Below are 70,009 nucleotides of genomic sequence, written 5' to 3'. Positions count from 1 at the left end.
TGCCAAAGAATGCTCAAACTACCACACAATTGCACTCATCTGTCACATGATAGTAAAGTAATGCTCAAAATTCTCCAAGACAGGCTTCAGTAATACATGAACTGTGAACTTCCAGATGTTCAAGCTGGTTTTAGAAAAGGCAGAGGAACCAGAGATCAAATTGCCAACATCTGCTGGATCATCAAAAGAGCAAGAGAGTTCCAGAAAAACATCTATTTCTGCTTTATTGACTATGCCAAAGCCTTTGATATTGTGGATCACAATAAACTGTGGAAAATTCTGAAAAAGATGGAAATACCAGACCACCTGACCACCAGAAACCTATATGCAGGTCAGGAAGCAACAGTTATAACTGGACATGGAACAACAGACTGGTTCCAACTAGGAAAAGGAGTACGTCAAGGCTGTATATTGTCACCCTGCTTATTTAACTGATATGCAGAGTACATCATCAGAAATGCTGGCTGGAAGAAGCACAGGCTGGAATCAAGATTGCCGGGAGAAATGTCAATAACCTCAGATATGCAGATGACACCACCCTTATGGCAGAAAGTGAAGAACTAAAGAGCCTCTTGATGAACGTGAAAGAGGAGAGTGAAAAAGTTGGCTCAAAGTTCAACATTCAGAAAACTAAGATCATGGCATCCGGTCCCATAACTTCATGGCAGATAGATGGGGAAAGAGTGGAAACAGTGGCTGACTTTATTTTCTGGGGCTCCAAAATCACTGCAGATGGTGACTGCAGCCATGAAATTAAAAATGCTTACTCCTTGGAAGGAAAGTTATGACCAACCTAGACAGCATATTAAAGAGCAGAGATGTTATTTTGTCAACAAAGGTCCGTTTAGTTAAGGGTATGGTTTTTCCAATAGTCATGTATGGACATGAGAGCTGGACCATAAAGAAGGCTGAGCACCAAAGAATTGATGCTTTTGAACTGTGGTGTTGGAGAAGAGTCTTGAGAGTCCCTTGGACTGCAAGGAGATCCAAGCAGTCCATCCTAAAGGAGATCAGTCCTGGGTGTTCATTGGAAGGACTGATGTTGAAGCTGAAACTCCAAGACTTTGCCCACCTGATGCAAAGAACTGACTCATTTGAAAAGACCCTGATGCTGGGAAAGATTGAGGGCAGGAGGAGAAGGGGACGACAGAGGATGAGATGGTTGGATGACATCACCGACTCAATGGACATGAGTTTGGGTAAACTCCAGGAGTTAGTGATGGACAGGGAGGACTGGCGTGTAGCAAAGAGTAGGACACGACTGAGCGGCTGAACTGAACTGAACTTCCCTGCAATGCTCAGCCTCTGGCCGTTTCCATCTCCTGCCTCCTCCACTCTGCCTCCTCCGACTCTTACCAACAGTCCTACCAAGTATGTATGTGACATCCCCCCACCCCGCTCCATCACACAGGGTCTGCTCTGGTCCCACCCCCAAATCCAAAAAACCAGCCTCGACCCCTTAGGACCCAGCCAGCATTCCAGCCCAGCGAGGGAATCAGGAGCCTGCCCCCCTGACCCTTCACCCCATACCCACCACTCTTCCTGGGCTCAGCCTGAGAGGCAGCTCCTCCAGTGCCTTCTCTTAAAGGCTCCATCAACATTTTCAATTCAGGCTTCTGTTCAGTTTACAAGTCAACTAGGAAACACAATAAGCCTAGGCGGAAAGGTGCCTTTTACCAGGGAGCAACTCAGCCCAGAGAGGACCAGGGGGAGGCCACGTGGCCTTGAAATCTCGGCCAACTTAATATCTACATTAACCACAGATTTGCATGGGGAGCAGCCGCTTCTTTTAATTGCTCTGAATAAATCTGCTAGGTGATTTTCAGAAAGATGTGGCCTGCAGCAACACCAGCCCGTCTTACCAGGAAGTGCTTTGCGGGTATTGTGTGCTGAGAAAGGCGTTACATCAATTGAAACTCCTTTTCGCTTGGAGCCGAGTCCTGAAAGTTCATGCAGTGAGAAACACTTCTCGCCATGCACAAACTGTGAATTGTATATAAAATTAAATTTTCTGATTAAAATCTGCATTGTTGGGTCTCCTGCTGCCCGCCACCATTTCGCCGAAATCAGATACTATTTGTGGTAATGGCAACGAGGGAAACCTGTTATCATTGATTGTAAACTGGCTTCACTCCTACGGCTTAAAAATCTGGAGAGCTTTAGTGTGCAAACATTGCATTTTCCCTACAAATATTACTGAGCCGAGTTTTACTACTGATTCATCAGCCAGGGTGCCAGCAGGTTTGCAGCTCCACCCCGACAGCCTTAAATCTCCTGCTCACCCAGCCCTGGGCTGCAGGCAGCCTCTGAGAGGTGGGAGGTGCCTGCAGGAGGGTGAGACAGGCATCCAGAACCTTCTGCTGGGGTTTTATTTAGGATTTTTTTATGTGGACCATTTTATAAATTCTTTATTGTTACAATATCAGTTCTTTTTTTTTGTTTTTAATGTTTTAGGATTTGAGGCCATGAAGCATGTGGGATCCTAGCTCCCTGACCAGGGATTGAACCCACACCCCCAGCACTGGAAGGCAAAGAGTCAACCACTGGACTGCCAGGGAAGTATCCCCCTCCTTTTTTTTTTTTTTTTTTTTTTTGAGATTTTTTTGTCTGTTGTTTCTTAATTTTTAAAATACCTTTCATGGCAAAGTCTCAACCACTGGGCCACCAGGGGAGTCCTCCCCCCTCCTTTTTTTTTGGTCTGTTGTTCTTTAATTTTTAAATACCTTTCTTGGCAATTCCCTGACAGTCCAGTGGTTAGAGGTCAGGGGTTTTCACTGCCAGGACAAGGGTTTGATCCCTGGTTCAGGGGAACTATGATCCCTCAACCCTGGTCAAAGAAAACAAAAATCAATAAAAGAAAAAAAATTTAAATCTTTCCTCACAAAGGCATTATTATTTGAGAGAGGAAGGAAGATAGAGGAAAAAATGGGGCCTAGGAAGATTTGAATCTAAGAGCCCACTCTCCCCCAACCCCTGGCCGAGGAAACTGACAGGACTGCCTTTTATAGATTTACCTACCTCCAGCCCACCCTCAACCCTTCTCCCTCCACCGCCAACCTCCAAGCCCCCGTTCTGAGAATCAGCCTCACAGAAATCAACTACAGTTCTGCACAGCATCACCGATAGAGGGGTGCAGGCTAGTAACTTTTGTTTGACACATGCAGAATCTGAAACCAAAAAACGAAGATGGTTTTTTCCTTAGAAGACGTGCCCTCGAAATTAGAACCCTGAGAGCTGGTTTTCAGTTCACAAGTGAACGCTCCCCAGAAGTCAAGATCGGCCAGGTGCACTGAAATATTTTTTATTGCTTTCCAACCATTAGAATAGATTGTCCCTCTCTTTCATTTTGCAAATCATTTTGTGGCATGGGTAACACAAAATAGCTTTGACTTACAAAGGAAGCCACGGTCATGGCAGGGGGAGGATTTAGCAAAATGATTGATTCAATTCGGTGCATCTCATATTTTGACAAAACAAAGCCAAAACGAACTGATTTCTTAAGGAACAACCCGGTCTGAAAGCAGTGAGCCTCACCAAATCTCTTTTGTAGGAAAGATCATGAAGGTTACTGCAAAGCCAGTGTTATAGAGGCTGTTGTTTAGTCGCTCCGTGTCCCACTCTCCGCCACCCCATGGACTGCAGGACGCCAGGCTTCCCTGTCCTTCACGCTCTCCTGGAACTTGCTCAAACTCATGTCCATTGAGTCAAAGATGCCCTCCAACCATCTCACCTTCTGTCGCCCCTTTCTCCGGCCCTCAATCTTTCCCAGCGTCAGGGTTTTTTCTCACAAGTGGGCTCTTCTGATTAGGTGGCCAAAGCAGTGGAGTCACTTCCTCTGAGGGAGGAAATGCAAGGGAAGTGAGTTGAGGTGAATGGGTACTCAAAGAGCCCGAGTTCAAAGGTGAAATGGGTAGGATCCCATACACACCCCACGTGGGCTCAGAGTGTCCTTTTGCAGCTTCTTTGCCCTAACAGTCAACCCCAGGCATTCGTATGCATTCATCTAAGCTGTCCCACCTGTGAGGGAAATACCTCGGGGGCTTGAAACAGGAAGTGCCCAGTAGGGTTCCTGACCCAATCCACGCCCCCCCCCCTTATCTGTATTCCTACAGATAAGAGTTTGGGGAAACCACTATTATTATGCCTACTTCTCTTTCCATTGCATAGTTGCATAATGATTCAATAAATTGAAATAATTTGCAAATCTATGAATTAACTATCTTTGGAAATGATTCCATTGGCTTTCTTTTTCTCCCTCTAAACCTCCGTTGTGTTTTCTAGTCCTTCAGCGTTTCCTTGACTCTAGTTAGCACCAGCCTGAGTTTCTTACACAGTCATTGTTGTTTGTTGTTCAGTCGCCGCGTCACATCTGACTCTTTGTGATCCCGTGGGCTGCAGCACGCCAGGCTTCCCTGTCCTTCACTATCCCCTGGAGTTTGCTCAGATTCATGTCCACTGAGTCGGAGATGCCATCCAACCATCTCATCCTTTGTCACTGCCTTCTGCCCTCAATCTTTCCCAGCATCAGGGTCTTTTCCAATGAGTTGGCTCTTCACATCATGTGGCCAAAGTATTGGAGCTTCAGCTTCAGTCCTACCAATGAACACCCAGGACTGATCTCCTTGCAGTCCAAGGGACTCTCAAGAGTCTTCTCCAGCACCACAATTCGAAAGCATCAATTCTTCAGTGCTCAGCCTTCTTTATGGTCCAACTCTCACATCTGTATATGACTACTGGGAAACGCCATAGCTTTGACTAGACGGACCTTTGTGGCCAAGTGATGGCTCTGGTTTTTAATACACTGTCTGGGTTTATCATAGCTTTCCTTCCAAGGAGCATGCATCTTCTGGTAATCCCCAGAAGGGATGGAAATCTCAGTCTTCAATCAAGGAAGAGATGGGTCCTCAGATAGGCATCTACAATTCTGATGGACGGCCATCACCCAGTTTTCTTCCCCCATTGGTTCTCCAAAGAGAAAAACCAGGCCCTATTCTCCCATGAACTTCCTCCTCCATCACAGATCACAAAGGCTCCAGGTTGATCAGGCCAATAGCCCAGAAATCACTCTCTTTCTCAGCCAGTATGGGGAGTTGAAAACCTGTCACTCACCAGCAAGAAGAGGTGGGATCCATATCAGGTTCATGCCCCTTCTTCTCTCCCCATTCCCTCACCTCCCCACCCCTCCCTCTTGCTCTTGGTATGGAGTGTCTTCTTTCCATTTTCCTTCTACTTCTTGTCCCCTTCGAGTTCTAGCTCTTTCTTTGGGGTTGGCAGACACCAGAGGGCAACATAATCTCACCTACTTGTCAGTTCTTTCATTTCACCAGTAGAGGGAAGAATTTGAGAGAACCTACAAGAACTGGGAGGTGCGTGGAAATGATTTCTAAAACATGGAATTAGCTAGTGCCATACAACTGCTCTCTCAAAAGCATCTCGTGCCAAGGCATTCTGTTCCCGTTGGTAAATAATCTGTTATAAAACTGTTGCAATGCATATTAACTCACCAGAGCACGACACTGGCAAAATTTCCCTCCAGGCTAAATTTTGCAAGGAGGCAACTTTTTACATGATGTGAGACCTGAGGTTAAACTAACAGAAGTCATGCATTATTCAAGGTAAAGCTGACACTCCATGCCTTCCTCACCACTTAGTCTTTTGAGATCTGGTTTTTATTTTGTTCCTGAAATAATTGGTAAGGCATTTAGCCCTGAATAGCTTGTTTTGAGTACTTGTTGTGGTAGGAATCTAGGTGTTTTGAGGGTGCATAGCCCTGAGCTGGGCAAGTGAAGCTGAGTCACTCAGAACAATTGATTACAAACCAAGCAGCAGAACCTCTTGGGGTAGGAAATGCCCAAGGAGCCCCTGTTAAACTTTCAGGAGCCTGCTTCCCCAGGGCCAGCCCATTTCCCCATGCATACTGAGAGAATTCGAGAAGGTTCCTTTGGAAAATAGTTTGGAAGGGAAGGATTCTGAAATGAAATTTGTGCCTCTGCACTGACCGTTTACCAAATAATCACGCTGACCAAGTTAGCACTAATACCTTTAGAAAGTAGACAACATGGAGCTCAGCAATCTGCTCAACCATTGCAATCTGCTCAATTGTTTGGATCTAATTACCTGGACTGGATATTTTCTGCTTGGTGTCCCCAACCTTTGAACCATTTCCAAAGCAAGAGCTTTACAGACAGGGTCTTTGAAAATCCTTTTAGGTAGAGTTTGTGGTTCTGTCCTTCTTTAGATGGATTTTTTTTTTTAATCTGAGTGTTTTTCCCAGTTTATCCACATGACTTTGCCTCCATTTCTTCATTAACATCCTTTCTTTAATTACCCAAAGGGAGGATTCTTATCCTGAGGTCCAGAAGTGGACTTGAGCACTTCATGAAGCCCTTGAAATTGTGAATAAAATTCTATGTGTATGTACATGATGGAGGGCTTCCCAGGTGGCGCTAGTGGTAAAGAATTTGCCTGCCAATGTAGCAGACGTAAGAGACTTGGGTTCAATCCCTGGGTTGGGAAGATCCTCTGGAGAAGGGCATGGCAACCCACTCCAGTATTCGTGCCTGGAGAATCCCATGGAGAGAGGCACCGAGTGGACTGCAGTCCATGGGGTTGCAGAGTCGGACACGACTGAAGCGACTTGGCATGCATGAATGTACGTAATGGTTTTTCTGGGATGAGGGTCCATAAACTTCATCAGATTCTCAAAGGGCTCCATGAGCTCCATTCTGCAATCATGATGTTCACTGGGCCAGAATTTTCCCAGTCAGTGTGCAAGAATGGGTTCCAGGTGTGTGCTTGAACCTCTGATCTCCTCAACCCTTAGGTGACCCTTAGCTTCCCAGGTGGTCTTCTCCTGCCAAGAGCTGCTCAGTTGCCATAAAAATATTATCTTCTTGGGACTTCCTGGGACTCCAGTGGTTAAGACTCTGTGCTTCCAGTACAGAGGGGCATGGCTTCCATCCCTGGTCTGGGAACTAAGATCCTGTATGCCTCGCAGTGCAGCCAAAAAAGCTTTGAAAAATAAATAAATGGATAAATAATACTATTTTCTGTGTGTGCCACCATAAATAAAAGATGGGAAGCACTACCATAAACTTCTCACTTTTATCTCATCCACCATCTTTGCTCTGGGCATCTCTTCCTTCATCTCCATGGTCTGAATTATCTAGAGAGAAACCTGGCATTGATTCAGCCACTTGTGGTATAATCTGCATTTCGTGTACTTTACCAGGAAAGAAAGTGGTGTGGTCGTCCCCTCTTCCTGAAAACACCGCCCCCGCTCCCCACCCCCCCGCCCCGCCCTGGCTAGACAGCTTGGAATGTGCCTTGCCGGCCACGAGGCAGTCAGGAAGATCACCTCATTCCCCCATTTCCTGGGCAATTCCTTTGCTAATCCCAGGCACTTGCCCCTTTCCTGCAGTAGCTCGTCTGTGTGTCCAGAAGTATTTCTATGCCAGCTCCCTAAGTGGCTCCCAGCTTCATTACCAATATTCCTCAAAAGTGCTCTCATGCAAAGATTCTAGCCAACCAAGAAGGACATTCAAATCTTACACGGAACCCACATACAGCCAAAGACTCAAACATAACAAATAGGGCAGGCAAATCCCTAGGACTCCTGGCTGACACAGCATTCCCGAAATAGGGTGACCGTCCAAGCCCTCCCCTGCCTTGTCCAAAACGCACAAAATTCCTCATGTTCCACGACCAGACTGGCCACCCACGCTCACATTATTTTCCTGTCACTAAAGTCACCATTTCGGTAAGCTGAAGAAGCATGCCATTCACTTAGATTTAATTTCTGATTCAGATTTTCATCTGAATGACTTCAACAAAATTTGGCCGGGTCTGCTGCACTTCCCCCAAATGTTAATCCCCTAATTCTTAAATATTCTTCTAGCCCACCTCGCATTTCCATTAAGAGAAAGAAACTATCTTGCCTCCTTTCTTCCAGTTAGCCAAGCGGACAGCCCGAAATGGCAACGACAGTTTCGAACATCTTCAAAACTTTTTTCCTCCTTTTTGCCTGAACCACCGAATCTAGACGCATCCCTTACCCCTAACTTTCTTGTCAATACATCATTTCAAAAATGTCTTAGTTCTGAGAGGAAAGAAATTGCTGCTACCCCATTAGGAACTGTGAGTCCCTGTTTCTTAAATATGTAAGTGTAGTGTTCCTGACCGGGAGGTCACGGAGGATAAAGTAAGGAATGCAAGTTAGGCGATCCGGGAGCCACAGGGGCATCCACACGCTGTCACCAGCCCAGAGCCCCAAGGTGTGGGGACTTCACTCTGCTCCCCAAGAAAATCACAAGCCCACAGAGAAGTCTTTTCTTCAAACCTATCACCGCTAATTCTAAAATAAATTATTTAGAATATTTCCAACTGTAGTTAGAAGGCTTCCCCCACTGGGTGCTCTGGGCCAGACTGTCACACAGCACCGTTCACGAATATTTATACTAAGATGAGCTACTTCCTTCTTAATCAAACTGACAACCGGACTGAATTCAGGATCCCTTTACTTGAAAACAGTAATCCGGGGTAAATCCTTTAAGAAAGCAGTCGTATCACTTTTCCATGTATTTCAGAAGCAGGGAAATATTTGAATAAATGCCTGAAAATCACCAGCGGTCTTTTTTAAAACCTATTTTTTTTAGACAATATCAGGAGTTACAAAAAACTTAGTGATGGATCCCTAAAATAAAAAACTAGAAAAGGTCACTTTTTCTTTTTAAAAATAAAATAACGTGTAGATATACAAAATACCAAAAAAAAAAACTTTGAATCTTGATTTTAACATATTTGTTGAGTTGAAGAAAATGAAATGCTTTGCTCCTGTCTGCAGCCATTATAACAGTGGATTTACTAGCTATTATTCACTAACCTTAAGTGTGTATTTTTTTTCTTTTTTTACCTTTGTTTACTTTTAAAATTTTTTATTCTTCTAAGTGTGTACTAACTTTTGAAGGGAGAGATGAATACACTTGGTGGGGAAAACATATTGTATTTTTTGATTACTCATGAGTTTAAAGTATAATGTTTTAACATGTTTTCTTTTTGATCAATCAAAGAGCTAAAGCTTTCACGTATACTTCTGTTGTTCGACCATCTCTAAGTAAATATTAATAAGAAGTACTTTCTACTTGATACTAACAATTTTTTTCTGTGTAAGATTCTTAAAGTTCCTTGAGCATCAGTTCGTTAATCCCCAACAGTCCCAGGATGGAGAAATGATAGGAAAACAGGTAACCCAACTGCTGTCCCCTGATATCCCGCGTGAGGAAGGGGGGACCTGGAACCCTGGCTGGTGTAGTTCTCTCTTAAAACAAAAAGCACCATAGGAAAATTAAGGAGAGAAACTTAAATTCCATATATATAATAGCAAGGTGAGCTCTGGACTCTGACACCTTTCAAACCCCAATTATCTGATAGTGCAGCCAAGGTGAGTGAGCTGGGGTCACCTCCTCTTTGAAGCCTTCCCCGAGCCATCCCCCCAGTTGTTTCTGCCTCCCCCGCCCAGACCTTGTACGATCTTCATGGCAGCACCTGGCACATTTAAACTGTCCACATCCACTGGCTTCTACGTTTACGTCCCTGGCCACACACCAGACTCTTCAACAGGAGGGGAAATGCCTCCATCACCTGCGTCTCCACTGACTGCCATGGCCATATGACCGAGAATGCGCTCTTAAAACATGGAAAGGACATAATCTTGCGTTCTCCAAAATCCTCCTTTTATTCTCTAAACCCCACTTGGCACATTTAGCCTGAAGCTACTTGCGATCTAGAACAAAGATGAATCAAGCCTTTTAGATTTTCTAGTTAAGCTCCAGGTGGTGAGAAACGCAGGGACTAAAACTCAAAGTGGGAGGGAGCTGGCAAGTGGAGACACGAATGGGGGTGCAATTCAGGACAGGATGGAAAGAAGGTGAACAGGAGACGAGACTCCAAAAAGGTCCCAGAGAGAGTGAGTGTCCTGGTTCCGGATGAAGCCACACAGGAGTTCTGACACCGACAGGAGAGAGGACACGTCCCCGTTCAGCCACTGACCCAGGAACAGAGGACCTGGCCCTAGGCCGTCCCCAGCCCTTCCCTGCCTCTCCAGGCTGCCTGGTTTCCAGCTTCAGATCGTCTCCCTGCCTTTTCCCAACAGGATGGCCTCAGCCTGCCTTCCTAGGACTCCGTGCCCGGTGCCAGCCATCCAGGGCGCTCACATGGACGAGCAGGCCACTCCTCCCAGCACTGCGTCTCCACATCAACAGGTAACCTTCCTGCTGGGGACGTCGGGCACCACGCCAGCCTGGTGAAGACCACCTTTGGGGCCGGATGGACATATTGATGCCCATAAAATCCCACTGCCAAGGTGGGCCACTGGTCTCCAAATAGGGCCTGCCCCAGAGAAAGCTAAGAATCTAGTGAGCTGAGATCGCTTGGTCCGACGCACTCAAACCGCTAGTGCCTTAAAGGAGGGGCAGTTCTGAAACATTCAGCACACGCCAGGCTCTGGGCCGGTCGGACCTTTTGTTTGATGACTGACTCTTTAATGATGCCGTGAAAATCCTTCCTCCACAAGGAGATGCCACTTCCCACCCATTAGGATAGATATTATTTTTTAAAAAAGAAAAAACAGAGAATAGGTGTTGGTGAGGAATAGTAAGTTAGAATGTGTGTGCCCTCTCGGTAGGAATGTAAAAATGGTACAACTACTACGGAAAACATGATCGTTATTCTAAAAAATAAACCATAGAATTACTATGTGCTGTGCTTAGTCGCTCAGTCGTGTCTGACTCTCTGCGACCCCATGGACTATAGCCCTCCAGGCTCCTCTGTCCATGGGATTTCCCAGACAAGAACACTGGAGCGGGGTGCCATTTCCTTCTCCAGGGGATCTTCCCGACCCAGGAATCAAAACTGCGTCTCCTGCACTGGTAGGCAGATTCTTTACCATTGAGCCACCGGGAGGTCCCACATGTCACGTAGTGTGGCCAAAAATTTTTTTAAAAAAGAAGAGAAATTTCAAAAACAAGCGGTTACAATGGTAAAATTTGTGTTTTGTATATTTTACTGTGGTACAATTAAAAAAAAAAAAATCAACCTCTTTCCTGCCATTCCTGAAGCCCATGCTAACCCATCCATGCATTCCGCAGAGCAACCTTCTGGGGCTCAAACCCCACCCACAGCCTCGCGCTCTCCCTGGCCTGCTTCACGCGGGCCTGGGAACCCTCGGCTCCCAGCCTGGGGCTGCTGCGTCTTCTCCCCAGTGTCTGAACCTATCTTCCACCACCGACCTCGAGTGCCTCGGCCTCCCGCCTTTCTGTGGCCTGTGCTTGTGCTGAGCTCCTGCAGCCCGTCTCCAAAAAAAACAAACCAAGAATAAACCTTACACTCCCCCAAGAGGGATAAGGGAACAAAAGGAACATCAAAAATCAACTTCCATGTTCATCTTTAGAAACACTCTGCTAATACGTTAAGTGCTGATTACATGAGCCAAGTACTGTGCTAAATGTTTTGCCAATCGTCATTTTTTTTTCTTTAGGCTGCGCTGCAGCTTGTACGGCCTTAGTTCCCCCACCAGGAATCAACTGCAGGGAATTTCCAATCATGTCATTTTACTTTTTTTTTTCCTGCTGAGTTGCACTATATCTGGGTCTTAGTTCCTCTATCTGAGATTGAACCCGTATCCCTTGCAATGGAAGCTGGGAGTCTTAACCACTTGGCCGCCAGGGAAGCTCCTCCCCTAATCATGTCATTTAATTCACACAACAATCTAACAAGTTACTTCTTCTTGCTACCATTTCCCCCATTTTATAGAAGAAAAAGCTGAGGCTTGGGGATGCTAAGTAATTTGCCTAAGGGTCCAAAGCAGGAGAGATGCAGGTTTAGGATCTGAAACTGTACGGATTCACAGCTCGTGTTCACCAAAATCCTTTTCTAAACCTCAGTCCTGGATGGCACCATCTTGATTCCCCCCACTCCCACCCAAGGTCAAAGTTAATATTTAGGGGAAAAGAGAAAATGTTTGCTACAGTCTGACCGCTGCTCACCTCTGGAAAAGGAGCGACAAAGGCCGGATGTCAGCTCCAGGCCCCACTGGGTGTAAAAAACAGTAAGAAAAATCCCCACATGACTGGATCATAATTGCCCATCCTAGAAAATTCTGAGACCCGAGGTTCAAAGCAGACTATTTCTGAGTTTTTTAAACAACAGCTCCGTCGGCCTGCTAGCTTCAAACTCGAGCATCTAATTTGAGATCCTGCGAAAGCCTGTTAGGAGGAGTTCCATCTAAAAGCTTCCAGCACAATCACACTCTGGCCTTTCCCGAACACAGATCCACAGGACCAGACTGCGCCGAGGTGTGTTTAATTTGGAATTTGATAGCTGCCTAAATTTCAAGATCTCCTGTGGGTGCCGCACACAAAGAGTCCTCTATGGCCACTGGCAGAAATGCTTAGAAAACAATCCTCCCGGTTGCTGGACCACAGTCACCACTCTGAGTCCCCACCTCCCTGTCACGGAAGAGGCTGTTGTGACTTGAATTACAGGGGCCCATGGGGACTACCTGCGGTCCAAATGTGCGCGTGACAATGGACACTCCTCCGCCGGCCGGCGTGTTATTTCAGGCTCTGTTGGACAGATGGGCTCCCTTGTGAGCGGACAAGAGCCACACCTCGGAGGCGACATGTTTTCTAGGTCTGTCCCCTCGCCGCTCACAAGTATCCTCATCACTTTGCCAGGGTGGGGGCGGAAGGGGGGCCAAGAGCCGGACCCCAGTATTTGCTGGTCTTCCCCCAGCATCCTCTCTCCAGTCTCAGGGCCCAGGTGCGATCTCGGGGATCCCGGTTGCCGGCCGGGTGCCCCACCCCCAGCCCCTCTGTCTGCCATGTGTGGGGCATATGCTTGGCCCTCAGCAGCTGTTGGAACACAGTAAATCCATTCACATACTGACATATCCCAGTGACTAACGCGGGCTTAGCGAGGGAACAGAAGCGTTTGGCAAGCAGAAACAACTGAATTCCTTTTAGAGGGGTGAGGAAATGACACCCCCAGTGGGCTTGATCTCGCCATTTGGTTTGGACTGGGGGGCTCACTGTGGGAGGCCAGCCGGATGTCACCCCAGCCACCCACCCTCATTAACTCTGAGCAGAAGAGGAGTCGGGCTGGTGTTGGGGGAACAGGAGCGAGGTCTACAGAGATGCCTCTTGGAGACCACGCTGGACATGAAGAATCACTCAAACCCAAGACGTGCAGTGAGAGGTAGTCTCACTTTATAATTTGGAAAGTGGGCTTTGGAATCAAGACAGAAATGGGTTCAAATCCCAGCTCTGCCACTTGTTCCATGATGAGCTGTGAAACTCCTAAACCTCTGTTTCCTCCCTTGTAAAATGGGGATATGATCATGGGGTTTCTATCTAAGGGAGCTCTTTAGGAATGAGTGAGACTGTTGGATAAAGCATTTAGTTCACTACCTGTGGGTATAAAGCCTGGTATATAAAAAGCACTTAACATAATGTGCTGTGCTCAGTCCTCAGTCGTGTCCGACTCTTTTCAACCCCACAGACCCGCCAGGCTTCTCTATCCATGGGAATTCTCCAGACAAGAATACTGGAGTGAGTTGCCATGCTCTCCTCCAGGGGATCTCCCCAACCCAGGGATTGAACCCAGATCTCCCACACAGCAGACAGATTCTTTACTGTCTGAGTCACCAGGGAAGTGGGTAGCCTATCCCTTCTTCAGGGGAACTTCCGGAACAAGGAACTGAACTGGGGTCTCCTGCATTGCAGGCGGAGTCTTTCCCAGCTGAGCTATCAGGGAATCATAATAACACATTTTAAAGAAAGGACACTGAATTTTGTGTTTGTTCACATATGCAGGCAGATAACAGAATTCACCTTCCACTAACTGATGTAGCTGCTAAAGCAATGTGGAATCAAAAGGAAGCTCGAGCCTTTGCTTCAAAACACACTTTCTCACCAAGACCCCCTCCACCCCTTGCTTCAGAGCCTGGATCATGAGGTGAGTTGGAGAATCATCTAGGGCAGGAAGATGCTGGGGTCCCTCCGGACTTGAACCTGACTTCAGTAAACACTTTTGCCTAATGTGGAACACCATTAAGAACATGTCCTCACCATAAACCATAGAGCAACGATAAACACATGGATCTTCAGCCACGGCTTTGGGGATCTCATTCCACAGAACCTCCTGGGTGTTAATAACAAGTATTATACAAATGGGCTTCCCTGGTGGCTCAGATGGTAAAGTCTGCTTACAGTACAGGAGACACAGGGTCAATCCCTGGGTTGGAAAGATGCCCTGGAGAAGGAAATGGCAACCCATTCTAGTATTCTTGCCTGGAGAATTCCATGAACAGAGGAGCCTGGCAGGCTGTAGTCTATAGGGTCACAAAGAGTTGGACACGACTGAACAACTTTCACTTCACTTCACTTCATTATACAAATAAAGGGGTTCCAGGTGGCTCAGTGATAAAGAACCCGCCTACCAATCAAGAGATGCAAGTTTGATCCCTGGGTGGGGGAGATCCCCTCGAGGAGGAAATGGCCACCCATTCCAGTGTTCTTACCTGAGAAATCCCATGCACAGAAGAGCCTGGCAGGCTACAGTCGATGGGGTCGCAAAGAGTTGGACACGAGTTAGGGACTAAACAACAACAATACAAATTAAGTACTCTAGACTACCTCAACGCTACATCAAGTGCACACAATTTTATTCCCGTTACTACAACCTCCACTTATGAGGTGCACACACTGACAATGTCCCTTTTGGACATCATAAGTCCACCCATCGGAACCTACCAGAGCCCCCTCCTCCAGCCAGCAGAACAGGGGAGAATGACTTGTTCACCCCAACTAGCTACCCCAGGAAGCCAGTCAGGAAGGCTATGGCCGTGGCACTTTATAACAAACACTGAAAGAATGAAAATGAGGGTTACCCATGGTTGAGATCTGGATAGAATGGAGAGAATATGACAAGGAGAGAAAAGTAAATCTGATGATATGAAAGGATGAAAGTGGAAAGCTCTGGGAGAATGCGTTTTGCTTCCTGGGTAGTTTTCTCCTGTGACCTCTTCCTGAGGCCACACCAGGGAGGGGCTGTGCTAAGCTGTCCACCAGCTAACACGAGGATGACCCTGCTTATCCTTCCCTGGTCTTCCCTTGGGCCTGTGGTCCAGGCATCAGGATTGCTTCGGTTCTTCCTTCAAAGTTCGTCACTAAAGAGGCCTCTTTTTTCTAGATACCACAATTATGCGTTAATACACAATATCTGTTTTTCTCTTTCTTACTTCACTCTGTGTGACAGCCTCTAGGTCTATCCTCATCTCTACAAATGACCCAATGTTGTTCCTTTTGAGGGCTGAGTAATAATCCATTGTATTTACGTGCCACATCTTCTTTATCCATCCTCTGTTGATTATTTAGTTTGCTTCCATGGCCTGGCTATTGTAAATAGTGCTGCTATGAACACTAGGATGAATGTGTGCTTTTGAATTTATGGTTTTCTCAGGGTATATGCCCAGTAGTGGGATGATGGTAGTTCTGGCTCATGTGGTAGTTTTATTTTAATTTTTTAAGAAACCTCCATATTGTTCTCCATAGTGGCTGCACCAATTTACACTCCCATCAACAGTGCAAAAGGGTTTCCCTTTATCCACACCCTCAGTGGGTAGGATGGGGAGGGTTGGGAGGGAGGTCCAAGAGAGGGGATACGCGTATACATACATTTAGCTGATTCACTTCGTTGCACAGCAGAAACTAACACAACATTGTAATTATATTCCAATAATTCCAATTAAAAAATCCCCCAAAGAGGTATCTTGCTTCCCCTGCCATGTTGTAGTTGAAGCTCGTATATTCTCTTAACGACACAAGTATGAAAACGGATGTCCATCAGTGGCCCTCTCCCCCGTCAGGTCCCAGCAGATACCAGCTCGCTCTCTGGATGGGGCTCCTTGTCTCCTCCTCCTCCATCTCCACTGCTGACGTTCCTCACTTGCTCTGGCAGCTGAACACCCAGGGAGCATTCAAGTCTTGCTCTGAACGAGGATGACACAGGATATACCTAGAGCTTCCAAGTTTCCTTCCAGCCTTCCCCCTCCATAGTTCCAGCCTCCTTGACTAGTTATAGAGACCAATGAGCGCCCCACTGTCTGAAGATGCAGGACAGAAGAAATTCTGAGGGCTGCCGCTTCCTTATACCTCCCTGAGAGGTGCCTTTGAGAATTGAGGGCAAGAGAATTATCGAAACATGTCTCCTTGAATCATTACTCGTTGGATGGGCACAGAAAGTAGCGAGCACAAGAAGGCTGCCCGCCCTGTGGTCACTGAAAAGATTTTGGCCCAGATCCCGAATTTAGGCCACGAACGGGGCGGGGGAGGGGGGGACCGGGTGTGGAGACTAGGAAGCTGAGCCGGGGGGCAGGGAGGAGGCCTTCTTAGAAGCACAGCCAAAGTCTACTGTCCTGGGTGGGATCCAGAAAAATCTCGCTGGTCAACACGAATAAATGCCCACCAGCAGAAAGACAAACACTGCTTCTGGCCCAAGAAACAGAGGCCTGGATGACCAAGGAAAGCAGATTCGTATCTTTCGGGCTAGGGCCCTGCGACACGCCAGCTTGGAAATGTGTCCCAGAGAAAGGGAGCATTGTTTCTGGCAGCTGAGCATCCCAGAATCCCCATCCGTGGAGGAAAACAAGGCATGTGGGGATGAGAAATCGGCACGTGCACACGCTCAGGCACTCACATGCGTGCATGCACACACACACACAAGAAAATACAAATGTCAGCCTGCTGCCCCATCACACCCAAATAAGGCAGGCGTGCCCCAACCACATGTGCTGGGCCCCTTCCAGAGAACTCACTTGTTGTGGGTCAATTCCTATATCTTGGTGGAATTTATTTAGGAAAGGGTGCCTTTCATCCTTGATATTCTGTGAATTGGCCAGAATCAGGCAGATGATAATGAACATCACAGACCTGATTTTGCAGAATCTGATAAGCACCCGTGACTGTGGGTCTCAGTACTTCCTTTCTGCTCACCCAGAGTCCTTCTGTCCTTTACTGATCAGCACAGGCATCGCTTGAGCCCCTTCTTAGGGCGCAGGACCGAATCCTACAAGAGATACCGTGTGTTTTCATTCCCCAAGGATTTCACAGGTAAGTTCCAGGCTGTGTTGGGGAGAGAATGGGAGGTGCTTATTTTTTTCAAACAGAAAGACAGTCCAGGTGCTTTTTCTGCTAGCATCCTTTACTCATACTTTGCCTGATCTGTAGATCAAACTCAGTAGCGGGCCTTTTAGGGAACTTGTAAAACCTAGGATACTGTCAGACTATTGGATGAACGTGGGATACATCAGCTATTAGAGAAGAAAAAAGATGTGGGTGTTCTGTGAGATATGTGTCTTCAAGTAGTATCACTGATCCTCCTCTGAATACTGCCGCTGCTAAGTTGCTTCAGTCGTGTCCGACTCTATGCGACCCCATGGACGGCAGTTCCCCCGTCCCTGGGATTCTCCAGGTAAGAACATTGGAGTGGGTTGCCATTTCCTTCTCCAATGCATGAAAGTAAAAAGTGAAAGTGAAGTCGCTCAGACCTGTCCGACCCTCAGTGACCCCATGGACTGCAGCCTTCCAGGCTCCTCCGTCCATGGGATTTTCCAGACAAGAGTACCGGAATGGGGTGCCATTGCCTTCTCTGCCTCTGAATACTAACTTTGAAAAAAATAAAAAAAGACCCAGAAATTCTGATCAGCCTCTAACACAGGAGCATTTAACCGAACTGTGATTTCAAAAGCAACCTGCTAGGCTGGCAGAGAGGAACGTTCATCTTATCAGGAAATTGAATTGTCTTTTGAAAAATTAAACGATGGTGGTTGCCAGGGGCTGGGAGGGTATAGTTGCTATTTCACAAGTATAGATTTTCAGGTCCGCAGGATAGAAAGTTCTGAAGATGTCTTTCACAACAATGTGAATATACTAGTGAAATGTGCAATTAAAAGTACTCAAAGATGGGGACTTTCATGGTTAGGGAAGTGGTCCAGTGGTTAGGACTCCAATCTTCCATTTCAGGGGTGTGGCTTTGATCTCTGGTGGGAGAACTGAAGATCCCATACATGGCAGCATGCCCACAAAAAAATTTTAAAAAGTGGTCAAGATGATAAATTTCATGTTAACAATAAAATAAATGCAAATATTTAAACAGTTAAATGATCAAAATGACCACAGGAAAGCAAATGTGGAAAAAAAGTGGAAACAAGAGTGGGACTGTTTCCTTGCTTGTTTTCATGGCCAGGTTCGACAGCTATAAACCTCTGCCCACAGAAGTCAGGAGTACTTTCTCCCGGAAGGCATTCTGAAGGGCAATGTCACTAGCAACGTCCCCATTAGTCACCACAAGTGACCACCACAACAAGTGGTTTTGCTGATAGATAGCTACTGCCCGGCTTTCCCCAAACCACCGCCCTCCACGACATCACTGTAGCTTCCAATCAGAAAGACGAAGATTGGAGGGCGGAGAGGAAGCAGAGGAGGAAGCTGGTGTTTACAGCTGGTGCTGGCTCCTCGATAGAAGCTACTGCATTTAATCTTTACAACAAATCAATTAAGTGCCTATTTACTACAGCCTTTCCATCCAGAGAAACTGAGGCTCAGAGAGAGCGAATATCTTGTCCAGAGTCATGTAAAAACGACCGGACTTGTCTGTCTCCAGACCCCAGGCTTTTCCACCACCGTTTTGCCCTTGATCTATAAAACTACAAAACCAACCACCTAGAACTGAAGCCAACAGGATTTTTTTTTCACCCTATGCCCTCTTTGAGAGCTTAATCAGAATATAACCCGAATTTGTCTGGAAAAGCGACCTTAGGTGTCCTCTCCAGACCTGAGATCCACCTGCCGCCCGGCGGCGCTGCAGAAATGGGTCTGGGGGGCCCCTCAGCCATCAGGCTGGCCAGGTTGCAGCCCGGGTCACAGCAGTCCTTGGGCCAGGGCGTTTCAGATGGTAAGCAGCTTCGTCATTTACCCTGCTGGGTCCTAAAACCATTTCCTGTGAACGCCAGCAGTGACAAAACTTAGGAACCGCTCTGCCTTGGGTGTAGAAGCAACCCGAATTAAAACCCCAATCCTACTACTTCAGAGCTGTGTGTGCTATGAAGTTTACCTGTGTGTGCCTCAGGTTTCCATCTGTAAACTGGCAATGGAAATAAAACTTTCCTCATAGAGAATCAAATAATACAAACTATAATCAGAGCTCTCAGTGAACCTTCTAGAAGAAATCACCCAGCAACCATTAGCTGAGCCCATGGGTACAGCCTCAGACTGTGCTGGGAATAGCGCTCCCTGGAGTTGAGCAACTGTGCACCCCTGCCAGCTAGCTTTGCTATTTAATGAGCGTCTCCTACAGTCAAGCTCCAGCTTACTTCCTCTGCCACTAACCCCCATCCCACTGACTGTCTTACCCTCAAACACAATGGGCCCATTTACAACCCCTCAGATTTTCCTCTGTGCTCCTCCTGCCTGGAATGTTTCCCCTACTCTCCCCTGTTTCCATTCTTATTCAATGTTGTTTAAGACCCAGATGAAAAGTCACCTTCTCTCCCAAGTGTCCTCTGATAGCCCAGGCAGAGGTGCCCGCCCCCCCCAAACTCCCCCTGCCATCAGTTTTCTCAGATGGCACCCCACTGCAGTATTCTTGCCTGGAGAATCCCAGGGACAGAGGAGCTTGGAGGGAATCTCCCTCTTCTTGGTATGGACTTGGGTGACCCGCCCTGCTCTGGCGGGCATACATGTCTGCAGAAGACGAGGCTGAGAGGCACTCGTGTTGTCAAGGCAAGGTGGCATGCAGCATGCAAGACCGACTTGGGAATACACGAAGTTGACCATGTCTGAGGGAGGTTCAGTTCCCCTGAGGATTGTCTCCGAAGGAGGGACATGTGGCATGAAGTACCCAGTCTCCTGGTACAGCCGAGGCACCGGGGTGCCAGCGGTTATCTACGATGGTAGGTAATCAAATCTCGATTTGAGAGCAATAACCAGGAGATGCAGCCCCGGTTTCTTTTTTGAAAGTCCTCCCTTCGTTAGTTTTGAATCTCACGTCTCTGTGCTTTGTTTCAAGCTAAATATCAAAAGTCTTTTGCGTCTGTTATCTTCCTGACAGTTCTTCCATATACTGTATTAAAAACTCTCTGGGGACACACAAAATGCACTTTCAAGTGGTGTTTAGGAACCGGCCACCCTCACCTTTCTTCATTTCTGAATCTCTCGGCTGTTTCATAAAACAAAGGAGGGAAGTGCTGCTTCTGTGCTAAATGCTTCCCCAGGACTTCTTTGTCTTACAGAGAAACAGTACAGACCAGCTGTTACCCAGTGTCACGGAACTCACACCTGCCAACGGACCACCACGCATGTTTGCATGAACTCTATCACACAGACTCTCCGTGCACGGCCATTAAAGAAAATGGCATTCTCCTTGTCAAAATGCCCTTTCCTGGCCAGCCCACCCCACCAAACAACCACCACAGGACCCGAATTTAATAAGATAATGTTTCCTTTGTGTATACTCAGAAGTAGCTCTCTTGGGTTATTCAAACACTTCATTTATTTATTTAGTATTTCCTGAGTATCTACATCACTGTTGTTGTTTAGTTGAAAGGTTATGTCCGACTCTCTGCGACCCCATGCACTGTAGCCCATCAGGCTCCTCCGTCCATGGGGATTCTCCAGGCAAGAATGCTGGAGTGGGTTGCCATTTCCTTCTCCAAGGAAACTTCCCGACCCAGGGATCAAACCCGAGTCTCCTGTATTGACAGGCGGATTCTGTACCACTGAGCCACCAGCGAAGCCCATGCACCCTGCATAGTCATGGATTAAAGAGGTTCCTGCTTAGCTTCGGCAACAGGATTTCTCAACCTCGGTACTATTGCCATGTTTGAGTCAGATAATTCCTTGTCGCGGGGCTGTTCCATGCCTTATAGGATGTGTTTAGCAGTATCCCTGCCTTCTACACCCAAGATGCCAGGAACACCTACACCCCCAGTTGTGACAGCCAAAACCATCACCAGGAGACAGTGAAAAGAATTAGGAAAGGAGAGAGGGATGAAAAGGCGGAGCCCCGAGGATTTCTGCAGCAGCGTAACTATTCCGAATGATCCCATCGCGGGGCTTATGTGTCATTACACAATCGTCAAAGTGCAGAGAATGCAGCAAGAGTGAACCCTCACGTAAGTCTCTTGCCCTGGGGACTTGGGGTGATAATGATGTGTCAGTGTTGGTTCATTAGTTATAACAAATACGCCAGCAAGTCCCGAGCAGGCGGCTGAGAGTGGGGGAGGGCAGAGGTTAACAGGAGAACCCTCCTTACTTTCCCCTCAGCTTGGCTGTGGGCCTCAAACTTCTCTAAAAAATGAAGTCGACTAATATTTTTTAAGTGGAAAAATAATTTCGTGCATTGCTAAATGCTTTTTATTTTAATGCATTGCCAAATTATTTTTTTTCTTTTAATTTAAAAAGTTTTGGGATTTTTTTTCCTTGGCATCCGGTGCTTGAGACTCTGCCTTCCAGCATACGGGGTGCGAGTTTGATCCCTGCCTGGGGAACTTAGGTCTCATATGATGTGAGGTAGGGTCAAAAAAATTTTTTTAATAATAATAATAAATTAAATGAACCCAGGATTTAATTTTCTTAAAACATTTAAAAAATTGTATTGATGTAGCGTTGATTTACAATGTTGGGCCCATCTCTGCTGTACAGCAAAGTGACTCACTTATACACATGTAGACAGTCTTTTTTGATAGTCTTTTCTAATATTGTTTATCCCAGAATACTGAATATAGTTCCCTGTGCTATACAGCAAGACCTTGCTATGAGGACAAATTATTCTTCATCCTGTTACAGACATTATTTTGCTCACAACAGTACTTTTTAAAACATTAAGGTAAAATATACATATTATAAACTGTACCATTTTAACCATTTTTAAGTACCTGTTTCAGTAGCATTAAGTACATTCACAATGTTCTGGGCCGTCACCCCCATCCATTTCCAGAATGTTTTCATCATCTAAAACTGAAGCTGTGCCTGGTAAACACTAAGCCCCCTTCCCCTCTCCCCCTGGTCCCTGATAACTTCTACTTCCTGTCTCCGTGAATTTGGCTCCTCTAGATACTACATTTCAGTGGAATCATAAACTATCTGTCCTTGTGTGTCTTGCTTGTTTCACTCGACATAATATCCTCAGGCTTCAGCCACAGTGTAGCCTGTGTGAGAATATTCCTCCTTTTTAAGGCTAAATGATATTCCAGTGCCTGTATACCTCACATCTTGCTTGTCCAGTCCTCTGTGGATGGACACGTGGGTTTCCAGCTTTGGCTCTTGTGTGTATTACTTCTAGGAACATCGATGTACAAGTATCTGTTTATATCTTCTCTTCAAGGTTGCCCTATTTTATTGGTACATAATTGTTCATTGTAGTCTCTCTTGGTCTCTTCAGTAAGTGGTGCTGGGAAAGCTGGGCAGCCACATGCAGAAGAATGAAACTAGAATATTCTCACCCTGTCTGGCTCGTGAGTGAGAAACGAGGCAGAGGGTCCACATGGAGCCCCGCAGTCCAGCTGCCTATGGCGGAGGTCCCTCCTCAGGCCTGAAGCGGTCAGACTCATGGATGTTTCCAGTCTGGGTGGTACTCCCGGGCACACGGAGTAGCTAGGGCAGACCCTGCGTGGTTGCTGCCCAAGGTCTAGTCCCCTTACCTTCTTCCTCTCTCACCAAATCCTGACCGGGCTGGAGGGCCACCTGCTCAGTAAAATATTCCCTTTCCATACGCCCTGGTAGCTGGGTGTGCCCACGTGTGAAAGTGAAAGTGTTAGTCACTCAGTACAGTCCAATTCTTTGCGACCCCATGAACTGTAACCTGCCAGGCTCCTCTGTCCATGGGATTTCCCAGGCAAGAATACTGGGGTGGGTTGCCATGCCCTCCTCCAGGGGATCTTCCCGACCCAGGGATCGAACCTGGGTCTCCTGCATTGCAGGCACATTCCTCACCGTCTGAGCCACCAGAGAAGTCCTGGCCATGTGACCCAGTTCTAATCAAGGACTTGGCTGCCCTGTGCAGTATGTGGGATCTAAGTTCCCAGACCAGGGATCAAACCCTTGTCCCCCTGCTGTGGAAGAGTGGAGTCAACCACTAGAGCACTGGGGAGGTCCCGAGGCTTCTTTTCTTAAACACTTTTTTATTTTCGCTTTGGGATAGAAAACGTTACATGATTTGAAAGTCAAAAGTATGAACTAGGGTACACGCACAGTGGTCTCACCCCCATCCCTGTCTCCCACACTTTTTCCTTCCTCCCTCTTTAAATGTAGATGTGTTTGTTTCCCTTGCAAATAGAAGCAAATGTTTGTGTATTTCTTTGCTTCCTTTCCTTCATAATAGGATTTATATCAACATATCCATACATTGCTCTCCTTGCTCTTTTTTTAACATTTCATATTCTAGAATCTTGGAAATCACGCCATACCTCTACATATAGTGCTTTCTCATTTCTTTTTTACTGCATAATATTTGATTGTATGCCTATGGGTCAGCCAGTAAAGAATCCACCTGCAATCCAGGAGACACAGGAGATTCAGGTTTGATATCTGGGTCAGGAAGATCCCCTGGAGAAGGAAATGGCAATCCACTCCAGTATTCTGCCTGGAAAATCTCATGGACAGAGGAGCCTGGAAGGCTACAGTCTGTGGGGTCGCAAAGAGTCGGACACGACTGAAGCACCTTAGCACAGCACAGCGCATTATGAACTATCCAAACAGTCCCTTACTGATGATTAAAAGAACTGGAAATAACCCAAGTGTAGGGTCAGAACGAATAGGACACGACTGAAGGACTTAGCATACATACACACGCACTCCCCACGTGGCCATGTAAATTCAATTTAAATAAAATTAAGACATCAGCGCCTCTGTTGCACTGACCACCACCGTCATCACAGAAAGTTCTGCATCACATATACATGATTCAAGGTGGCCCTGAGGGGTCACTCTAGTGCATTCTGATGCCCTCCTACATCACTTTTTTTTTTTTTTTTAACCTTGGCTTGCAGGATCTCAGTTCCCCAACCAGGGACTGAACCTGGGTTAAAGCAGTGAAAGCCCAGAGTCCTAACTACTGGGCCACTAGAGAACTCCCTTCATCTTCTGAAGTATTACTAGAAACATAACTCTGTGTGAAATTAGACTTATCTATCAAACAGTTAATCCAGTGTCACCATATAAGATGTGACCTGCCTGGGCTTCTTCCATCATGGAAAACCCACCCTCTGTGGCTTTCTGTCTTCTCCTCAGGGGCATCTGTGGTATGAGAGACAGCCTGGAGCAATGCTCCCCTCTAAGGTGTAGCCTCATACAGTGTAAGTGCACCTTTTAGGAATAGAATGAATAGCCCTCCTGCTTCCCAGGTGGGCTAGTGGTAAAGAATCCGCCTACCAATGCAGGAGATGTAAGAGACGCAGGTTCCATCCCTGGGGAGGGAAGATCCCCTGGAGGAGGGCATGGTGGCCCACCAGTATTCTTGCCTGGAGAATCCCATGCACAGAGAAGCCTGGCAGGCTCCAGTCCCTGGGGTTGCACAGAGTCAGATACAGCTGAAGGGACTGAGCGCACTCCCACCCCAAATGTATCGATGACATGAGAAAACGCAGCAGCAGGACAATCAACATGTTTTGAAGAAGAGACAAGTTCATCAGCAATGCAGAAGAGAGCCCAGCACTAACTATGAAGAGCACCAAAGAGATGAGCTCAGAGGAAATTTCTAAGTAGAGCCCAGAGCATTTGAGAAAGGGCCTTTCCGCCTCTACTTCAGTTGTGAAGGGAAAAGCAAGGGCTGAGAGGCAGAAAGCAAGGAGGACATGTGCAAGTTCCCGAAGCTTCAGGGGATTTCACGCAGTGTGGATGCGCATATTGTGTGATCAGATAAAGCGGCATCATCTGTCAGCCTGCCTGTTCGCATCGGTGTGCTATTCATAGAACACGTACCTCTTTCCCCAAATAAACACCATATGCCTCTCCCCTTACCTCGCTGGGTGCGTGTATCCCAGGGCCCGGCGGTGTGCAGAGGGATGGGATCACGCCAGGTGATTCAAGTGGTGACTCATTCTGGGCTCTTCCGAGGAACATTCTCCAGGATGAGAAGCGCAGTAGGGAACCATATGAATGACTCAATTTGAAGTGAGGTTTGACTCCTGCCATCACGAGGAAGGAAGAGAAGGAAGATGGCACCATCTCTGGGGCTCCAAAGACACCCTTCCGTCACTCTTCGTGACCCCCTCCAACCTCCTGGCTCATCCAGCCTGAGTTACGGGGTGCCCCATGGTAACTCTCATTTTGCAAGCACCCCTAACTCCCTTCCTCTCCTTTTGATCTCCAAGGCTGTGTGTCTCAACCATTCACCTGCTCCCTTTCTACACCCGAACACCGCTGGGGTGAAACACATCCGCTGTGGTTCCCAGGGGCTGAGAGGAGGGGTAATCAGGAGTTAGCGGTTCATGGATGCAGAGTGTCAATGTGAGACAACAAACAAATTCTGGAGAAGGATGGTGGAGATGGCTGCACCACAACTGTGAATGGACTTAATTCCACTTGAAAGTAGTTAAAGTGGTAAGTTTTGTGTCATAGACATTTTACCACAATAAAGAATTAAAAAAAACTCAACGTTGTTGGCTTGTGTCACTTCAATTTCAAGTACACAGATAGCTAGTAGACAACTGACAGCGGCTATTCCTGTGTCAGGAAGATCCCCTGGAGAAGGGAACAGGCTCCCCACTCCAGTATTCTGGCCTAGAGAACTCCATGGACTGTATAATCCATGGGGTGCCAAAGAGTCGGACACGACTGAATGACTTTCACTTCACTCATCAATCCTAATATACTTCCCTGGCTTTTTCACTTTCCCACTCTCCAAATGACTGCTTCACACTTCCTCCAGGCTCCTCCTCCGCTCTTAGGCCTCTCCTCACCTTCAGGCTTCAGTGAGAAAATGCAAGCTGGCGGATAGAAACCCCTGATCTTCCCATCGACGCTCCCACCTCTTGTCATGGTCTGCCTCCCCTCCTCTTACTGATGATTAGTTCCCAAGTGGTGACCTACTCTTTGGCAACCCCATGGAGGGTAGCCCGCCAGGTTCCTCTGTCCATGGGATATTCCAGACAGGAATACTGGAGCGGGTTGCCATTTCCTACTCCAGGGGATCTTCTTGATCCAGGGATTGAAGCCTCGTCTCCTGCATTGGCAGGCGGATTCTTTACCACGGAGCCACCAGGGAAGCCTCTCTCTAGCAGGTACCTTCACATTAATGACTTCTGTCCCAAACCAGCTGAAGCCTTTATTTTTTTTAATGTTTATTTACTTGGCTGTGCCAGGTCTTAGCTGAAGCACACGGGATCTTCCACCTTCACTGTGGCACGCAGGATCTTTTAGTTGCGGCAGGCAAACCCTTAGTTGCGGCAGGCAGGATCTAGTTCTGTGATCAGGGATGGAACCCAGGCCCCCTGCATTGGGAGCACGGAGTCTTAGCCACTGGACCACCAGGGAGGTCTCTTAAGACATTCTGATTGCCACAGTTTAGAGGGGAGGAGGGGACTACTGGCATCTAACGTGTAGAGGCTGGGGTGGGGGGTGCCAGGAGACTCCTAAACGTCCCACAAGGCACAGGAAAACCCCCAGACAAAATTATCTGACCCAAAAGTGTCAACAGCCTTGCTGTGGACTGAATATTTGTCTGCCCCCAAGTCCATGTGCTGAAGTCCTAATCCCCAGTGCCATGATATTTGGAAGTAGAGCCTTTGGGATATAATTAGGCTTAAATGAAGTCATGAAGGTGAGGCCCCCATGATGAAATCTGTTCCCATAAGGAAGAGGAGACTCTCTCTTCTGTGTGAAGACACGGCAGCAAAAGGAGGTTTTTTGCAAATCAGGAAGAGGACTTCAACAGATACCAAATATGACTGGACCTTGATCTTGGGACTTCTCAGCCTTCAGAACTGTGAGAAATAACTACTCATTGTTTAAACCACCATGAACATTTGTTATTTTGTTGTACTAGCCCAAGCTGACAAGTGCTGAGGTTGAGAAATCCTACAAATTGCTAAAGGAAGCAGGTACCAATCTCCTTCCTTCCCCAGGGCCTTTGCACAAGCTATTCCCCTGGCCTGGAATGCCCTTCCTCTGCTCTCTGCACAGCTCACTCTTTGGCCTCCAGAGCCCACCTTAGGTCTTATTTTCCTAGAGGTTTTTCTGATCACCCATCCTGAAGTAGTACCTCCACCCCTCTCACTCCCTACCATAGCCCATGTTTGTTTTCCAAATGGACTCTCTAATTTGTTGTTCAGTCGCTCAGTTGTGTCTCTTTTCGACCCCATGGACTGCAGCATGCCAGGCTTCCCTGTCCTTCACTATCTCCCGGAGTTTTCTCAAACTCATGTCCGTTGAGTTGGTGATGCCATAGTTTTCTTATTATATCTGTTTGTTTACCATCTGTTTCCATTAAAATTAAGTTTCTTAAGAGGAAGAATCTTTTCTGACTTGCTCACCAAGGCCAAATAGTGCTTGTTGCATAGTTTGTACTCAATACTTGGAGAACAAATCATTTTCCAGCTGATTAAAGCTTGATTTGAAAAATATGTTTATCAAGTATGTACATTGTATAAGCAATACATACTACATGACATTTAAAACTGATGGCACACAGTCACCCGACTCAAGCAGCTTGAGAAGGATGAAAATGTGATTTACACACCTTAGACTAATAGGAAACACACTACAAGGAGATGGTATAGCGTCATGTGATAAAGGGCATTCACCACCTTGTAAGATAATGCATGCAAGATGCCTAACTGTCTAAGGGTCGAAAGGCAGTATCATGTAAGGATCAGGAACAGACTCCAGAGTCTAAAGTAGACTCTAGAGAGTCTAGAGGTCCGAATCCCAGCTCAGTTATTTCCAACTGTGTCACTTTCAACTCGCTTCTTAATCTCTCTGTGCTTCAGTTTCCTCATCTGTTACATGGAGATAATGAAAGCATTTGCTTCATGTCCTTGCCATGGATTTAAATGAGTTATATTAAGTAAAGCATGTGGCTACAGAGGCTCCTAGGTCTGGCCACTAGAGAAAGGAGTGATCACATCACACAGGACTAGAGACAGATGATGGAAGGGCTGACTTTCTAGATGAGGTGCATTTCCATGGAAAAGATGATGAGAGCCTTCTTGATGCAAGGATTATATTGCACATTAAAGAAGATACACCATGGCCAGAGTGCTACCTAAGAAGAAGTTTGGGCAAAGATCCATTTTTTCTGTTCATTCATGTGTGTAAAGAAGGATGCTTTTTTGAAGGAGAGCAGTGGATGGAACTATGCTCATACATCAATTCTGTTATATCAGAAAATGTGAGAGATCTGGTCACCAAATCACCTATCACTATCACTTTCTTTTTTAAAAAATTTCTATCCATTATGTTTTGATTAAAAAAAAAAAGTGAAGTTGACTCATTTGGGCTTTCCACTTACTACTGTGTGAGCTTAACCTTCTGAGTCAACTTCCTCACCCCTGAAACAAGAATAAACAAATCCCACCCACTCTACTGTAGAGAGGTAGTATATTCATCAAATCGGTTCATACATGTGCCAGGCTTAAGAGTGTTAGGTAAATATAGTTAACAGCGATGTAGAATATTTTTATTTCTATGGTCCTTTCTCTAAAAACACCACCGGGGGGTTTACTCAGAAATATTATATGCATTTTAATGCCGAAGAAAAGAATGAAAGAACTTTCAAAAAACAAAACAAAACAAACCTCTTTCTACCTGCATGTTTCAGAAAAGAAAACAGAAGGTAGGACTAAGAGGGCTGCGTTCCTAGACTCGGGCAGAGGCAGCCACGAGTGTTTCTGCAACAGATCCTAGAAGACTAGACACTGCTTCTATGACACCCTACCTTGGTGACATCTGTGTTCACCCTTTTAAAAAAGCCAAGCCAGACACAGGATCTACCCCCAAAGGGAAATGCCAACAAAATAGCTTCTATTTCTTGAAAGGAAAAATGGATTCCTTTTAGAGTCTAATAAGCAGGAATCTGGGCAGCTTTGGCTCCATCCTATGCATTGTGATGTTGGGGGAAGATTTGAACTATCAAAATCCTAAAATCATTATCCCAGAAAGGCAAACCTGGGGTGAAGTGTGACTGTGAATCTCTTTAACTTCTAGATATTTCAAGACACCTTAATCCATATTTTCTTAATCCCCATAGTTTTCTTTTTCCTGGAAGCTAGGACTAAAGGAGACACTCTCACGGAAGAGTACCCGGAGAGCGAAGGGATTGAGCAGGTGCGAAGGGATTGAGCAGGTACGAAGGGAAGAACTCGGGCCTGGCCAGGGATGCTCCTGGTCTCTGCCTCCGGCGGGGAAAGCCCGGCGGAACCGGACCAAGGCAGAAGGCAGGTTTCCAGCCGGAGCTGAGCCCGCTTCTCCCAAAGCCCTGGGGCTGCGCACCCCTGACGCTGCCTTAGTCTGGTCGGGGGCAGGTGCGGCGGGGGTGTCCCCGAAGGAGAAGGGGGCGGAGGGCAAAGGTCAAAGCCAAGCTTCCGGCAGGCCGGGGAGCCCACACCCAGGGCAGGAGGGAGGGGTTAGGGCCGGCCGGGGCCGAATTGGGGCCCCAGGGCGGAATCGCGCCTACGGAGAGCAAAGCCTCTGTTATTTAATCGAGAACCAGATTAACAGCCGAGGAGGAAAAAAAGGCAAGAAGGTACCGCTCTCGCAGCTCTGGGAGGCGGAGATGATGGGGGCGGGCTGCCCGAAAAGATGGGGAACCCAGAGGGAGAGAGAGTTGCAAAACAAAACCAAAAAAATGCAACAGAGTCGGGAGGGGAGGAGAGAGGGAAACAGAGGGGGAAGCGAGGCCCGAGGGCCGTGGGGGAGGGGCCCTCCCCCCAGGCTGGAACCCCAGGAGCCAACCGACGCCCCTGGACCCTGGAGAGGAGGGGAGACCGGGGGCCAGGCCTAGGGGCCCCGGAGGAAGGCGCTTTGTGTTTGAAGGGACTCCCGTCTTGGGCCGGTCCCCCAGTTTTCTGGAGTTTTGTTCCCGGTTTAAAAAGAAGTTTTATGTCACCCGTGAGAGTCCGCATTTTTGTGGGATTCAAATATTCCTTAATTAGGTGTTGTCTCTTTACAGAAAGAAAATACGCCTTTTATTTCATTTTACTTTGCCGTTTTAATTTACTCCCTTTCGTGTTTAATAACTAGGTAGGGAAATGTTAAACAGCTGCTGTAAAATATTACAAATCCCGCTCCCTGGGAACGCGGAGAGTGAACTTTCCAGTGCGGTGTCCTGTCCCAGAGAGGGGGCCCTTGGGAGGAGACCCACAAAGCCCAGCTTGGGGGTGGGGGTGCAGGGGGGTCGGTGTGCTCTCGCCCTCCCCCCACCTCGCGCCCCTCCCCCACTCCCGCCCCTCCCCCCATCGTACAATGCCATCTCCTCTTTCGGTTGCCACTGGGGGTGGGGTGGAGGTGGCACGGGTTGGAATGAGGAGCTGAGCGACACCCACCCGTCTACTCCAGGGGACACCTTAAGCACCCTCCCCTACGGTTCTAAGCGGGGCTGAAACGACTTCCCCAGATCTAGAGAGCTTGCCCAGTGAAACTGGCAAATCAGGGGCAAAATCAATCCAACAGGAAAAGTAGAGGCGGCCAGGAAAATGTCTGGCCTTGGGCTACTGGATCCTGGCTTGCTTCTTGAGTTTTGAGAGAAGTGAGAAAAAGAAAAAGGAGCCATAGTTTTTCTACGGCTAAAAATGCAAGAGGGGGTGGGGTTTGCTATCTGGTTCCGGGCCGACCCTTTAGCAAAGGGTCAGTATTTGTCTGCAAACTGCAGAAACTCCCCAAGGGATCTGGAACACGAATTTGCAGGGCAGTGGTTTCCGTCTACTGAACTGTGTGTGATGCCGGTACGCTCATTTTGCTGGCAAAAGAGTCTGTCATAAAATGTAATACTGACTATAAAACAAATCAGCGCTTTGAAACGACTTGCTTCAGATGTTTTCATAAATCCCTAATGGTTCAGGCACTGCCTGCTATTGATAATATTAATGTGTTAATAGTTCCTCTGAAGCAACAGCACTGGGTAGGGCCGGACACACACACACACACATACACACACACGCGCACACGTGCACACACAGATGGGAATACCATGGAACTGGAAAACAATGCTTTAATACTCCCTTGAGATCCAGCTGCACTTTGTTGACCTTAGAAAACCAGATCCAAGTGAGAAATCAGATATTCTCAATTCTTGGCTGAAGCTCCCCTTTAAAGTGTTTTCCTTCGGTTCACAGAAAAGTATAATACACAGGTACATGGGTACATATAAAGGCCTGTGAGGACAACCATGTTCCTAGCAGCATTATTCACAATAGCCAAAAGGTGGAAACACCCCAAAGGTCCATTGACAGGTAAACAAAATGTTATGGATCCATGCATTGGAACATTACTCAGTCATGAAAAGGAGTGGAGTCATGAAAAGGAGAGGAAGTGGAACAGAGGTTATCAGTGGCTGGAGGGGGATGGGAGGTTAGTGCTTAATGGGGACAGAGTCTGTTTGGGAAGATAAAAATGGTCCAGAAATGGATGATGTTTGCAGCTGCACAACAATGTAAATGCACCTAAAGTCACAAAACTGTATATTTAAAAATGGTTCGGATGGTAATTTTTATGTCACACGTATTTTACCAGCATGTTTTAAATAGGGAGAGAAAGCCACGTGAGTAATGGACATGAGTTCTCCGCCCTCTGCATCTCCTACTGCTGTCTCTCCCCCACCACGGGCCCACAGCGGCCTCCCCAGGGCCTTGGAGGGAGGCTGCCCCCGGCTCCCCCAGGGCTCACGCTGGGCTTCCTTTGCTCTTAAAGAAATGGGAAGTTTTATGTCTACAATTCTCCAGACAGGCATGCAGTCCAGGGAAGCCTTCCCATTAAAGGAATGTAAGAAGCCGGAAGGATATTTTTCATGATATCATTCCTTTGCCCTTTCCTAACAGGCATTCTTCAGATTGGAGGAATCTTAACACCCCAGTCTGCTTGCCAGGGGCCAAGGACACTGGTTCTTTTCAAGGCACGTTTCTACCTCAGGACCACCTCAGCCCTTGGATTTATGCGGTCCCTAGAAAGGTCTAGAAAGTCAAAGGTGAGGAAAATGGCGTCGGCCGGGGGGGCGGGGGGGATGGCACTTGCTGGAGTGCAGCGTTTACCTGCACTTGCCTTGAATCACATCACGATTTTGCCCCTCACAGATACACAGGGAACCACCCATGCTGTCGGGTCTGAAGGCAGAAAGGGGCGCCCAGATACTTCTCTCAGTAACACAGCAGACACTCGACCTTGAACACAGGTTTTCTAATGCTTGCACTTGGGGTCAGTTTATGTAAGACATGGCCAGGGCGGTCAACAAGGAGACAAACAGTTGGCATAAGTTCCGCAATTCCAAGTATCCCCTTAAATTTCCCTGACGTGCTATTACCCCAGAGCAGGCTCCCGGGAACTTCCGGGTCAGTCACACAGGCCTCGGTCAGCTTTGTATCTACAGTCTGTCATGGCCAGCTCTCTTCTCCCTGCAGGTCAGGAAGAGGCATCCTGCGTCTGGTGAGGGAGCCTGTTCAAAGCCCTCAACGGGGACAAGGACACAATGTGAGCAGACTTCTATTTGTTTTCAAGGTGATGGGCCCAAGGGCGAGGGACCCCAGACAAATAAGGGGAGTGGGCTTGAAGGGTCCCATACCTGCCAGGGAAGGCCCACTGGAAGGAGGTGGGGAGCAAATGCAGGGCTCCCACTGTGAAGCCGCGGCCTTGGAGAGGGCGGGGTGCCTGTGACACGCGACCCGGTAAAGACAGAAGCAGAACAGAGTGTGAGGTGTGAGCCAGCTGATGGGCCTGAAGCTGTCAGGACCTGGAGCAGGCAGAGAAGCCAGATCTGCCTATCTAGGAGAACTTTGCAGCCCAAGCATCCAGGTTTTCTACATCAGCTGCTTCACCCAAGTTACTGCCAGCTCATAAAGTGCTTGCCTGACTCACTGGCTTTTCTCCCTATGATGATGCTGTTTTATTAAATGTTGTTGAAGCTGGGGGAGGGCGGGGAGGGTGGGGGGGTCGCCGCAAGGTTGAGGGGAAGAAGCAGAGAGAGACAAGTCAGGGGTGAATTCCATGTTACTGTTATTTTCAAAAGGAGTCTTTCTCAGTTTTGCTTCCTTCAAGGCTGTCCCAAAATTTGGTTAGGTGGGATGGGTAGGCCCTGATCATATGCAAGGTTGTATTTAAATGTGCTGGCACTCTGTGTCTGTTTATGTATAGTCTTGAAGGATCAAACATACATTTAACCTGCATAAGTATTCCTTATATCAGAGCAGAAACATGGCCAACAGGTTCTAAGGAGAGCTGGTGTTTACAGTGTTTGGAGATATGTGTGAGAAGATTGTGTTTTGCTTTATGCATACATATTTGCTTTGGCTGGTAATCCTTCTGGAAGCCTGACCGTTTTGACTACTTCAGCGTGGATCGCCTTGGGGGGTGGGAAGAAGTATGCCAAGTTGCAAAGTGCTCTTCTATTTTAAAAGGTGCTTCTCCCCGTGACTGCCCTGCCAGGGGATGGCAGGCTGTTTTCTGGATGCACTTCCTGTTTTTCCGGATGACCCAAGTTCTCAGATAATCCAGGGTGGGTCAGCATCAGCTTGGGGAGGGGGGGGCGGTGTCCGTGGGGGTCTCTGCACCTCAAGGTGGTGTCATGGGTACAGGCTCTCCCAGCTGGAGGCCCCAGGAGAGCCCGCCTGAAGGTCCCAGGCAAACAAAGCTGCCACTCCCAGGAGACTTACAACAGCCAGGCCCTGGGGCCACCCCTCAGCGTCCCTCCCCACTCCCCCCAGGACAGATCTCGTCACCAAGCCCCCACCCACTGACGCACCAGGTTCTCTCCGCGCTCACACTGAACCAACAGGGTAAAAACCACTGCCTTCACGCAGCCTCCAGATACCAACCTGGATTAAACAGGCCTGGCCACAAAAGCCGGTGGAGAAATTCAAGACCCTCTCCTCAAAAGTTCAGACAGGAGGGCCACCTGGGGAGACGAACCTCAGGGACCCTCTGGGATCAGGGCTGCTTCTGGAAGCCCACTCCTGGGGTAGGGGGAGGGAGGGTCCCACGATCTGGTTGCTAACCTCTGAGCTGTGCACACTGGTGGGCTCCTGAGAACCCGAGCCGGATCGTCAGTGACCCCTCGCCTCCCCCGCCACCCCCCCCCCCCATTTCCTGCTCTGGGATCTCCCGCTGTAGTCGAGTGTGAGCGTTTCCTGTGCCGGAGGGACTTCTGAAACCGCGAGCGGAAATCGGGTGCCCGGCGGGGGACGCGGCGACGTTTCTGCGTCGCCCACGTTTCTGGCCCCGGCAGCCAAGACCCCCACGACCTGCCGGCTTCTCGGCCGGCGCCGCGACGATGGGGAACGACAGTTACACCCGAAAGGAATCAACAACTCCTCGCGGGGCCACGACTCGCGTCGCTCCGCACGCGCAGGTTCGGGCCCAGCTTTCAGCAACACTCACCCCACCAGCTCCCGATCGCTAATCACTCGCTCGCAATTTGTGGGCTGCGATGGAGCTGCGCCCCGGCCTGCAGTCCCCCCCAAATGCAAGCCCTTTGGCAGCTCAGACACCCAGCGAGCTGTCCTCACGCACGCCAGGCTGGCACCTCCCGCTGGCGCTCGCCTCTCCCCGCCCTGTTCCCAGCAGCTGAAATGGATGTGATTCCACGCACACCCTGCGCGCGCGCACACGTGCACACACGCACTCTCCCGCCGACGCCGCCGGCACACGCGCACGAGCCTGGACGTTTCCTTATTGCGCTCGCTTTGCGGGACGTGCTTTCTGGCTCCGGGTTCCCTCTTTTCGTTCCTTCACCTCTTCCTTCGCCACTTTCCTTCTGAGCTTCCCGTCCTCCCCGAACCCTGGCCTGCCTCATTCCCCTCCAGCTGCCCCGTGGGGTCCCTCGCCTTCTCCGCGGGATGGAGAAGGGGCGGCGGAGACGCGCCCTGAGCGCGCGGCGCGAGGGCCGTGATACGCGCGCGGCCGGGACCGCAGGGCTGGCCTCTGGCCTGCGCCCTGTTTGTTTTCCCTTCGCCCTCTGAATGCTAGATTAAGACGTAAAGATTACCGGGGCCGAATAATGCCGGGAGTCAACACTCGAGCAAACAAAAGTGCTTGCACAACTCCGCCAACCCCGCTGGGACCCGGGCCGCGGGGCTCGGGGAGAGAACGCGCTCCTCGCTGCTAATTACAAATAAATGATGATGTGCTCACTAAGTAATTGATTTAATGAAGTTCCTATGAAACTATTAAACCCGGGTGGAGGTCAGGCTGGAGGCGCCCCAGAGCGCCCATTGTGGGCTGTTTAACTCCACCAGGCTCCTCGGAAAGACATCGGGGCTAATAGGTGAAGTCACAGCTGCTCGCGCTGACTTCTCGGAGCGCCCGGCCGGCCGCGGGCACCCTCGCGCCCTCCTCCTGTCGCGCCCTCGTGCCCCGCCGCCCGCGCCCCGCGCCGGCCAGCTTACCCACGCCACTCCCAGCCCCGCCGCCGACTCCCGAGGGCCTCTCCAAAGGGATCTCGGGTCTCGTTAGGAGCGGGAAGTTGAGCACTGAACTTGTGTGCACCCGCCAGCAGTCGGCGGCGCCCACCGCCGCCCACCCCCTCCCTCCTCCCCCCACCCCCGCCACTTCGTGCAGGAACTTCAGCCAGTGTGCCACGCAGGGTGCTCGCGCGTTCTTGGCAAGGTGCCTGGAGCCCAGGCGTGTGCCCAGTGCAGGGGCGGGGGAGGGGCGCGGGGGGCGAGTTGTGCCTGAGCGAGTTTGTGTGTGTGTACGCGCCACCCTGGACAGTGTGTACGGGGCCAAAAGGCCACGTTTTTGCATCTCTTGCCCTGACCTGCGGCCTGTTTGTGCAAAAAAAAAAGTAGTCAGGAAGAAGGGGACCGAAAAAAGGATTAAGAAAGATGGACCAGGTTAGCAACTGAGCACGTGAGCCCCAGTGTCTGGTTTTGCAGACCTGTTGCGCGGGGGGTGGGGGGGGGGTGGGCTGGTCTGGCCCAGCCCCTCTCCTCCCCACCGCCCACATCGGCCCCCACCAGGCGGCTCCCCACCCTAGAGCGACGCCTCCAGCTCCAGACGAGGCGGAGGGTGCAGGCCGCAGGCTCGAGTCTCCAGCAGACTGATCCCAGCTACCCATCCCCACACCTTGGCTTGAACTGCTTCTCCTGCAGCATGGCTTTCTGGGAAATGTGACCTCGCCTTACCTGGAGGACCCAGGGAGCTCTTGAGGGGCACATCCCCAGGAGAATCAGATAATGCAAATGAATCCAGGGTTAAGGGTGCCAGACGCCTGTGCAGGACATCTAGGGTCCAAACCCCTCTCTCTGTCTGTCTCACTCTCTCTCTCATACACACACACACACACACACACACACACACACACACACACACGAAAGAGCACTTAACTGAGTTTCTTCCCACCTCCAAGGGACCTTGTGATAAAAGAGAAGGCCCATGTCCATCTGGAGCCCCACACCAGGAGACACGGGCCCTCATGGGGGCAATCTGGCTGCAGAAATCAATCCCCCAGAGTCTTCTGCCTCCTTCTCCGCAGCCAAGTCTTGTCTCTCCTCATGGAGAACTGATAGCAGAGTTTCTTAAAACATGCACTGCATTTATGCCACAGTTAGTTGGCAGTAAAGGTTCCTTTTTTTTTTTTAATGTTAGGAATTTCCAGCTGCTGAAACCAACTTCCATTTGCTTTGAATCAAATGCCTGGGACTGGGGAGAAGGGGATCTTTGGCGTGGATGTTGGCACCCTTAAACAGAGCTCCTCCCTAGTCTGGGTCTTCGGTCTCCATGAGGGCCTCCGCTTTCCACTCTTGAGCGGGAAAACGAACAGGAACCCTGAGCCTGGCCTGAGGTCTCAGTTTCACCGTCTGTAAAATTGGATTGGAGGTCCTGGGCCGAGGCCCTTGGGCGCCTTATTTGTGATCCGCGAAGGGGCGGGAGGGGGGGGGGGAGGAGGAAGCCAGGAATGAAGCCGGTTTGCGCCAGGCCTTTGTCTTTCTTTGCAGAAGCTACTCCCTTTGTAAGAGAACTCCCCGCCAGACTGCCTACTCGAGTTTTGGAGGGCTGGGGTGTAGATGGTCTCCATGCAAGAGGAGACTTTGGAAAGGAGAGTGGGTGTCCCGGCCCAGCGAGGCCCGCGCGGCCGGTGTTTGCCGAACAACCCTCTCCGAAAGGTGCCCAAAGCCGTGCACGCTGGCGGCGGGCGCTCGTCCCTGGCCCAGAGCAGCTGTTCCCATTTCCTCCCCGCCCCCGGCCCCCAGCCCCTCGTATTCCTTTAACGCCTGCTGCCGACTACATCTCTGCCGCCCTTAATGCAGGATGGGCCCTTCACTTCAGCCTCCAAATGAGAAGTGACATTTTCACTCGGCCCAGCCAACGCGTGAGCAGAGCGCGGGGACACAGGCCCATTGACGGAGCCCGGCCGAGGGGCCGGCGGGCTCGGCGTCACCCGAAGCCGCCTTAATTAATACCATCTTAAATAGTCCAGCAGCCAGCGAAGACAAAGTTGAAGAAAGACTTTAAGGCTGAGTGCCCCCTCGACAAGCTCTTTTTCCCCGTGTCATTCAATATTTAATGCGCCCGCTTCTAATGCTACTACTGGTGTTCCTTTCTCAGCAAGGACATTATTTTTTCACGGTGCCCATAGCCAGGGAAAGCCCTTTAGGCAAAGAAAATCAAAATGTTTGTTGTTTGGGATGACTTATAACTCTTGTTTAACACAAGCACTTTCAGGAAAGTGTAACAGGCGCAGCCTCCAAAGCAAACAACACAATCCTTGTGACAGAGTCAGACACAAAAAGCACATTGTCTTGCGGGCTCCCTCTTTTCTCTGGTGCTAGATGGGGGCCTGTCTCTCAGTGAACGCCGCGATGCCATTTCACTTTTGAACTATTGTTTTTGAGTTATGCCATGTGGTCAAAAGGAGCGAGAAGGGGGTTGTTTCCAGGCTCATAAGACAAACGAGTTGCCTTTTCATTGAAATCCCCCCGCGAGCCTTGAAAACGGAGTTTAAATGTCACCTCCGCCTTTCTAATGGGCGCAGGGCTGGAGGCGACCCTTCAAAGCGCCTGGGTGATAAACGACCCTTATTAAATATGGCCCGGGCCGCTGGGAACGTCCCTGGCCCGGCCCGCGCGTGGGAGAGCGCCCCTCGCTGGAGTGCCCCGGAGAGGCTGGAGCTTCCCCGGCCGCCGGGGGTGGGGGGCCCGGGCCTGGGCTCAGGGGTCGGCGTGGGGTGGGGGTGGGGGTGGGGGTGGGGGTGGGGACCGAGGGTGGGGGCCGTTGTAAGACAACTTATTATCTGCCGCCCCATCCCGCCCGGTGCGCCCCCGTCCGCGGAGACCCGGCGTGAAAGGTTGGTGCGTTTCCCCCTGACTTCTTTTTTGTCCGTGGCCCAGTGGCGTCTTCAAGTCTGAGCTGCAAGGTTACTGATTTGCAGGCTGCATGTTAAGGCAGCCCATGTAAGTAATTTCTGCGGGCACCCCAGCAAAGGAGAACAAATCGCTGACAAAGGCGAGCGCTTTCGATTCAGCGGCGTCGTTAAGGCAACCCCGAAGTATTCCTCCTATAATAAGTTCCACTTCAAAGGGTTTCTCATTCAGCGGTGACTGCTTCGCACTTTTATTAAGTCCGGGCTTTTTCACTCGGAGGAATCATCTGTTTGGTTATTTTTCATCGTGTTTATTTTTCACCATTCACACAGTACTTGTATTAAATAAACAAAGAACAATCGCTCTGCAAATAAAAGTACTTAGGTGGGGAGAGAAGGAAGAGGAACCCGGGCTGAGGCGCTCCTGCTCCCCTCCCTGTTCCCCTCCCCCCGCTCCCGGCCTCTGCCATCACCCACCCCCACCGGCCTTTCTCTCCTCCTCTCATTCTTTCTCCTTTCTCTCAAGCTGGGAGATTCTAAGGGGGAAATCTTAACAAAAAAAGTGGATGGAAAGACACATATATGCCTGTACATATATACTGTTACATCTAGGCAATGCGATATAGAATATGTATTTCTGATCAGGTGAAAATCGAGGGAGCTAACTTGGAATGAAAGGAAAGGTCACTGCAACTCTATCTTAATAGAGTGTCTCCAATACTGTGGACCCTCCTGCCAGACTCCCCTGGCCTTGCCCATTGCCATAGCAATGCCTACGCTCAGTGTGGATGTACCATAAAAGCAGTACTTTGAATTTCAAAGAACATGCCTTTGAACTTCTCTGTGCCTGCTTAGGCACTCCCCTATGTGAATGTGTGCTCCGGAGTGTGAGTGGGCGTGGGAGATGACAAGAGTGTGAGTTTCTTGCGAGATTTTCTTCACAGAGACCAAGCGTGCTGGCCACCCCAGGGCGTTGTCACCGTGGACCTCCTTCCCAACCCTCCAGCCCTGGAAGGATGGCTTTCCTGGCCATGTGTCTGTTTTGGTAGACTGCTGGTGGAGGGACCAGCAGGCAGTGTGGTGTGACCGGCTGACAGTATTATTGTACGTCTGGGTTGTTTCTCTGTGCAGCTTGCTTTTCCTGTGACTTAAGGTGACCACTTGAGAAATCAGATTGTCTCTGCAGCTGCCACCCCAGTTGTAGTTCCCAGCCAAACTGGAATAACAAATAGTTCAGGTGAACATCTCTTGTTCCTTTTCATAGAGAAAGAGATAGATGATAGATGGATAGAGAACCACTATGGTCTCTGAAAGCTTCCAAATGCGATATTTGGGATAAATGGCAAAACTGTGATGTCACAGATCAGTTCTGACTTGGCTTTCAAGGAATTTGGGCGTCCTCTTTTCCTGTCTCCAGGGCCTCCTCTTTTCCTATCCCTCTTGTGTGGTCATCTCCATCTCTTTAAAAGAATATAATGCCTGCCCTCCAGCTCTTTCTCTGTACTCTAGCATTTAGGAGCATTAGCTTTACCAAAGAGCATCCTAAATGGGGAAAAACACATATAAACAACAAACACTCCTGTGTTTGAAGATCCTCCCAGCCTGGAAAACAAAGGTAGATGATTTAAACAGCGTTCACAAGGGCCACGAGGGCCACGTTTTGCCTAGGAAAGATAAAGTCTTTGATGATAGCCAACTTAGTGTCAATAGTGGCTTTCTTTGAGACATATTCAGATGGGAACCTCTTGCTTGCCAATTGCCATAGAAATCTTAACACACCATGAAGGTTGTCCAAGCGCCAAGCCTTCCGTTCTGGACTAAATTACTTTGAAGTGGCACAGGACGAGCAGTGGTCAATTTCAACTCTATAGACTGGACAGAGACACTGGGAGTGGGAGATTGTGCGTTTTAAAGCAGAAAATAAGAAGGGGAAACTTGTTTTATACACTCTATACAAGGTTCTGCTCATTGTCAGTTATCTTTTATCTTTTATATTTCCCATGAATGATTCATGTCTTGGTGGCTTTGTGTCACCCCTCTTTTCACGAGAAACTTCATTAGAGAGCTATAAGTTTTTCCATTGATTGGGGACTTCATTTGAGTGTTTTTCTCCTTCGTCTTCTGGTTATTGTCATCTGGCTTCAAATAACCCCTTGCAACCTGTTTTCCCCTTTACTATGTTTACCTGAATCCGACTTAAAAAAAAAAAAAGCCCACTCTAACCTTTTGGAGAACTGTTTATTGACATTACTACCGATTGTTTTTGACTAGTTGCCTTTTATCAGTTTTGTATCAGTCAGCTTAAAAACAAACAAGGATTCAGCCTTGTTAATATGGACAGCCAACCTTACTGCTCTAAGCCACTTGGGCATTTTGTGGCAATGAAGCAAATTTCTTCATAACACCTGCCCCAAAAGGCTAAATTACTTATCTCCACTCAACTTCCAAGTAAACCACAGTACAAGTGGGTTCTGATTCCCATCACCTAATAAATAGAAGAGGTGTTTAGTGCCCGCTACTCAGCTTCATTCAGGATGTTTTGAACTCCATATCCACCTTAGCTCCTGATTCTTTCAGCTTCTTTGTGTCTGCAAACATCTCACTTGTCCTTTTCTCCATCTTTTCCTCGTTGTTATCCTTTTTCTTTAGAAAGAGGCTGGACAGCAAAGAAACGCTAAAATTTGCTTTTCAGCTCTCCACTGATGAGGATCACTAAGGCTATTATTAATTTTAACAAATGCGTGCAGTAACCCCTAAGATTTATGCCACTGTGCTGTGCAACCTGCAGGGCTTAGTCTTCATAAATATACTGTACTCTCTAGATTAGATTGTAAATTAGACCAAGCTGTAAACATATTTTATTGCTTGGGGAGGGTAAAGAAATAAAGAGATCAAGGGAAGAGAACCGAATGGTCACTACATGAGCAGCCTGTTCTGTTTGGAAGAGAATGGCAGAGATGTGCCACCATGTAAAACATAAGCGACGCATAGGAAGAATACTTTTATTAAACTCTTTACTTCATAATCATTCTTGCTTTCTATCGGAGGTACACATTTTAAGTTTTTACTTTAAGTGTATCAGGAACCAATAAATCTGTGGCAGAGTTAACCTATGCATGGCAAAATACATAAAATACATATTCCTTTGTTTCATAATAAATAAACCTGTAGCATAATAAAGAATAGTGCAAACTACCATTGAAAAAGTTGTATAAATAAAACAACTCATTATAAATCAGGAATATTTTGTTTGAATAAGTTTACGATACATAAATTATCCCCCCAAAGTTCATACCTCATCTTATTTTGTCTATTTGAAAGAGCTTTGAAAATGAATAATACGAAAATCAAATAAACTTTAAAGATGTAGAATTTTTTTATATTCAAGTTTTATGGTCTTTTTCTTTATAAAGGAGGGTCTGCATGTTTCATATTCACCGTAACAATCTGAAGACAACATTGAAAGGCTTTCAAAGTGACAGCACCATGCACTGTACTAGTAATAGAATATATCTATAAACTATATATCATCTCATCAACACAATGCAAAAAAGAGACATGCAGGAAGAGTCCTGGTTTTCACATTACGTTGTTCATTCAAGTAAGCTTAAAAATATATTTTTCCCATTTTCTTTCCTTTTTTTTTTTTTTTTAAATAAATCGTAGGTCATAAATGACCATCTCTCACCAAAATGTATAATATAATTCTTTGGTGTGCTTTGAACTCTTCCAGGAAAAAAAAAAAAAAAAAAAAAAAGGATGATGTCTGAAAATAAATTAATTCAACTGTACAAATAATAGTGTTCACATACAAGTTATTAACAATGACAAGACTACATCCACCACTCACAGCACACAAAACAAATTTCTACAAACCCTGGGGAAGGGGTGTCTTCAGGGTCTCTGAGGATAAATTAGTGCTCTTTAGTCTATTTGTATGATGTTTATGATGGACTACGTTTTGCACACGACATGTGTTGTACCAACCAAAAATAAATTGACTAAGAGTTATTGTCCTAGGTCCTTGACCTTTTTTGTCCTAGCTTGACAGCCCTGGCAAAGGTCACACATTCATCAGTGTTTGGTGGTAGCTATAAACCTTTTAACAATTTTAATATGTATAGCAACTCCCTCCCCTCTTGTAATGTAAATCATACAGTGTCATTTTCAAGTGGGATAGAGTTCTGTATGCTCAGGTGGAAGAAAATGCATTAGAATGCAGTTTCCAGCGCTGAAAAATAAAGACTTTTTAAAAGGTCAATAAACAGTATAAAAGAGGGGTTGACCTGTTTTTAAAACAATAGCTTTCCTAAAAAATAGGCATGTTGCCAACATCACACCTCCTTATACTTGCCTGTGAATTTTGGCATCCCAAGAACTTAGGATCTAAAACATAGTATTTTTATTACACAGGAAGTTTAGACAGAGTAAAGAGGCAGCAGCTGAGATTTTTGATTTAAAAAAAAAAGAAAAAGAAAGCACTTGAATTTCTTCTATTTTATAAAATATCACAGTTTCACAGTTGTCTACTGCAGCAGTTCTTCTCTCCAGTTGCTTGAACAATCACAGTAACACAATACATGGAGACGTACTAGGCTGCTGCATCTCTTTTTTTCAATCATAACAAGCAGGGTACTGAAGGAATAATCCTGTATAAAAATACTGTTATGGTGAGATCAGTAATAAAAGAGTGGGAATGAAAAATTACATGTATTAGAACGAAAGGGTCTTTACAAATATTTTCGGACACAGGTACAGTCCAGGATCTGTTGGTGATGCAGCAAGTGTGTGTGGTTTACAATCAAGAGGCCTTTGCAGAATTAGGGCCCAGGCGGGAAGCAGAGGGGCTCCATTATGGTGTCAAAGGCGGTCTCGAGGCACTCCGGGAAGTGCAGAGGGCCTTGTTGCTGTGTTGAGTGCTGACTTAACGCTCTTTTTCTCACCCTTGTAAAGAACTACATATATTGCATTGGCAGTGTGTTTCGATGAACTATGATCTCTCCATTTATCTTCCTTGGCACAGTTTGCTCCCAGTCCTGTCCCCCTGCAACATACAAGTCCAGCTTGGTTGGGTTTGTTGTTGTTGTTTGTTCGTTTGCTTTCTAAGGGGGGGGGGGAAAGCCCAAATATCTTAATTAAATTAATTAAATGTACCAACACCATAGGGTTTCATACTAAATAAATAGGGCTAATTAGACCTGGTGGCAAGTCTGAGTCGCGGGTTTGTCTGAAGCTCGGCATTGTCTCAGGTTAGGATGCGGTCCAAGGGCTCCCACTTATTACTTTACTGATGGTGATGGCGACTGATCGAATCTAATGTATCGTCCGCACGACTTCAGGGTTCGCGTACATGTCCTCATCATCAGACTCGGAAGTGGTTCCATTGCTCGAAGGGGCGTGCAGGTGGCTGGGGGCTCCGCCGGCCTGGCATACGTACCACTCATTGAGGTTGGTCACCTGAGGGGACAGAGTGCTCGAGCGACTCCTGGTGGGGTCTAGTACAGGGGACAAGGGGGCGCCCACTGGAGTCCCCACTGATGAGTAGCCCAGGGCTCCTGGAGAAGGTGGCGGGGACTTGCAGTGAATCTTCATGTGTTTCCTCAGGGAGCTTGGGTGGGTGTAGGACTTGTCGCAGCCCCGGACCTTGCAATAGTAGGGCTTATCGCTGGTGTGGACGTGGGAATGTTTCTTCCGATCGCTGCTGTTGGCAAACTTCCTGTCACAGCCATCAAATTCACATTTGAAAGGCTTTTCCCCTGCAAGAAAGCACAGGGGAGGTTAACAGGGGCTCTTCAGAGTCCTCTGAACTTGAGAGAATAATCTTCAAGCAGATAGAAGGATGCAACTTCCCATTCTCTTGAAGACCGACTCCCAGCCTAATTCCCAATTCCCAGGTTCCAGAATGCTACAGGGAAGGGATACTTCCAGGATGGGCCTGGTGTCCCATGGCCTGGAGGCTCTCCTTGGACTTGGGTTTTGGGAGAGGCTGGATGTCGATCCTGAAGTACCATAGGGGTCAAGGCGAGAAGGGCTAAGAGCTTGGATCAGGCAATAACGCTGAAATTCAACGGGGACCCAAATACCTCCATCCTTGTCCCCCTTGGGTCTACACACACAAAAATTCAAACAGATCCCCTGTCAAGATAAATGCTGTTGAAATAACTTCCAAAGCCACAGCTTAGGTGAAGACCGTAAGAAAAGGAGAAGGAAAATAAACAGATACTCAAGTAAAAGTAAACTGGGATTGATCAGTAAAATTATAGTAACGGCATTTTGTTTCAGAGAGTTCCCCAGGATTTCATTGATGGAAAAGAAAGGCAATACACCAAAACCCCGATCTCCCCAGAAATAAAGACATCTGTGAAAACCACGATCCGACCACTAGATTTTTTACAAGCCTAGCTGGGCACAGAATAGGCTCTTGGCCTCTTCCTTCTCCCAGCTCTTCTCACAACTTACTGGGCAGTTAAGACCCTAGCGGAACAGAACCTTAACAAGCATTAATAAAGACCACAAACCTCAGCCAGAGGCTTCTTCTAACATACTGTTTAACAGTAAACAGGGGAAAAAAATGCTATTTATCAGAGTCTTTGGGCCCACTGCCCCTTTAAGCTGTCCTACCCACCCCAGGAAGACAGGGCCTTTAAACATAAGGTCCTAGGTGCAGGCAGTAGAAATGCTAAGACAACTAGATAATCCAGCCACTCTACACCTTGGTCTTAAAAAGCAAGGACAGAAAGACAGCAGGTAGCAGTTATGACTTCCCCCCTCACCTTAGTATCCATGAACTTGATGTATTTGAGTCCATAATTGAACGTTATCTCATACATACTGTGGTATAGTAATATATTTATTCCTTATATTTGAATTATTTTAAAAGGAGTTTCTCTACATTTCAGCAGCTACTCTGCTGATATATGATAGTCTTTTCCTTGTTTTTCAACAAATTGTTTTTAAAAAGCCAAACAACTATTAAGACAGCTTAGTGTACATAAATTTTCTGTGGTGGATTCTCCTATACAAATATTTCGGTGTAATTTTCTCTCTTTTAACTTCAGAAATGAATAACTACTTCAGTGCCAAGAGTATATTAGCACATCTGAAAAGTATTCAGATGCCTGTAACATAACTTACCCTACTTGGAAGTATTGTTTAAAAATTGAGTTATTATTCATATACCTCCTACATTGGCCTACAAAGAGAGGGAAAAACACAACCTAATGCGATGATAGTGACACCCTTTAAAAATTCTCTGTGGAGGGGCTGCAACAGAAATCAAGTTTTATCAAAACACTGGTTATTTGTCCTGATTCTATATTCCACTTTAAGTTGGAGATAATACTAACTTAATATAGCATTCTTCCCCCTAAAAAGCATAATCAGCTTTTCTTCAACATGGAGGCTTAAGTGGATTTATTCACCCTATGCAAATGTTGCTTTTTAGAACATTGTGTTTCTGCACAGGCTAAGCATTTATTGTGCAGAATAAACGGCTGGGACGTTGCAAGCTTCACCACTGCTCACGATAAAGAGAAGCATTAAGAATCAGGCCCAGAAAAGGCAGATACCATGTGGAAAGAAAGGTAGAAAAGCCAGCACGAGGGGAGATGGAGGAAGAAAATAGAAAAAAAGGAAAGGGTGATAGAATTGCCTATTTTATTCGCGGGGTGGGCAGGTGGGGGAAGAGCCAATTCTACCTGAGTAGGAAGGGTGAGAGGCCCCAGTGTTTACATTTCAGACGCTGACAGTGGGGTCACGTCGGAATTTAACTACTTATAGGGTTTTAGAGAGTGAGGGAAGCTATGTGTGAGAACTCCAAGTCCAGCTCCAAGAAAGGTTATAAATGGAATTGGGGGCACATGGGTCAGGAAACGGGCCTTCTGGAGTGGTCGGGGGATTATTTCCTTTGATCAGCCTGTCCCGGGATCCCCGGATAACTGCCCGCCCCCCCCCCCGCCCCTCCAAAAAGGGAGAGCGTTGCGGTGGGGAGGGGAGTCCGGGCTGGCCCCCACTGGACACGAGGATCGATGGCTCAGCGGCCCAGGGACCGCCAAGAGCACCCAGCGCGGATCCGAGCATCAAGGGGCGGGCGCTCGCATCCCTGCCGCAGGGACCGGCGAGGCCCAGGCCGCCGCCGCCGCCGCCGCCGCCGCGAGCCGAGCGGGGACGCAGTCCTGCGCGCTGGGAACCCGAAAACCAAACGGCCCGGGTCCCCGCCCCCGGGGGAACCGGAGGGCCGGCACCCGCGCCGTCAGCTTCCAGCTCAGTGCGCGAAGCGGCAGAGCACGGCCCCAGCTCGGGGCAATCTCCGGGCCGGGAGGGAAGGTCCCCTCCCCTCGGAGGTGAAAAGGCCGCAAGGGCCTGAGGTTGCGGGCGCCGTCAGGGGGTTCCCCTTGCGGGGGGCGGGGGGCGCTTCACCGCCACAACCCCAGGCCTCCGTCTGGTCGGGAAGTGCTGGGCCCTGGGGCCAGCCGCTGGCTTAGAGGGGCCGTGGAGGTTTTATGAGAGCCCGGTGGGAAATCTCCTTTTGGAAACATCATTTAAGGCGGGCCGATCCCGATGAGAAAACAACGTAGCTGGCAGACCGGCCTCCGGGGAAAACGGGCTCCCAGCCTGGGGGCATCGGCCAGGCCACAGACGGCCTGGCGGGTCCCGGCGGCAGGAGCGAGGCCTGGGGTTCCAGACTCGGGCCCCCCGGGCCCGGCTCCTCGCGCAGATTCCCCGCCCCTCCCCGTAGCCTCGGCCGCTGGCCAGGCGTTGGGGCCCCCGCCTGGCGGCTGCTTCCTCGTCACCGCCGCCGCCACCGCGCCGATAAATCAGCCAAGTAATTGCCGAACGTAAACTCCAGTTACTTAAGTGTCCTCTGAGGGGTAATCTCGTCTGTCCTTATAAATCCCGACCGAGCTCGCGCTCATCGGCGCTCCGGCCCTGCGCGCGCGCCCACCCGGCGCCCGAGGCCGCAGCTGCCCTCACCCCAAAAGGGGGCACGCCCCCGCCCCCACCTAAGGCAGGGGCGGGGCGGGCGGGCGGGAAGGGGCCCCACCGCGGGCGGTGGGCCTCAAGGAGCCTCTGCAGCCCGCCCCGTCCTCCTCTTGGGAAAACTTTCTCCAAAATGACGGAAACCAATTTCTCAGCACCCTCTAGGGCCCGTGTGATAAAACGTGTGACGGCGCGTGTGAGTATAGGTGTGTATGAAGGCGTGTGAATGAGCAAGTGTAACTGTGTGATCAAGGCCCAAGAGTGTCCCAGCTCTGAGGGAGGGGGTCAGAAAGAACACGGGTGTGTGAAGTTGTTGCTGGTGTGATGTGTGTGCGCGTGAACGTGTACGTGTGGGGTGTGTAATCGTGGGAGAGTGTGTAAGCGCGCGCGCGCGCGCGTGTGTGTGTGTGTGTGTGTAGGGGGAAGGTCTCCGGGGGGCGCATTCCTTTCGCACTCTACACCCTGCCCGGAAGGGACAAGACCCCCTTCCCTGTCCCGTCCCGGAGGGGTCACACCGAGCTGGGCCCCCCGCGGCCCCGATGTCACCGCTAACCCCCCCACGCGCCCCAAGCACGCCCGCTCTTCGGTCACCGCGCGGGGCCTGCCATGCGGTGAGGGGGAAAGTGCCGCCGGACCGGCTCCGGTCCGGCGCTCCTTCCCCATCGCCCTCCCCAAGTTTCTGGAGCCGGGCGGATAGGGGCTGCCGACCGTCCTGGACGCCTTCCTGTTCTGGCGGCGGCGGCGGCTTCTGCTCCGGGGCGGCGGCGGCGGCGGCGGCTGGAGCGCGTGGCCGGTCCCGGCGGAGGGGGCTGCGGGGAGCGCTGGAGACTCGAGCGCGTAGGAACGGAGCGCGGGGGCCTGTGTGTGTGCTATCGAATTACTTATTCATAGAAAAAAAAGGGGGGGGGAGGGAGAGAAAAACAAGAAGTCACATGTCCGGGTTATACAGATGCGAAGAGAAGCAGCGGAAGGAGGGGAAAACAAAAACATGAAGGCGAGCAGGAGACGAAGGAGGAAGAGAAAGCGGCGGCAGAAGCGGCGGCGGCGGCGGCCGGGGACAGACACCCACCTGTATGAGTGCGCTTGTGTATCTTGAGGTTCTCGGAGCGCGCGAAGACCTTGCCGCAGCCCGGGAAGGGGCAGGGGAAGGGCTTCTCGCCGGTGTGCACGCGGATGTGGTTGATGAGCTTGTATTTGGCCTTGAAGGGCTTGCCCTCGCGCGGACAGTCCTCCCAGAAGCAGACGTGACTGCTCTGCTCGGGGCCGCCCACGTGCTCCACGGTGACGTGGTTCACCAGCTCGTGCATGGTCCCGAAAGTTTTGGAACAGGGCTTGGAGCCGCCGGCCGGGGGCGGCGGCGGCGGCGGCGGCGGCGGCGGCGGCCCGGCCAGCTCCTCGGGGTCGATCCACTTGCAGATCAGCTCCTGCTTGATTGGCTGCCGCATGTAGCGCAGGAAGGCCCCGGCCGCCCCCGGGAGGTGGGGGGGCTGTTGCGCTGGCGCCGGGGGCGGCGCGTGGTGTTGCAGGTGGGGTCCCGGTCCTGTGGCTGCGGCCGCCGCCGCTGCTGCCGCGGCCGCTGCCGCCAGGTTCAGGTTTAAGTTCACGGCTCCGTAGCCGTGCAGGGCGGCGGCCGCCGCGGCCGCCACCGCCCCGTAGTGCGCGTCCCCCGAGCGCGGCGCGAAAGGCGGCTCGGCGCGGCCATACAGCTCCGCCGCCGCTGCCGCAGCCGCGGCCGCTGCCAGCCCCAGGCGCATCTGGCCGTTGAGCGGGTGCGGGTGGCCGCCGGGGCCTCCCGGCGGCTCGTGCAGCGAGGGGAAGAGCGCCGGGCCCCCGCCGCCGCCGCCGCCGCCGTCCGGGCCCGCGTAGGTGCCGCTGGCCGAGATGAACATGCCACCCGAGGCGGGAGGCGGGGCCGGGTGCTGGGGGGAGCCGGGGCCCGAGCGCGGCTCCCCTCCGAGCGGGGCCCCGTGCATGGCCGCCGCGGGGGCCGTGGCGGAAAGGTCCCTCCGGAGGACGAAGTCCCTGCTGTGGCCTTTGCCGCTGCTGCCGCCGCCGCCACTGTTGGTGGTGGTGTAGCCCGAGAGGGCAGGAGGAGGAGGGGTGGGGGGAGGAGGGGGAGGAGGAGGGGGCGGAGGGGAGGGGGGAGGAGGAGGAGGGGCCGGGGGCGGGGGCGCGGGGGACGGCCCGCCGCGGGCGCCCCCGACGCCGGGGGCGGTGCGGGCGCCGGGGTGCACGGCCGAGGCGGCGGCGCGGGCGTTGGCCGCCGGGGACTCGGACGGCGCCGGGAGCGCCTGGGAGGGAGGTCTGGGGCCGGGCGCGCTCGCCTGGGCCATGTGCTCCGGTCTGAGCGGAGCGCGAACCACGCCGGGGTCAGCGACCGGGTCCCGCAGGCGGAGGTGCGCGGCCGCGGCGCGGACCCGGGAGTGGGCGGGCGCGCTGGCCAGCGCCGGGAAGCCTGTCATGTTCTGCAGCGGCCAGGCGCGAGCCGCGGCCGGATCCGCTAATCTCGGCGCGGGCGGGTTCCTCTTGCTCAAAGGGGGCTCCATCAGAGCGACACAATCAGACCCACGGACCCTCCCTGGGGGTACTTTTTTCCCCCCTCGGCCCGCCCTCAAAAACATGTATATGTTAGGCGCTCTTTAACTTCTTTGTCTTGGTCTCCTAACTCCGCTCATTCCCGTTCCCACTCAGTCCTCCAGCGATTGGCCGAGCGGACACCACCTCGGAGCTGCACAGTGGGACCGAGATTTTGGAAATGGCAAGGGTGGGATTGGAGGGAGCCGCGTGATTGGCAGCAGGCGCGGCTGCCCGATTGGCTCCCTTTCCGGCCTTCGGCCCAGCGGGCACCCGCCCCAGCGCTCGCGGCCGCCTTCGCTTTCGCTTCGCGCCCCCTCCTCCCCCGGAGCCCCGCGTCCCCGCCTCCCCCGGGATGCCCAAGTTGCACTTGCAGAAAGTTTGCGGCCGGCCTGCGCGCGCAGCGCCTAGCGTTCCCAGTACGCGCCTTGCGGAGAGCGTGCGCCGGCACGCGGCCGAAGGGCGCCAGGCGGCCCTGGGCTGGGGGACCCCTCTGGGGAGCAAAAGGCGAGGGGAGGGGGAGCCCCCAACTTCAAAAGCATTCTCTCACTGCACACCGCGTCCCTTCCAGCATCCAAACACTTTCTTACCTCCTCCCTTGGAAGAGCGCCGGGCTGCTCTCTGGGGGAGGAGGGGGTGAACAGATGTATGGCCTCCATCGTGCTCGAGGACAGGATGGTGGAAACTTCTTATTTGGGAAGGCACTCAATCTGCCGAGCGCTCGCGGAGGGCGCACAGACAGTAGACGGAATGAGAAAGGATATTAAAATCCTATTGGTTGCCAAACACCAGGTGAAGTTAAAATACATCTTTCCCCAAAGGAACCGTCTTACCTCGACTTTTTAGCTCATGGAATCCTTTTCAGCATGGTTCAAAGGAGTCAGCTCGAAGTGTAATCTCACTGCTCATCGGTTCTAGATCTGCCACTTCCAATTAGATCTACGGAGGGGGAGGGGCATCGGGCAATGATTCTAACTTTTGCTTCTCCGAGATACACTGGCAGGGCAGAACAGACAGCATCTGTCCAGGGGGAAGCGGCTGAATAAACCATATCTTTTAAACAGCAGTTCTCCTTCCGGTGCAGAATGCAGTCCACATGGGTGCCTCATTTTCTCCGAAAGGACCACAAGTTAGATTGAAGCCAATAAAATAATTATTTTAAAAGCAAGCAGTATCTTTGCACTTTATGTGCTAATAGAATAACCTGTTACCATTTTTCTAAAAAGTTCATCAAGCAGGAGAGATGCTTTCCTTGAAAACCATAAAAACTGGCTTTCAAAAAAAGTAAGCCTCACCCCCTTTCAAGCGATTTGCTATCAAATCTTTTTGAAGAGAGAAATAGGTCCTTGCATCACTTGGGAGGGGGCAGTGAAATGTGATATCCCTCACACTTAAGGGTTCTTATTGCCCTAAAGTGTCATTTAGTTTTTAAAAAGAAAACATCTTAAAATTTTGCCATATGCCATGGTGCTCAAAAATTAAAGTCAGGTTTTTAAATTGTTTCTGCTGCCCTACATAAAATTATTTTTTAAAAAGAAATCATGACTAAAATTCCCCCCCTCCGGGTTTGGGATACAGTAAAACATGTTATCCACTTAATTCGTTTGCTGTCCAAGTTAAAAAAAAAAAGACTCCATAAAACCATCATCTGTGAGATCATCCTGAGAAGTGGGAAGAATTATTTTGAAAAGAGCTGATTCCATAGCTGCATTTACACTGGTGTGAACAATGTTTAACAGGGAATTTCCCTGCGAGCCTTGAGAATGTCATTACTCTTATAAAACTGACAAACCAACAAAGAAAATAGTACAATCAGATTTCAAATGGGTATTTTCTTTAAGCTTCAGTGAAGCTCAAATAAGGTGAAATAAGCAAGGCTTGAGTGCAAACACAACGAAAAACAATTTAATAAACAACAGAGACAAAATCCATATCTGTATTTGGAGAGGACGAAGTCTTTCAGAATGTTTTTTCCAAGACTTAAACAGTCTCAAGCCACCCAGGCAAGGTGAAGGAAGGACTGTGTCATCTCTATGAATGGTTTATGAAGAAAGCATCTTATTTGGAATTGTCCACTGTCTTCACTTCCTCTCAGAACCTTGCAAAGGAGGCTCCTCTATTTGAATTTTTTTAGCAATAATCATCAACAAGTCCATAATGGCAGCGTGGTGTGCAATCCTGCAGGTTATAAGTAAAAACAAAGCAAAAAGAATGAATAAAGAAAGAAGAAAATAAGCCCAACCTAGCCTTTAATATAGATTGTTGAGCATTTTTATTGTGCAATAAAATGGGTACCTCCACCTCTTTCAAAATAGCTTTTCCTCAAAATTATAACTGCTTTGTTTTATTGAATTGCTGAAATTTAATGGTTTAATGGGTGAAGGCATGAAGGAGAGGCTGTAAAAATGTGAATAATGGTGCAGCAGAGCCTTGCCGGAATCTGGAACCCGCCTCCTTGTACAACTCTTGTTAAACACAGCATGATATGTATCTGTCATCGATTTAATATGTCTTAATTCAAATATAGCTCCCTGATCAATTTCTTTTTATGGGAAGCTTTAAAAAAGAAAATCTTCCTTAGGAAATGATAGAGGTTTGGATAGCAATGAGAAAGAGAGATACTTGTGAAATGTGTTTAATGAATATTTGCAAACTTATGACCAAACTCAGACCCTAAAAAAGATAATTGACTCAGGTAAATCGACTTGAGATGCTAATTCTTAAAAGAAAGAACTGGAAGCAAAATTTCAGTCAACACCAATAAGGCGCCAATAAACCGCCTGCCAATTAAACCTGAGAATAGGCCTGGCTAGATGATCATCAGGAAGGCTCGCAGTGGATTTCCGGATTGCCTGTCTTTATAAAAGAGCTTTTTATTTTGTAGAGGCGCTTTTTGTTATTGTGATGACCCGCCTGACCCCAGGTGCGCTGGTTCTTTTTCAAGCCATTTTGAGAGCCAAATCAAAACCCCTTCACATCCCGAGTTTCTAAGGACCCAATAACTGTCACACTTCCTAAGTAAACACCAACAATTTCCAGGGCGTTGAAGAAAATAAATACTAGTGTGGGTTTTTGGTTTTTTTTTTTTTAAGCAAAAGGGTGTAGAAGTCGTTATGCCAGTTCCCCTGTGGATTTAGCCCCATATTTCCGCGGTGGTGCTGGTCGCCAGGGCAGAGCCTCCAAACCCTTGCTCCTCTCTGCGCGTTTGCAACGGAGGTGCTGGTGTGGGGCCAGCAACGTGGCGATCCATGGAGATGTCCTTTCTAGGGTCAACAGGTGCTCCTCGGGGAACCTGGATTTCCAGACTTCTCTGCTGCACCCCGAACCCCAACCGGTTCCCGGCCCCAGACCAAGGCGCGAAGAGGGTGGGAAGACGCGGTCAACGCCGAGCCGGCCGGAACCCAGCGGCCACGCCGCGCTCCGCTGCCCGGAGGCGGCCGAACCCGGTCTCGGGGTGCCCAGGCGGGCGCTCATGGCTCCCCGCTGTTCCGAGGGCCGGGAAGGAGGTGTACTGCGGCTCCCCGGTGCCCTCCGGTCGTCCCTGGACTCAGCCAAGTCTCCTCGCGATGGGTGTGGGCAATTAATAAATTCTATGGGAAGTGAATTGGACATTTCCTGGCTTTTGAGCCTTTGTCTGATTGTTTCGGCAGGCGGGGGTAGGGGGTGGGGAGCAGGGGGTACGCCGGGGACGGGGAGGTGGACAAGAAAGGAGCTGGGGGACCCACTGAGCTGGCCTTTATTGCCTTTCCAATTGCTTTATGGCTCGCCCATCCCGCGTGGTTTCCGCAAGGGCGGCCTCCTTGCAGAAGGGCTGGGTGCCCAGCGGTTTGGAGCACCTTGCGCCATCTGGGCTGCGCCAGAGGCAGGTTCAAGGGCGGAGAGGGTGGTCGGAACCCCTCGAAGGGTCAGAGGACTTTTGTAGCTCAGCCCAAGGGCTCCCTAGTGGGTGCTCAACTGGGAGAAGGGTTTATTAGCAGACAGTTGGGGGGGGGTGGGAGACCTCTCAAAAGCTGGGGCGAGGGGAGCACGGGGACCCGCAACACTGCGTTTCAGTTGAGCTCTGTCGTGGCCGGAAGTGATGAAGACTAAGGATTCAAGGGCTTTTCCCGAATCAAGCTCTCCAGGCCACTAGGCAGTGAGGTACCCGGCCCTTTGCCCTGCTCGCACTCGGCGGGTACCAGTTGCCCAGACCCCAGTCCTCACCACTGGTGACCTGACTTGGTGGGACCTGCGACCCGGCCCTGGGGCCTTGGGTGCCAGGAAGGAACGCTCAGGTCTCAGTTCTAAGAGTTTCTCCGAGGGTTCCCTCCGTTTCCCGCCCTTCTGAGCCGCAGCTGAATCCTCAGACTCCTCGAACATGTGTGAGGCTGAGAGTAGACAAATAAGTGCTTCTTGATAGTTTTTGATCCCTGTCCCATGAACATGGACTTCATGAGGATTCAAAACCAAACCAAAAAACCCAGAGGCCTGGGTTGTGAAGCCATCACTGGAACCTTGGGATTTATTTATTCATTTGTTTTGGATACTCAAGAACTGGACTCATCCCATTTACACCTGACCTTAGTACTTAAAAGCCTTGAAAAATTCTGCCTCTCTTCACTTCCCCACTTCGAAAAAAAATCAGTAAGATTGACCTGTCATCAAATATTATCATTTGGTTATCATTTGTTATCCTCAGGGGTGAGCGTTGTTGAATGGCCTTTGACCCACATTCAACTGTTAAGATTGGTAATTTCTTGCAAAATGCCTAACTGTCGTCTTTTAAAATATGTTTAGAAGGTCTAAACAGTAAGCAGAAACCCCCTTACCTGTTCACAGTTCGTGTAACCACCCAGTACTTCTTTATGTTGGCTCCAAGATGTATTTCTCCTCCCCCCTCATGCTTTACTCTTTAGAATGTTTTTGGATGGGGGAATAAAGGAGAAGCAGAAGTTCTTTTATTTCTAATCTCAAATTTTGTGAGTAGTTTCCCCTTATTCCATACCCCTTCCAATATCTATACTTCAATATTTGAAGCTGTTGAGATAAATCAAATACTGACACATTGACGGATTTACTTGTGTAAGCAATATGGTTGACATATGGCATTGTTATTTATGAATGACAGCATAAATTGTATTACAAAGTCTATTGCAATAACACTGCAGTTTATTGGAAAGCTGCTTGCCTGTCACTGGTATTCAGCCTCTCTGGCTGTAGTTTGCCTGGGAGCCCAAAGGATAACTGCCCTCAAAATAATTAAACACATTGATGTAAGCCATGGCCTTCTGTTTTGGGGGGTTGGTTTTGTTTTTGTTTTACAGCAGTAGAAACTCTCCCATCAGGAAAGGAGACAAAGTAAAGACAGTCCTCTCATTTTGCAAAAGCACAACCACTGTCACCCAGAAATGTTGGCTTCTGTTTTGTTTTTTTTTTTTTCTGAGTCCCTAATGACAAATACACAAACATTTGCATCTCTCACTAAACTGCTGGTGAACATATATTTTATAGAGAGAATTTTTATAAGCCCGGTTACAGAATAGTAAATTTTAACTGTAGAAAAGTTCTTTTAGCAGGCTAGAGAGGGCCTTATCCCCTGATACTCCCTGCTTTCACTAAAGCTCCCCCTTTTTAAAAATGGTATTTAAAAGTTACAACGTTGGCTGAGATTTTCACAATTTCCCCTTCTTTTACATTACACTTCTCTAAACCTTGGACAAAGCTCTTTTGTTCTAGGTGGGTTTTACAGGGGAGGGGGTCCCCCACCACACATGTGGTCCTTCATGGGTCAGGGGTCGCCAAGCCCAGGAGTGACTGAGAGGCTGAATCAAAGGTGACCTGCAACTTAATATCCTGTTGATGATCTTGTTGAATTTATGAGTGTCTGTGATGCAGAGGACAGTGCTGAAATCCTGTGAAATCCCACCCCCCCCTTTTTTTTGGCCCAGTGTATATGGACAGTCGATTCCACATTTTTTTCTCCCATCTCTTCCTCCATTTCCATCTTTTCCCTTAAGAGGAAAATTAGAAGGTTGAGTGGTATGTTCACCCAGTGTTTCTGCTTTCCAGTATAAAGATCCCTTTTGTTTGCTTGTTTGTTTTTGGCTTCTCCTGGCCAACAAGATGTACCTGAGCGTGTGAGTACCCTGTGTGTGCCTCTGCATTGTTTGTAGGCATATGTACACAAAATACTCAGCATACGACAAAAGAAGCCAGTCACCCGTTTACAGAGGCCCACAAACCGCAACGAGGTGTTCAGTGAATGAGTGCCCGGGTGTTTGATGGGATTTACTGGTGTTCTTGTGTGTGTCCGTTTTTTTTTTTTTTTTGAAGAGAATCCGAATTCTCTACTACACTGCCATTCTCTCCACTTGTGGGGGAAAGGGTTGCCAGCCCCGGGACCATCCATATACGGAGAAGCCTGGAGTCTCGCTGGCCTAGCCCTGTGCCGGCCCCAGGATATCTGAAAAGCCCTATTTTGGAAAACTTACAAAGAGAGCAAACGTTTGCCCGATGGAGATGGTTGGGGGTCCCTGGGTTCTGACACCAACACGGCGGGCCCTTCTAGAAACCTGTTGAAAAACTGAATTTCACTCGCAGGGCGCGGAAGTCGGCTGGGTTTTTTTCCTTGGCCAAGGACCTCAAATGTACTTTTGAGGCAATGACTCTGAAAGCCTTTGTAGGTTTTTTTTCTTTTTTCTTTCTCTCTATCCCTTGCTTTCTTGATCTCTCTCTCTCTCTCTTCCCCCTCTCCTTCCCTTAAAAAACAAACAAACAAAAAAACACAAAAAAACTGTGTCTTGAAGCGAAGGAGTTTCGCGGTTTGTGGAGAAATAAAGCACTTCTAAGAGGAGACGGCGACGTGACTTTGAACTTGGCTCAGCTCCTGCGTGTCCTGCAGGGAGAGAGAGGTGAACTGGAGCCGGGAACGAAGAGCCAGGAGCGCCCAGGCCGCCGGATCCCCAGCGGGGATCAGCCGTCCGTCCCACCGCGCGGCCGCGCGGCCCCTGGATCCTGGGCCCGCGAGCGCCCAGCGGCTTCGGCCCGCAACGGGCGCCGAGAAGGGGGAATCCAAGCGAAAGGAGAGAACGGGGCAGGGAGGAGGGGACAGAGGAGGGCGGCGGGGCCGAGTCCGTGGGAATGAAGGAAAACTTGGAGAAGTCTGATGGTTTGGAAGAAGGAAGAAGAGTGAGGTTTGCGGACATGCAGGATTGTTATTCTCACGACCATTATTTCTAAGAAAATATTTTCTTTGGGAAATACTTTCGGGGTAAGCTTTGCCAATTCTCCCCCCTCCTACCCCCCATACAAATTGATGAATACAAGAAACAAGTGTGAAAGGCTGTGCCTTGGGCAGATTCACTGTATCAGGGCAGCCTTTTTGCCTGGCGTATTTCTCTGTCTTTCTCTCCCTGGTCCCTTTCTGCCTCGAGGGGCAGTTTGGCATTTGCCTTCCCCTAACCCCCAGACAGAGGGAAAGGTGTGCGCAGAGGAGGAACATTTCCTTCTTTCAGAAAAGTCGAGAAGCCCCAGCTTCCGAGCAAAATCCCGGGCTTTCAGACAAGATGCCCGGGCCTTCCTCCTCCTCGCCCCCAGCCCCGGGACAGGGGCAGGGAAGGCGGGCAGCGGGAGGGCACCGGGCCCCTTGTGCGCGGGGCTGCGGTCAGCTCGGATCTTTAGGGACCCGCTCAAGCCGGGAGAGGCTGCGTTGTGCGAGCGCAAGGGCCGGGTTCTGCCCCAGATCGCCTGCTGGAGTTCTCTTCCCGCGTTTTCATTCTTTTTTTTTTTTTTGATGGCCTTAATTTCAACTTGAAATTTTGAAATGTGTGTTGATTATTTTCTTCCTTGAATTTTATTTCAACTTCCAGAGTTTTTTTTTTTTTTTTAAAGCAGTTCTCTCTGCTAGCTAGACGAAGAAAGGCGCTGGCCTCGGGCCTTCCATTCGCACCTCCGCAGCCTCCGCGGCCCGTCGCTTCCTCTCCGGTTACCTCCAGAGCGCGAGCTTTCGGCCTCGGGACGGGAAACGTCCTCAGCGGCCAACCGGGGACCTGGGACCCAGAGAGCAGCCTCGGGCCCCGCCATCGGCTAGAGCGGAGGGCGGCGGGGGTGGGGGTTCTCGCTTCTGGAGAATGCTTTTTAAGTATCTTCTAGGTTTGAGCCCTACCAGTCTGGAGATACCTTTTCCCGAGACTCTAATGAGCCTGACCCTCGGCCGAACTCCAGCCTGAGCCTGGCTTGGCCGGGCGCCTCCGGCGTCCCCACACCTCCCACCCTACAGTGGCAGAGGCCCGGACTTCTGGGCACCCACCCCGAGGGTGACACTGTCTTTAAACCGCTTCCAAACAATCCCCTCCCTCGCGGGGGCCGCTGCCCAGTGTTTACAGCCTTAATCAGAGCGGGACGCGAGCGGCGGGAGGAGTGGAGCGCGCCGAGCGCCGGGTGGGGGCCGCGACCGGGGAGGGGGCGGTGTTTGGGTGAGTGTCCAGAAGGGTGGGAGGGAAGGGCACGTCTGTTTTTCTCTAGCCACCCCCCTCCCCATCCTGCACCTGTGTGTTCACTACCCCAGGACAAGTCGACAAAAGTGTGTGTTGGGGAGGTGGGCGCGGACCAGGAGCGTGCCAACACGTCCGGAGATCTGCCCCTGAGCCGCGCGCCCCCCCGGCGCCCTCCAGGCGGGGCACTGGGGCTGTAGCCTCCCGGCGCACAGAACCTCCCACCTCGCGGGCCCGGTCGCTAGCCGCGTTCTCGAGCAACCAGGGGTGCCCGCTTTCGGTCCCCGGAGAAACGGTGGCCTCTACGGGAGGGCGTGGGCGCAGGGTACGCAACCAAGGGCACTGTGACCCCACCCAACCCCCACGGCCCAGGCCCTCGCTCGGCCGGCCGGCGGGTTCGGGGGAGCGCCTCAGCCCGCAGGACGAGGAGGCGTCGCGCCCAGGCGCACGGGACGCGGAGCGAGAGGCCGGACGACCCGGCGGGCTGCCACCATCCGCGGCGGCTGGGGCCGCGGGAAGCTGCTGCGGCGCCCGGGCGGAGAGGGCGGGCCGGCCTCGGGGCGGGGGCGCTGGATTGACGGCGCGGCAGCGGCCAATGGCGGCGCCGGGCGAGTGGGAGGGCGGGGCTGGAGCCGCCGCTAAAGGGGCGGTGTGAGCAGGAGGCCGGTCCGGGAGCGCGAAGGAGGGAGGCTGGGGCGGGAGACGCGGGGGCGAGGGGGAGGGGAGAGGAAAAGGAGGAGACAAAAAAATAAAAAAATCAAAGGCTGCGGCTTTGGTTGCGCCCCGTGAAATAAACAGAGGCGGAGGCGGTGGTGGTGGCGATCGGAGCCCACCGCAGCCCAAAGCGGGGACACGCACTTCGCCCTCCGCTTGGGCACTTGCTCCGAACTCCGCTCGGTCCTGGCGGGTGCGGCCGCCCCTCCAGGCCCGGGATTTCCGGGCCGATAGGCGAGAGAGAGGGAGGGAGCGAGCGAGCTGGAGAACACTCTTTTTTTTTTTTTTTTTTTGGTATTGTTATTGTTTTTGAGTCCAGCCTCCCCCTCCTCCCCTCCTTCGCCTTCTCCCCTCCCACAGCCCCCCTTCTCCCCCGCCTCCTCCTCCCGCACAACTTAAAGAAAGACGGAGCAGCGCGGCAGCCTCCTTCATCTAGGGGAATCCGGGGCCGCTCGCAAGTTTACTACGCGAAGCGCAGCCAATGCTAAGCGCGGAGGACGCGGAGGGCTAAATACCGCGGCCGCCGAGCCAAACAATACCCGCCGCGCGCGGGGCGGCGCGGGCAGGGCCGCGGGGGAGGGAGCGGCCGAGCGAGCGCGCCGTGGAGAGGGCGCCCGGCCTCCGTCCGCCGCCCCCAGCACCCCCGCCGCGGCCAGGTGGAGCCGCGGGCCCCGCCGGGCTGGGCCGCCGAATCGCCGAGGGCTCCGCGGTCCTCGCCTCGCCCGCCTGCCCGTGCCGCGCGCGGCCGGCGCGCTCGGGCACCTTGGCCCTGCCGCGGCGGTGATCGCATTCTGCAGGCGCCGCTTGGCGCTGCCGGGCCCCGGGACCGCGGGGCGGGCGGGCGAGCGAGCAAGTGAGTGCGTGCGCGCGCGAGTGCGCGCAGGGGTGGGGGCCGCGGCGCTGCGCTCGCCCCCCGCCGACCCCCCTCTCCGCTCGGTTCCCCACGCCTCCCTCCCGCTCCCTCCTCCCGCCCGCCCTCCCCTGCCCTGCCCGCCCGCCCCCGCCGCAGCTCCTTTAATACACTTTGGTTCTCCGCCTGGCTTTGGACTCTTCTCCACCACCTCCTCCTCCTCCCGCGCCTCCTCCTCCTCCGCCGCCGCCGCCTCCTCCTCTTCCTCTCCGCTCCTTCGCTCCGCGTCCGGCCGCCCGAGGCACATCCAGGCGGCGGCGGAGGCGGCGGGCGCAGGAGCGCCGCTCGCGGGACTGAAGCCGCCGCCGCCACCACCGCCGCCGCCGCCTGCGCTTGGAGCCGGGCGGCCGCTGGACGCAGCCCCGCGAGCGGGACGGGAGTGGGAGCCGAGGAAGCGCGGGGTTCGCCGGGGCCGGCGGGGCGGGCGGGCGCGCTGGCCATGCTCCTGGACGCGGGGCCGCAGTTCCCGGCCATCGGGGTGGGCAGCTTCGCGCGCCACCATCACCACTCGGCTGCGGCGGCGGCCGCCGCGGCCGCGGAGATGCAAGACCGCGAACTGAGCCTGGCGGCGGCGCAGAACGGCTTCGTGGACTCAGCGGCTGCTCACATGGGCGCCTTCAAGCTCAACCCTGGGGCGCACGAGTTGTCCCCGGGCCAGAGCTCGGCGTTCACGTCGCAGGGCCCCGGCGCCTACCCCGGGTCTGCAGCGGCCGCCGCGGCAGCTGCCGCGCTCGGGCCGCACGCCGCGCATGTCGGCTCCTACTCCGGGCCGCCCTTTAACTCCACCCGGGACTTCCTGTTCCGCAGCCGCGGCTTTGGCGACTCGGCGCCCGGCGGCGGGCAGCACGGGCTGTTCGGGCCGGGGGCCGGCGGCCTGCACCACGCGCACTCGGACGCGCAGGGCCACCTCCTCTTCCCCGGCCTCCCGGAGCAGCACGGGCCGCACGGCTCGCAGAATGTGCTCAATGGGCAGATGCGCCTCGGGCTGCCCGGCGAGGTGTTCGGGCGCTCGGAGCAGTACCGCCAGGTGGCCAGCCCGCGGACCGACCCCTACTCGGCGGCGCAGCTCCACAACCAGTACGGCCCCATGAATATGAACATGGGGATGAACATGGCAGCGGCCGCGGCCCACCATCACCACCACCACCATCACCCTGGTGCCTTTTTCCGCTACATGCGGCAGCAGTGCATCAAGCAAGAGCTCATCTGCAAGTGGATCGACCCCGAGCAGCTGAGCAACCCGAAGAAGAGCTGCAACAAAACTTTCAGCACCATGCACGAGCTGGTGACCCACGTCTCGGTGGAGCATGTCGGCGGCCCGGAGCAGAGCAACCACGTCTGCTTCTGGGAGGAGTGTCCGCGCGAGGGCAAACCTTTCAAGGCCAAATACAAACTGGTCAACCATATCCGCGTGCACACCGGCGAGAAGCCTTTCCCCTGCCCCTTCCCGGGCTGCGGCAAGGTCTTCGCGCGCTCTGAGAACCTCAAGATCCACAAAAGGACCCACACAGGTAACCGCGCGGGTCGGGTAGGGGTCGGGGCGCAGAAGGGAGAGAAGCCGTGGTTAGCTGGCGGGGAGAAACGCGCCGACCGCCAGCCCCTGCCCTGGAACGGGAGATGTTTCCGTGTGTGCGAGAGAGAGCCAGCGGCTTGTTATTGTTGGCGAATGAAAGAATATTATTATTGGGCTGGGTTTTTTCCATGTGCGGAAATTGAGTTTTAAATGATCGAGGTAACATCAAATGCATGCTTCGGGTGATGCAACTGCTTCGTTGGCTCAGCTTCGGTGAATAATTTCCGTCCTAAACAGAACGCAGAAAATAAAAGTACCCTCCAACTCGGTGCCCGGGAATCGAGCCTAGAGAGGATTTTGCCAGCTTGTCTGAATGTGCTTTTCTGCTCCGGGTGTGCGTCTGCGTTTTGAGTGGCTTGTGTGTTTTTCCACTTTTTTTTTTTTTTTACTACGGGCCCAAACGTCCTTACCCGGACTGTTTCCCATTAAAAAATGAGTCTGGTGTGAGCCGAAGCTGTAAAACGTTTCTCTTTTTTAAAGTGTTTTTAAAGCCCATCTCGAGGTGGGTCGCCGAGCTTTACGGTGGGTTCGCAGCAGTCTGTGAAATTCTCTTAAGGGGCACCAGAGGGTTTGCGATTCCAAACTTGGACCGACAGCCGAGTCAACGAGAGCCCGGGGCGGCGCGGCCCCGCGGGGCAATCGCGTGAGAAGAGAGCGCCGAGAAAGAACGTGCCTCTCGCCTCATAGATTATTCATCTATGACCAGGTCCCAGCCAAAATCGTGCCAGACGATTTCCTAAAAGAAAGCCAAATGTTTTAGCAACTTCCCCCGTCAATATTTACTCCGAAGTGGGGGTGCGCCAGCGGCCTATTGTTCTCTTCCGGGAAGGGAGGCAGCCGAGGTGCGAGACAAGCTTTTAACAAGGTTTAAAATTTGAGAAATTTATTTGCATGAAATGCTCGCTTTCGAGTTCTGCGTCTGAGCGGATGTCTTTAAGAAACAATTTAGGTGCTAATGGAATTTAACGTTAAATGATCCCCTCTCCAAGTGGAACAATGTTAGAGTTTTCACACCTCTAAATGACTCCAAGCATTTGGAATTCTGGCAACAGAATGCGGGGACCGCCAGAAAATTCAAACAGGGAGTTTCTGAAAGCCTTGGCTGATCCCCCACCCCCACGGCCCAGCCTGCGCCTCTCGGCAATCTCTCTCAAGTGCTGCCTTATCTCATATTTCTCTCTTCCCCCAAGTTGTCTTCAAAAGGCTGGGAGTGCGACCGAGAATTACTGGTTAATTCAATTTGCAGAATTTTGGATGGGGGGGAAAAAAATGCTGGCTCAGTCGCTATCCACAGTACGGTCCCCAAACAACACACAGCATCTCCAAATGTAATTGCCTACTGGCCCCAGAGAGAAGCCGACAGCAGCCTGTGTGATTCTGATAATGCCCCAAATATTTTGTCATAATAACAGCTTCTCCATGGCGAGACCAACTTGTTAGAAGCCGCGAGTCCAAGAAGCCCTGTAAGAAAGGCAGTTAGGCAGGGCTGGGGGGTGGGGTGGGGGCTACCCCAACTTGATCAGAGATGTGAGGACACGCGAGTCAGCCTAGAAGAAAAGTAAAATAGGAAGTTAAAAGCGCGGCGGTCAGGTGGGAAGGCGCAAGGGAGCCCCAGGCCCTTGTCGCCCCTCTTTTCTCCTCCCGGAGGCCTGGTCCCCTTCCAGGCCAAGGGGTGGGGTGGGAGGTAGGGGTTCCCGGGGGCGTGGGGGGGGGGTGGTGGTGGTCTCCGGGCGCGCCGGCAGCCAGCGCGCGTGTTCGTGTCCACAGGGGAGAAGCCCTTCCAGTGTGAGTTCGAGGGCTGTGACCGGCGCTTCGCCAACAGTAGCGACAGGAAGAAGCACATGCACGTGCACACCTCGGATAAGCCCTATCTGTGCAAGATGTGTGACAAGTCGTACACGCACCCCAGCTCTCTGCGGAAACACATGAAGGTACCGCCGGGCAGGCGCGAGGAGGGCGAGGCGGCCGGGCTCACCGCCGGCCCCGGGGTGGTGGGGGGAAGCCGAGTGTCCCGGCCGGGCCCCCAGGGGGATAGGTAGGGGATCACTTTTGGGGATGTGGGGCACTTCTGGTGGCGGGGGAGGCCCGGCCCCACAGCAGCTGCACTCACACCCAGTCCCCTTTGGTCTCCCCTCCCGGCTTTTGTCTTGCAGGTCCATGAGTCCTCCCCGCAGGGCTCCGAGTCGTCCCCGGCCGCCAGCTCCGGCTACGAGTCGTCCACGCCCCCCGGGCTGGTGTCGCCCAGCGCCGAGCCCCAGAGCAGTTCCACCCTCTCCCCGGCGGCGGCGGCTGCTGCAGCAGCGGCTGCGGCGGCGGCGGCCGTATCCGCGGTGCACCGGAGTGGAGGCGCGGGCGGCAGCTCCGGTGGAGGAGGCGGGGGCGGCGGCGGCGGCGGGGCGGGCGGGGGCGGCGGCGGCTCCGGCGGGGGCAGCGGGACGGCCGGGGGCCACGGCGGCCTGTCCTCCAACTTCAATGAATGGTACGTGTGAGAGGCTTGGGCGGGGCTGCCTCGGTCCCTCTACCGGTAACAGCGCCGAGAGCACCCCGGTGATCGTTGTTAAAATTCCCAATCTGATTTTTATGATGATGAAAATGATTTTACCAGCAGAAGGATTTTTAAAAGTTCTTGTTGTTGTTGGTTTTTTTTTTTTTTTTTTTTTTTAATAATCTAGGCATGAAAAGCAACGATATCCCTTCCGGAATCTTTAAAGCTAAAAATATAAATAAAAAATAAAAAATCATTTTAAAAAACCCATAAAAATATTGAACCAAACCTCCCCTTTGCCTCCCTCCACGCCCCTTTCCCTCCCCACGCCTTTCCCAGTCTTCTGACAAACTGTACATAGCGGACTCCTTTCTTCGAGGTGGTTTTAATGGGCTTCTTGGTGTATAGAAGTTTGTCCATTTGTAATTCTCCGGGATTTTGTTCCTCCTGCCTCTCTCCCCTTCCCTTCCCCAAGCGATGGGCTTCTTTCTTTTTCTCTTTTTAGTTTCCCCGGTTTCTTTTTAAGTAATGTGGAAGAAAATGGTTTCTTTTGTATTGTGGTATTGAATATTGTGTTCCTTTTTATGAGGCAACTTGATTGTAAACTTCATGCAACTATAGACTGGAAAAAAAAAAAAAAAAAAAAGCCGTGCCAAAGTCTCCCTTCTGTTTCTTCAACATGCAGATCCACAGCACTCACATCCACATCACCGCCACCAACGCCTGTGAATGTATTTTTCTGTTAGCTGGGTTTACATGTGATGTTTTAGTGCTTTTGCAAGTTCAATTTGTTAGTTCCTGTATGAAAGAGTGTGGGGAGGGGGGGAAGTAAACGTCGTGCTGTTAGCTTTTTCAGTAATAACACCCTTCCTTCTGTAAATACCCGTTACCATATTTATCCATTTGTAATTAAATTATGGTATTAACTTGCTACAGAGGAAACAATATTTATAAAGAATGTTTCTTAACTATAAATATGTACAATTGTGGGCATAAACTGTTTCAGATTTTTTATTTGAAGGTTTTAAGTGGTTTGATCATTTCTTGTGATATGTTTTGAGAGTAATGCATACAGAAATATAATAAAATGTGTTGAAACTGCACGAACATACTTTTTTTTTTTTCCTAGCAAAGTTACTCAAGGAAATGGGCAGGAGTAAGCAGAGGGCTGATAGGGGTCTGGGTCAGCTGCCTCATTGAATGGGAGGCACCACCTCGAATTCAGGGGGGAAGGTGTATGCCTAGAAACTGGGCCAAACTGCCTCTCTGGCAGAAAGTCTCAAAATTATTTTGTATGTCCTTTGTTTCTGTAGCTGAGAATGAATTACATTTTTGGAAAGCCACCGCAAGGACCCGGCCCGTAGGAACCTTCCGAGCTTCTAATGGCTCCATTATCTGAGGCGGTGCCTTTCTTTTGGCTGTTTGGACTGGACTGAAGAGCACTAACCATTTCCTTATTCTTTGTTTCCTCTCTTCCCTGCCCCCCTTTCCTCTCCCTCCCTCTGCAAAGCGGAGGTACAGTTATTTTTAATTGCAGGTTTAAAACTGAGCTGAGTCCTTTGTTTTTGAACTTGGTTCAATGATGATAGTTTAAGGGCCCCTTTCTACTAAAAGTTTTTTTGTTTTTTTTTTCCCTTCCTTGAAATTTTAAACAGCTTGCTCAAGGCATCCTGCTTATCTGCCCAACTACTGCTCACCCATAAGTGCGATGTTCAAGGGAGGAAGGTGACAAATAGACTACACTTTGATTTAGGAAAACCACCAACCATCGGCCCCCAATAAAAGAGAACCTCTTCAAGAATTCCATGAAATCAAATAGAATAAGCTGCAGAGACTGAAACGGCCAGGTGGAAATGAGTGAGGCAACAGGACCGACCACCAGCTCTTCTCTAAGGTTTGCAGCCTCACTCCCCTCCCCTGAAAGAGTTTCACAAGAGTTTTCAAACAAGATGCTCTAAGGGAGAAGGCAAAAATAACATTCAGAGTCAAAGGGTAGGAGTGGGGTCATTTCTTTTTTGAAATCCCTGAGGCTTCAGGACATTTCCATCTTCCTGGGGATCCGTGTTGCTCAGAGAGACCCTGGCAGGCCCGGAGTCACCACCCAGTGGTGAAAAGGTTTGGTTGCGGGGTGGGGGGGGGGGCGACACCCCCAGAGGATCCTTCAGTGGCACGCAGGGCTCTGCTGACTGAAGCTGATGGTGATGGGCGGGTGGCTGTGGCCGCTGGCGCTCCTCTCCCGCTCTGGCCCTGGGCTGAGCCGCAGGGACAGGCAGGGGAGGCTGAAGGGCCACTTGGGGAGAAGGGCAACTCTGACCTCCCAGAGGCTATGCTACCTATTCAATGGGGAAGGAAGGACGTTGGCCTGGGGGCTGTGTGTGTCCAGGAGGGTGACAGTGGCCACCGGGCTAGCCCTCCCCAGTGGCCCAGCGAACTGCCTATGCACCAGCTCCCGAAGAAATCAACCCCCTATTAAAATGAAATTTATAACCCCTAATAATATTAAGGAAAATTATTAAAATAATTGGCATATGTTACTGATCCTTGGGAGGTTTCATTGAACACATTGTAAGCTGTGAGTTTTTTCAAAGCCCCCATCCCTGGGGGAGGGGGCGCATGAATCAGATTAAATATTCATCATAACTTGTACAAGAATGAGATGGTCGATTTTAGACGTTTTAATGTCTTAGACTTTTTTTTTGGTGGGAATTATTGGCTTTGAGACACCTCCCAAACCTAAGGAGAATGTTGGTGAGGACGGTGCTTTTATTTTTTAAAGTATCAACTGGAGGCCTTGGATTTTTCCCTTTGGGGAAAGAAGGAAGGCCGGAGAAGAGGACAGTCTCCCAGCTTTGCATTGGCCGATGGCTTTGCAGAGCTGAAGTCAAAGAGCTACCTTGGGGCCTTTTAGGTCTGGGGGTGCTGATGCTGGTTGTCAGCAGGAAATAAAACTGGGAAGGGGCCTGGCCCTGAGGAGGACCACAGCCCGGGAGTGGTCTCCTGGTCCATCCTAGGATGTGAGGGGCGGAGAGGGGCGGCTTTCCAGCAAAACATCCCTCTGTTCTCCAGGCCTTGCGTCCCACCGCTCTGTCCAGACAAGTCACAGATCCGACAGTGGGGCCGGGTCTTGGCCTTTCACGTCGACCCTACGCGACCCGGAGAGAGATGGGGGAGAGGGATAGTCAGGGTGTGAGAGCATCAGAGATAGACGTGGGGGGCAGGGCGCCCAAGATCCTGCGTGGCCCCAAGGTACCTGGGCTTGGGGTGGAGGAGGGGTACTGGCGTTCTCACCCTCTCCCCTGCCTAAACAGACCCGAATCGAACCTGCCCTCGCCTGGCCTCCGGAACTACCGAACGGAGCCCAGTTTCCGCACCCACTCAGGGGAACCAGAGCTGCACCCTTGGTTCGCTGCCCGCAGGGACCTGGTCAGGGTCTGGGGTGGGGTGGGGGACACGTTTCTGCGAGTCAACGCAGTCAACTTGAACTTCAGATCTCCCAAACTCGCTCCTTTGCCGCTGCGCTCCATCCACCACCACCGAGTAAAAGTCCCCGCCACGCGAGACTCGCTTTATCTGGAGGCAGCTGCAGCCCCCTCGGGAGAGAGCCATCGTTATTATTATTAATTATCGTGATCCTCATTGCATTATTAATGACCGCAGTGATAACTGGCATCTCGGCATCTGTATCTCCGGGTTCAGTGATGGGACATCAAGCTCCGGGCCGGTGAGGGGGGGTGAGGAGGTCGGTGCTGGGGGGAGGTCACTCCGGGAGCAAAAGCCCGGGTCGGTTCTTCTCCGGACGAAAGGAAGCAGGTCACAGGCCCAGCAGAACCCGTCCCACGCTGTCCGCGCCCCGCTTTCTTTTCTTGGTGGCACCTTCTCTCTTCCTCCCCCCTCCCGCCCCCACCCGGTCCCTTTGTCTCTTTCTCAGACGGATGTTTTCAGTCTCAAGTGGCGTATGTATTTTCCGCCCAAAACTGAGATCAAGGGCAGATCCTAGGCTGGACCGGAGATTCGGGTTTCCCTGGGCTCCCTGCTGTCCTCCCTAGACCTGAGGTGGGCTAGGAGGCCCCGGGCCTTCCAGGCGACCGGTGGTCCTCCCGGCTCGGTGGGCCTGGCATCGGGAGGGGGTTCTGGTAGGTCGTTGATGAGCTCCCCCGGTGGCACAGCGGGACCCGAGGGGATCCACCGAGTTCTCTCACTAGGGACTCGCGTCCTAAACCCCCAACACCATCACGCCGCGGAAATAACCCAAAGGGAACGCTAGGCCTGCGTCCAAGAGCTGGGAAATAAAGGCCTCAAAATAACACCCCACCAAGATTCCAGTCGAACCATGGGATGCATTTTCACTTTAAGGGACACGTGCCCCGTAAAGCGACCCTAGGGATCCAAAGTAGGCGTTCAATAAATACTTGCCGATTGATGGATTAGAGTTTGGTATCGCTCGCGTTCCGCGGGAACTTGGAGAGCCTGGGCCTACAGCTACCCCCAGCAGACCGAAATGAATGGTTTCTATTTTTAACTGGCAGCTCAGAACAGGGCCTGAGAAATGTCTCCCTCTTTTCTACCCTCCTCCACCCTACCCCACCCCCACCCCGATCCCCACCCCCACAGGCCTCCAACAGATTGTTGCTGGGTTTTTTCTTTTAGGGAAGAATCTAGACCCTTCCAGACTGAATCGGGAATCTGGCATAAACCCTCAGGCGCGTCCAGCTGGGCTCCTGAGAACGAAAAGGCAGCGCTGGGCAATCTGAACAGGGTGTTATCAACGAGAGCTTCTGCAAACCAGAACCCGGGCAGCCCGAGGGTTCGAGTTCATGGTCAAGGCGGTGGAGCGACTGGGGCCGCAGCGTCCACGCCCCGCCCCGACCCTGCGCGGCCACATCCCAGATCTCGGGCGGGGTACCCGGGGGCTCGGGTCCTCCCCCTCCCGCCCCGCCCCAGCAGGGCCCAGTCGGGGAAAGGTCGGTGCTGGGGCCCCCTCTTCGCCCTCGCAAGTTTCCCTTTTTTGTTCCAGGGGTCGACAAGCTTTTGCAGAGCTGACACCTCCTGCGTCTTGCCCGCATCCCGCATCTCGCCAGCCCCTCAATTGGGATGAAGTTCGGCGCAGCCGCCAGGCTGGAGCGAGGGGCGCCCCTTCCCTCGCGTGCGTGCACACAAACGGGCAGGCTGAGTCTCTCTCTCTCTCTCTCTCTCTCTCTCTCACACACACACACACACACACACTCCTCTGACAACCCCGCAGCCCCCACTGCGGGTCTCGCGTGAGCACGATGAGCCACGCAGATTTGGGGAAGGTGGTCTGAGGACCCCTGCAATGGATGCTCTCGCCCCTCGGAGCATTCCTGGCTCCCCCAGCCCCTCCTCCAGCCTCTCTCCGAGGGGACCCGGCTTGCCAGGCCCCGAGGCCCCCTCCTCAGGCCTCCAGCCTGACACTAAGTTGGGTGGGAGCTGCCGCAGTCCGGGTCCTTCGGGCCCACTCCCCTGGGAATGTGATGGGCGACAGGGTCCCGCCTGCCTTCTGACCCCCGGGGGTGCGTTTTGGGGGGGGCGCCCCCGCACCTCTCAGTTAAACCAGGGGGAGCTGACTTTCCCCTACACTCACACAGCTCACCTCTCCAGCCTCTGCCTCAGTCCTCTCTTTTCCGAACCTCTGAAGCCAGTTTTTTGTTTCCTATCCCTGAGGCCAAGCCGGTGGTTCTGGGGAACAGATTGGCGCGCAGCGCCCCTAGAGAAGGTGGAAGGGGGTGTAG

At 51.0% G+C, this 70,009-nt stretch overlaps 2 protein-coding genes and 1 long non-coding RNA gene across 7 annotated transcripts; 2 read left to right on the top strand and 1 right to left on the bottom strand.

The window, feature by feature from the left end:
• The first annotated feature begins 29,500 nt into the window (after window positions 1–29,500).
• LOC102403599 lies at window positions 29,501–53,715 on the top strand. 5 transcript variants are annotated; one of them, XR_326291.4, is made up of 4 exons: window positions 29,501–29,793; window positions 32,084–32,229; window positions 32,660–32,729; window positions 53,374–53,715. It is a non-coding gene; the product is annotated as an uncharacterized LOC102403599 (long non-coding RNA). The 5 variants fall into 5 exon arrangements; XR_006543987.2 differs by lacking the exons at window positions 29,501–29,793; window positions 53,374–53,715 and adding exons at window positions 33,653–33,750; window positions 34,365–35,580 and having other exon boundaries at window positions 32,170–32,229; XR_006543988.2 differs by lacking the exons at window positions 29,501–29,793; window positions 53,374–53,715 and adding an exon at window positions 33,959–35,580 and having other exon boundaries at window positions 32,191–32,229.
• Window positions 41,542–53,126, bottom strand: ZIC5 (Zic family member 5). Its single transcript, XM_025262631.3, has 2 exons — window positions 48,602–53,126; window positions 41,542–44,309 (listed from the first exon to the last, which is right to left on the bottom strand). The coding sequence occupies exons 1-2, from the start codon at window positions 50,151–50,153 to the stop codon at window positions 43,867–43,869; spliced, it is 1,995 nt and encodes a 664-aa protein (XP_025118416.3). The 5' UTR covers window positions 50,154–53,126; the 3' UTR covers window positions 41,542–43,866.
• Window positions 53,716–60,449: 6,734 nt separating the features above from the next.
• Window positions 60,450–65,362, top strand: ZIC2 (Zic family member 2). Its single transcript, XM_025262633.3, has 3 exons — window positions 60,450–61,712; window positions 63,542–63,705; window positions 63,928–65,362. Exons 1-3 carry the CDS (start codon window positions 60,641–60,643, stop codon window positions 64,261–64,263), a joined length of 1,572 nt encoding a protein of 523 aa, XP_025118418.1. The 5' UTR covers window positions 60,450–60,640; the 3' UTR covers window positions 64,264–65,362.
• The last annotated feature ends 4,647 nt before the right edge of the window (window positions 65,363–70,009 follow it).

Source organism: Bubalus bubalis, chromosome 13, assembly GCF_019923935.1.
Source record: "Bubalus bubalis isolate 160015118507 breed Murrah chromosome 13, NDDB_SH_1, whole genome shotgun sequence".
In the NCBI taxonomy this organism is placed as follows: Eukaryota; Metazoa; Chordata; class Mammalia; order Artiodactyla; family Bovidae; genus Bubalus; species Bubalus bubalis.
Note: the sequence above shows the minus strand (reverse complement) of the source record. Positions and strands in the feature narration are given on the sequence as shown.

Excerpts from the sequence above, each read along its gene's own strand:
- ZIC5 (XM_025262631.3), bottom strand. The coding sequence starts at position 50,153 with ATGTTTTTGAGGGCGGGCCGAGGGGGGAAAAAAGTACCCCCAGGGAGG. Across the intron at positions 44,310-48,601 it reads ACACAAGCGCACTCATACAG|GGGAAAAGCCTTTCAAATGT; the intron begins GTGGGTGTCTGT and ends GCTTTCTTGCAG.
- ZIC2 (XM_025262633.3), top strand. The coding sequence starts at position 60,641 with ATGCTCCTGGACGCGGGGCCGCAGTTCCCGGCCATCGGGGTGGGCAGC. Across the intron at positions 61,713-63,541 it reads CCACAAAAGGACCCACACAG|GGGAGAAGCCCTTCCAGTGT; the intron begins GTAACCGCGCGG and ends TCGTGTCCACAG. Across the intron at positions 63,706-63,927 it reads CTCTGCGGAAACACATGAAG|GTCCATGAGTCCTCCCCGCA; the intron begins GTACCGCCGGGC and ends TTTGTCTTGCAG.